General features: G+C 40.9%; 6 protein-coding genes across 14 annotated transcripts; 3 read left to right on the top strand and 3 right to left on the bottom strand.

The window, feature by feature from the left end:
• Positions 1 to 957: 957 nt before the first annotated feature.
• LOC128876346 (ATP-binding cassette sub-family G member 4) lies at positions 958 to 22,177 on the bottom strand. 8 transcript variants are annotated; one of them, XM_054122626.1, is made up of 13 exons: positions 22,042 to 22,177; positions 20,149 to 20,270; positions 13,754 to 13,884; positions 7,918 to 8,035; positions 6,864 to 7,053; positions 6,389 to 6,534; positions 5,035 to 5,273; positions 4,518 to 4,817; positions 4,270 to 4,430; positions 3,979 to 4,147; positions 3,806 to 3,906; positions 3,375 to 3,716; positions 958 to 3,229 (listed from the first exon to the last, which is right to left on the bottom strand). In XM_054122626.1, the coding sequence occupies exons 2-13, from the start codon at positions 20,205 to 20,207 to the stop codon at positions 3,071 to 3,073; spliced, it is 2,115 nt and encodes a 704-aa protein (XP_053978601.1). In that variant the 5' UTR covers positions 20,208 to 20,270; positions 22,042 to 22,177; the 3' UTR covers positions 958 to 3,070. The 8 variants fall into 8 exon arrangements, with proteins under 8 accessions (XP_053978601.1, XP_053978603.1, XP_053978602.1 ...); XM_054122628.1 differs by having other exon boundaries at positions 20,149 to 20,226; positions 22,042 to 22,083; XM_054122627.1 differs by having other exon boundaries at positions 20,149 to 20,226; positions 21,922 to 22,083.
• Positions 22,178 to 25,551: 3,374 nt separating this feature from the next.
• On the bottom strand, positions 25,552 to 26,283 carry LOC128876120 (40S ribosomal protein S28-like). The gene is made up of 2 exons (XM_054122224.1): positions 25,899 to 26,283; positions 25,552 to 25,739 (listed from the first exon to the last, which is right to left on the bottom strand). The coding sequence occupies exon 1, from the start codon at positions 26,134 to 26,136 to the stop codon at positions 25,939 to 25,941; it is 198 nt and encodes a 65-aa protein (XP_053978199.1). The 5' UTR covers positions 26,137 to 26,283; the 3' UTR covers positions 25,552 to 25,739; positions 25,899 to 25,938.
• Positions 26,284 to 26,518: 235 nt separating this feature from the next.
• LOC128876117 (ATP-binding cassette sub-family G member 4) lies at positions 26,519 to 42,178 on the bottom strand. Its single transcript, XM_054122220.1, has 12 exons — positions 41,441 to 42,178; positions 36,890 to 37,056; positions 33,647 to 33,870; positions 33,135 to 33,252; positions 32,866 to 33,055; positions 32,578 to 32,785; positions 32,329 to 32,505; positions 31,811 to 32,172; positions 31,518 to 31,686; positions 31,343 to 31,443; positions 31,089 to 31,244; positions 26,519 to 31,000 (listed from the first exon to the last, which is right to left on the bottom strand). Exons 1-12 carry the CDS (start codon positions 41,441 to 41,443, stop codon positions 30,656 to 30,658), a joined length of 2,220 nt encoding a protein of 739 aa, XP_053978195.1. The 5' UTR covers positions 41,444 to 42,178; the 3' UTR covers positions 26,519 to 30,655.
• Positions 42,179 to 45,287: 3,109 nt separating this feature from the next.
• On the top strand, positions 45,288 to 53,067 carry LOC128876118 (TBC1 domain family member 15-like). 2 transcript variants are annotated; one of them, XM_054122222.1, is made up of 11 exons: positions 45,288 to 45,479; positions 48,409 to 48,611; positions 49,276 to 49,513; positions 49,913 to 50,005; positions 50,082 to 50,583; positions 50,666 to 50,842; positions 50,911 to 51,005; positions 51,141 to 51,339; positions 51,419 to 51,636; positions 51,712 to 52,026; positions 52,091 to 53,067. In XM_054122222.1, exons 3-11 carry the CDS (start codon positions 49,487 to 49,489, stop codon positions 52,394 to 52,396), a joined length of 1,932 nt encoding a protein of 643 aa, XP_053978197.1. In that variant the 5' UTR covers positions 45,288 to 45,479; positions 48,409 to 48,611; positions 49,276 to 49,486; the 3' UTR covers positions 52,397 to 53,067. The 2 variants fall into 2 exon arrangements, with proteins under 2 accessions (XP_053978197.1, XP_053978196.1); XM_054122221.1 differs by lacking the exons at positions 45,288 to 45,479; positions 48,409 to 48,611 and having other exon boundaries at positions 49,046 to 49,513.
• A 146-nt stretch (positions 53,068 to 53,213) lies between these two features.
• On the top strand, positions 53,214 to 54,337 carry LOC128876119 (uncharacterized protein F10E9.5-like). The gene is made up of 2 exons (XM_054122223.1): positions 53,214 to 53,667; positions 53,750 to 54,337. Exons 1-2 carry the CDS (start codon positions 53,438 to 53,440, stop codon positions 54,246 to 54,248), a joined length of 729 nt encoding a protein of 242 aa, XP_053978198.1. The 5' UTR covers positions 53,214 to 53,437; the 3' UTR covers positions 54,249 to 54,337.
• Positions 54,338 to 62,247: 7,910 nt separating this feature from the next.
• Positions 62,248 to 64,553, top strand: LOC128877531 (protein dachsous-like). Its single transcript, XM_054124909.1, has one exon. The coding sequence runs from the start codon at positions 62,811 to 62,813 to the stop codon at positions 64,551 to 64,553; it is 1,743 nt and encodes a 580-aa protein (XP_053980884.1). The 5' UTR covers positions 62,248 to 62,810.
• Positions 64,554 to 71,380: the final 6,827 nt, after the last annotated feature.

A 71,380-nucleotide genomic window follows, 5' to 3' on the forward strand; every position in this document is an offset into this window, starting at 1 on the left:
CGGCGTACACGTTTCCCCTATCAAATTTCATAGCCTAGACAACATTGTGCTTTCCCGTTTCTTTAACTCGGAAGAGAAGAAAATACTCCAGCAGAAATTATACGACCGTCACTGTCATAGAATACGGGTACATTGAACTTTCCTAGTAGACGATGAAAAAGCATGCACAACAAGTCGCGTTTCTGCGTCGCCGTTAAGTTCCAAATGCATTGTCCATATATTTTAATAGAATGTAATATTTCAGTCGCAAAAAAATGTACAGTTGATGTACATGTTGAGATATAGCATGGATTTCTGAGCCCATATGGTTGATAAATGGTTGTGTTGTTCGCGGCATGAATACCTTACTCATGCATTGACTATTTATTAGAATCAAACCTGAACACTTTTCAAATAACATTATTTGAAATACACGTCAATCGCCCAACAAGAGTATTTATAGGTTCTAATGCAGACAAAGTGAGAAAGTAAATTCAAATTATTCAGGTCTAATTATATGCGGATAAAACGTAACAGAAAGTCTTTTCCTCTTACCTTAGAAAATCCATCAAATCTGTAACCCTAAAAGTATTCGCGAGCATGTACAATATATTTCCTGGTTGCGTAAGGAAGCACTTATAATACTACTTGAAAGATTGCAATAATGATTGATTGCTACGTTAGTGCTCGTATTTTCTAAGAAATTTTTGCAATGATACCGCGATAAAAAATTCAGCAAGAAAGAAACCTTTCGCTTTCAACATTTTTCAGAATAATTGGACAATTACGAAGATACCGAGTATTAAGAAGAAAACTCTACGTTTTGTGGCTACTAGCTAGAACAATTTCGACCGGTAACTAGAACAAAAGTTTATTAGGAAAATGACTCTGCACATTTTCCCATCGTAGTTATTTAATTACTGACGCGGAATACGAATATTGTGGCATGCGATAGTTACATAAAGTCATACGAACATGTTTATGAAAGGCATAGTTTTATTCGTAAGAAACGTATGCTGTAAAATACAACGAAGATTATGCCAATCCAGCACAGACACGTGCACCGGTGTACACGATGCTTTACAAAAGTATATGTATATTGATCGGAATCTATCACGCTAATCTTTTACATACATATAAACATGTATAATTTATCCCGTGTAAATAGATACAAACATATTTCTTGGTAAAGTACATCTGTCAAGTTAGTTTTATATAAAACGGAGACGAAACGATTGAACATTTTTTTCATACATATCATTGTTCAATGGTTCACGAGTTTAATTTCCAAAAATAAATTGTCGAAGTCTGTGTTGAACCCCGGTATTAAAAATTGTATCGAGCTTCGTGTAAACTTTCATATACGTTTGCTCAAGCATACTAAATTATATCTATATACATATATATCTAAATATCTATATATATATATGTATATATATAAACAATAACGATAATAGGAAATAACGTTAATAAGTTTGTTTCTCAAGATAACGAAACCTAAAAAAATTAAACAGACTGGCACGGATTAAGGGGGTGCTTAAGAATCTCTGCGAAGAATCTCATTTTCTTAAGTATTAAATTAATTTTTTAAATAATTTATATAAAATCTCCAAAGAAATAAAGAATATTCTCCGGCACTATAAATTTCTCCTTGATTTTCTTATCAAGATAATTTCCGATAGTTACCCAACTTCAGGCCTTAAAACCCCTTAATTCGACCGTGGAAACAGACATACAATCTTCTAAAGACGAAGTAATTGTAAAGAAAGGTATTACGTATACTCCACCAGTAGGGCGTATGACAGTACCTACGAATCGTAGGTCAGTAACAATTGGTATACACAAAATACCAATACAAGTCGATACCATTCCGATCGAATTAGTTTAGCAATTCGAAAACATTTACAAACGAAGCCATATTTTTAAACGTGTATATACGAAGTGAAGTCGTGTTCGTCGCTAAAGGTACATATGTATACCAAGAATGGTAGAAAGTGTAACACTCCGTTTCTTGGATGCGAGTGAGAGCAAGTACCGTCTATAAATTTGTTTCTTTAAAGCTGTTGGAGTACTCCGCTCCCAGCGCACTTTGCTATGTGACTCACATTTTTTTTTGTTACAAAAGTAGGCTCGCTTACAAAATACAAATTGATTAGTACAATATACACTCTACGTATAAGAGACACGTTAATTGGAAGAGTTACGACGAACATAAAGTTTCGATGGACTTACTGCGAATCGTAAGTTCCTGCCGTACGCGCGAACATTGAAATCGGCAAGATCTCGTAAAAAATTTGAAAATTCGAGATACACGGTAAACCTGGCAAGATCGCGCTGAAATTCTAAACACAAGTCGTGTCGCATTTATCATTCGTAACTCTTCTGCATCGTCAAAGTCACAGCCACTTGGTGGATAAAAAGAGAAATGTGTTCACTCGCGAAACGTTGTCAATTAAGGCCTCTTATTCCTTTCAGAGAATAAAGTTGCAGAGCTTTTGATGTTGTTCGACAATCTGCTCCATTTGGCTCGGGATTTCTCGAATCCCTCTTTTTCTTGCTTATCCCGCTGAAGAGCACTGATACACTCCCACAGACACACATACACATATATATATATACATACATATATATATATATATATATATATATATACATATATCGCACACGCACCACATATAAACAACATAAACAAATACATGCACACTCTTGCACTCGACTCGAGATCAACGTGCATACTTACGTGCATACTAGAAAATTGTGCTACCGTGTAACGAAACAAATAAAAAAAGACGTGATAGTACCCTGAACAAGTAATGTCGCGTTAGTTGCTACAGAGTAGTAGTTTTAACGTTGTAAAACTAATAAAAACGAATAAATTACGTTAGTTTAGACCTTACGAATTCGACGCGTAATAATTACAAGTATGAACGGCAATAATCTCCGCCCTTTCAGGGATAAGCAATTTGTTCGACAATCGATGAATTGTCGATCGCTGGTCTCCGCGACGGTAAAACGAGTACGTTGTCGCGGCATTGGTTTACGAATTGTACGTTTGAACTTTGTTCGATTTTTAATAATTTCGCGCGACGTTTTATCGCGCAGTCTTAAGTTTCCAACGGAGGAACAGATAGGCCGCAATTCGAAGAACAAGGAATATCAAAAGCAAGGCAAGAATATCAAGAGTAAAATCGGCGTCGAGCATATCCAGCTCCTCCAAGGTTGTTTCCGGATTTTTGAAATGGCAGTAGACCTACAGAATAAAAACTGTGTAATATGAAGCTCTAACGTAAGCCCCGTGACAAAATTATAAGACACCGTATGGGTGTTGCTAATTCTTTGGTAATTTTGTATCTTATGATTCTACCATGGGTTTAATATACAGATAAACATTGTACCTGGAAACACTTGAGTTTTTCCCGCCCGAAGGAGTAAGTAGCCAACGCAGTTCCCTCGAACCCGTATCTGATGTAACTCAGATAAGTGATCCATCTGAGATATACAGGAATGGCGTCGAAACTGACAAAGAAGCCTGAGAATAAGAGGAACGGTACAGACATCACAGGCGCCAAAAATACGCCGTTCTGCACGTTCATGGCAGCTCCAACGACGAGTCCCACCGATTGGGCGACGAATGAAATTAATAAACACGTCCCTATGAACATGCTGAACCGCATGGTATCCGCTGGTTGACTCGTCAAGAAATAGACAATCGTGACATAGAGTACGCAAAATATCGCCTGTAAAAAGAACATCGCGTAGATATTTCATCATGGAACAGAACAGTCTTGTTCCATTTCTAACGAGAACCAGTTAGTTTTATCTTTACCTGAAACGGTATGTCAGATACCGTGATTGCTAAATAGTAGGCCTTGAGTGAATACCACCTGTTAAAGTTTTCTTTTAAAAGTACCGGTAACTCTAGTGGAACTACAAAGAAAAGAGTATTAAACTATACGTAATTATGGACGAAGCGAGGAGAATACTTGAGATAAAACGTACAAGACAAAATCGTAATGGTCATGGACGTATACATGAGAAACAGCATGTTAAAGAAGAGGAACCCAAGATTGCTAAGTACTTTAGCGCCGTCGTTTCCAATGTCATAGTAAAGAGCGCCGATCAGCATTCCCACCAGAATATGAGCAAACAGTCGAAGATACATAAGAGTCTGAAAAATTAATTAATCAACGTGAATTCCTAATTGCAGAGTCTAGAAAGAGATGATCATCCACAGTAATTGAACGACCGATTCATGCGTATCGCTCGCATGGTGATAAAGTCTTGACTCACCCAATCTCTACGACTGAAGAGTAAAGTCCTCTTCAAAATGATCCAGAACTGTTGAAGCTCTGACGTAGGATATCTTTCTGGGGTGACAATGATCGAATCATCGAGCAGGGCTACGTCGGCGTTATCCTTTTTGTCCAGATCCATTGATATCACTACGTCAGCTGTGTAAAGATGAAGAGAACTTGTCAAAAATTTGTCGAATAAAATTTTCACAATCTTCGATTACGATTCGATTGTTTTCTATGTACCTTGTTTCGCGATATCGTTCGCCACGTAGGATGTAATTACTGCTTTACTGTCTGCATCTTCCTGTTTACTTTCTAGAAACTTCTCTTTCAAATTCTTCACGTCGTTTTTATCTCCTATTGCGGCGTTTTCCCCACCGTCGGCGATGCCTTTTTGAAGCGACTCGGTGATCCCGTTGTTGAGACCCTCCGAATTGTTTTCAGGGAACGGATGTCCTTCGCGAATATCATACTTTCCATTCTTTATAGCGTTTACGAGGTTTTTGATATTATCTCCGTATTCTCCGCAGGACACTTCGATGACTATGCAAAAAATTATAATAGTACACGTGAGAAGATTTCATGGAACTTTTATTACAAAAATTCTGAAATATTTCTTCCATAAGAACAGTTTAAAAAAAACATTCTTTTTTTTTTTTAAGTGTTGTCCCAGACGGTTAAAAGCTTTTTCAGTTATGGTAATAAGTATGATCTCATACATTCAATATGATCAAAGGAGTTAAAAATTCACAAGACTCACTGAAAGAGGCCGGATTGTGATAACTCGGACAGTTGAGTCCTATGTTTCTAAGGAAAGGCACCAATTGCGACGTAGATCCCTGATAAACGCATTGTCCCTCGGCCAGCGTGTACAAGGCGTCGAACATTTCAAAGAGCCTTGCGCTGGGTTGATGAATGGTGCAAATTATTGTCCTTCCTCCTCGGGCCAAGGTCTTTAGAAGCGAGATACATTGAAAGCAAGACGATGAGTCCAAACCACTGCAAACAGTGACACAATGTATCGGTATAATTATTAAACTATGAAGATAAACAAGCAAGATAATAAGAGGAAACACATTTAATAAAATGGAAAATTCACTATAAGAAAAATTAAATGAAAATTCGTAGTTTCTTCCTAGTATGTGCTATTTGAAAAAGATCAAAATGGAAACAAATTTTCGCGGTGTCAATACCATCGGGATCTGTGACCTCGAACAAGTTCAAATTACTACACAAGTACAGGCCTTGATGACGGCTGGTCATTGATCACGGTTGTTTTCTCCAACCATAGCATCGTAAAAAAAAAAAAAGACACGTACCCCCAGGACCCAGAAGAACCGGTCGAACGAGCGTTTTTAAAACCTTCGGCTGACCACTCGTCGATGAACTCGATGGTACGAGGCCATGAGTGGAAACTTATAATGAAAGGGCAAATTGACTCTGAGACTTATAATCATGGAAACGTCATGTTGTATAAATGCGATGCAGACGTGAAAGCAAGGAACAAAGGAACTTCGCAAAACTTAAACATTGGTCGCCGACTTTCTCCTGCCAGTTATGATGAGTTTCGTTTTGTCATCCAACGAAACTCGCGTCCTACGATTTTATATACGTGTCATTATTGCACAATGGAAAATCATAGTACGCGTCACATAGAAAATAGTTAGCACTAGCGAATGGAAATCAGAGGACTATTATACTTTTGGTAATCGTAGGATTATGAATTTATCAATATGTAAATAGTTATGTTACATATCAGGAAGCCAGAAAATATTTTAATGCATTATCTAACTAGCAACCAGTATTACCTGAATTCTGACGAATTAAGATTATTTATCCAAAACCGTAGCGTTTAATTAATTTCAGTATGGTTTCTTTACTCGGGAGAAACTGAACATTAGTGATCGTTCATTGACACTGACCATGCCTTCGTTGAAACGTTATATAAACCTCAGACTGATTTCTCTGACACTAATAGTGGTGAAAGTGAAAGTATTCGGAATAAAAAAAAAAAAAAAAAAACATCACCCAGTCGGATAACTTTGCATCCATTGTTGATGTCGATAGATGTTACGGGCAGAATCTTTAACAAAGTGACTAAATTTTTGCGTTACCTGGTAGGTTCGTCGAAGAACATTATAGGAGGATTATTGACTAATTCGAGAGCAATGGAAAGTCTCTTCTTCTGACCTCCGCTCAAATTCGAGGTCATGGTCCGAATATGCTCGGATAGGCCAAGCGTTTCAAGAATCTCCTGGATCTGGAAAATAAACGGATCCAATTCTCTAATTAGAGTGTTGACAAGGAATTATGTAAACAGAGATAGGACAAATAATATTGAAATACAAAATGGCAAAAACAAACATCGTGTAGCTTTTTTATTCGCCGTGCTTCTACGAGTGAACGATAGTATGGATAAGGTTTCATTTATACGATGCAAAGGACACTATTTTATCATTAATACTCGAATGTTTATTCAATAAGTAACGCTTAAGAAATACCGAATAAAAACAGTTTACAATAATTAATTCGATTGGACAGTTATGCGAATGTTTTTTATTCAATCAGAGATTTAACATGGATACACACCACTTCCTCTTTGTCTGCTTTAGAGGTATGGGAACCGAGTTTAAGGTTCGAGGCGACTTTCATTGCTTCGGCCACGGTTAAATTCGCATGAAGCTGATTGTCTTGCATGATGTAGCAAGAGAGCTTTCTGAAGGCACTGAGGTTCCTTTCGTGCCCGTTCATCGTGATACTTCCTTCCACACCCATCGACCTAAACACACATTAGATAAAAACTTTTTACATTCCTGGATTCTCGAATCACAATTTTTGAAATTAAACTTTCTTTTGCCTCGGACTACATGGTCCTTTGCTTTCGTTAATAATTAACCGTTCATTCTTGGAATCAAAGAGTGCATTCTACAACGCATGCCATGTTTCCTACTTTCTTCGCGCTTTCCCCAAGTATGTAATGTTTACTGCCGATAAGTACGTGATCAAGAATAGCGGACTATAGCGGATTCAGAGGTAAAGGTATTTTTCGCGCGTATAATTCACCGATACGTCGCGTCGACGTGACGTCAAAAAACCAAATGGAATAATAACGAGCAAAAAAATAAATGTCAATCAAGGCGCGAATTATGCATACCTTCGATCGTCGAAATTGTACGTATTCGACGTACGAATGTCATAATAGGTAGTATTTAAAACAGATTTGTCATAATCATACCACTTAAGATATCTCGTCTCATATTCTTGATGTAGTATTAATTTATTCAAATTGATTTTCTCAAGTTTTTTGTCTTCCTACTATTTTCTAAAGCTAGCCGATTTCGACTTCTGTTGAACTTATCGCCATTTGGAAAGTAACCAGTCGAAAAGTTCTTAGGAACGAATTGCGTAACGGGTGATTCACGAAGAAAGCGAAATGACATGGTGGAAAGAAAGTGAAATGGCCAAAATTATGCGCAACTAAGCAAAGAAAGCGAAACATCGGTGATCCGATGTTAGCTATGTTATCGGTGAAAGAAAGTAAACTTCAGCTCCTGATAAAGAAGAAAATAGTCGCTATTCCCTATTTTAACGCGATTAAACCAGCAACAACGTTAACAAAATTTGTATAAATATAATAACTAACTTGTATCCGGTAAGGATGTTCAAAAGAGTAGACTTTCCTGCACCGGAAGGTCCCATAATAGCTGTTAGTTCTCCAGATCGCAGCCTTCCGCTGACGGACCTTAGAATTGTCTTCACATCTGAAAATCGATCATATTAATTTGCATTAAGGGGTCTGTATAGTCTGGAAACAGAACAAACTAATTTCTAGTTTTATAAATGTTCTTGAAACTTCAAGTCTCAAAAACATTGTGCTGAAAGCATTATGGTGAAAGACAAATTGGCAATGTTGTAGGGCTTTGAAGTGAATTTTTTGTACCAATAGTATCCAACCTCTATCGAAGGCGACAGCCTCCCCTCCCCGTAAAGAAAGCTTTTGGTCAAATGAAATGCTTGTGAAACTTTCGCTCTAAAAAAATAAGTGATATTGACTACTATATTGCACAGGTTATACATACTTACATATAAATATTGTATATATACAAAACATATTTACATAATTTTCAGTTATTAAAGTTATTGAACGGAGTCATTTATTTAGTGAGGTACCTAAGTGGAACATTTCAAATGGTACAAGAAAAATATATTTCTACGGTTGTCAAACTATAACGGTAAACGTATGGTGAGAATAGGCGAATACTTTTGTGAGTAGCTGTATAACGTACAGCAAAAATAAAATATCTTCAATTTTCTTGCAGGTTCGCGTCCCCGTTTGCAAATCGCAATTAATCCTTGCAAACGTCAACGACTTGCAGCGTATCCTTTGGGTTGGCAAATAAGAGAAACAAAGAAAATCTCAACGAAGCATCGACAACCATGCATGCAGAGGCATCATTTTCCTCATTGTCAATCATACTTTGTCCCGATAGTAGATATCGCGGAATAATGACGCCCATCTTTATCTTCTGTGAGTTAAAAGCATCCGTAGAACGCACGTGCATGTATTGAACATCATAAAAAAAAAAAAAAAAATTTTGCTCCAGTGGCGCATTATATCTCCATAATATAGACTGACTCGAATACATCTTTTTTTTTTTAAATATGATGAAAATCTGACACGACGTTTATTTTTATTAATAATTCACCGCAAATCTCGTTATCACGTTTGCCTGTTATTTTAAGTATTGGCAATAAAACATAATTATCGTCGTCGACTTTTGTCATTAATAGATTTGTAATTTTTTTGGACAATCACCAAATGAACTTTTGTTCCAATAGTATAATCTGTAGAACAATGCGCCACTCCTTGGATTCACTAAGTGTCGAAAGTTTGCATTGCTGATATTTTGCTTTAATGAATGACTATCATTCGTAAGAATATTTACCGTGCTTTGAAATTGATGCGGCACGACCTTTGCTTGGTTACCGTATCATTTTTCATTGCACTTTTTTATGCGTTGCGTGCCATACAGTATAATTGATGAGTACTATATTATGATATTACTATTACATCATATTGTACCTATGCATATCGCGGATTGCGTGACTCTGAATGTGATATTTTCCCCTTTGCAAATGTAACAACGCTTAATCGTTCGGTCGGAAAATACTAGAACTTGATTCTGGCGCGTTAAGAAAACGTGTTCATAAAGGTGGACGTTACGTTACCGTTGAAACATGTAAGCGTTACTTAAACTGACGTCCGCGGGTTCAAGAAAAATTAACAGCGACGATTGCATCACAATTCTCGCCGACACATCATGCTTAGTATTACTTAACAGAATTGAAAAGAAATGATTGAGAAAACAGTGACTGTAAGAAAGGAGGCTTCGTGATAAATGTAAAGAATTCGACATACTTGAGATCGTATTTAACGTTCATGCGATTCGTCATTACATGAAACAGCTTATCTATCGTTCGATTAATAATCATTTCTCGATATGGCGGTCAATGTTTACGCGTGGAATACACGGGTGTTCTTCGAAATTCAATTCGCGTACGAGTGATTTCTCTGCGACATAATCGGTCCGAATTAAACAAAGAAACGCGGTCAAGATTCGATGATTCTCTTCTTCGATCGATTAAATTCATTATTCGTCTACAAAATAGCTGATGTCTGGACAGTTATTTTTAAATTCTGTCTCGTTAAAGACGACGTTAAAAACTGATTGTAAAGAACTATTGGAAATGCGAATGTGAAAGGAAATAAGGTGCGTGAACTCTGTCTCCGGTAACGGGAACATGAAATAAGTCAACGATGTTTCCGGCCGAGTAATCGCTTGCAATACATTTAACTTCATTTGATAACACGTTTTCGTAACCGCGAATGGCGAAATCTATGCGCCGACCGGTCGAATATCGAATGAAAATACTCGAGTCTTACGATTCGAAACGTCGAAGATTTAGAAAATACCAGAGAGATCCATCTCGCGAACACATTCGTGAAAAGTATGCGTCGAAGAGCAACTGGATTTTGCGCTACTGGTTGCGCAAAATTACGGATTGCAAAAATGTTGCCATGAAGTACACGTTCACTTTCTACACGCGGTCGTTATTGCTCCGATCGCTCCACTTGGATGTGTGTGCGTTCGCAGATGCGTGCTATATACGGAACTATGTAAAACAGATAGAAATTAGCAGAGACGATTGCTTCACGATACTTGTCGTCTAGCACATCGTGCTGACTTAGCGAGAATATGCACTTGTACGAAATGGAATACAAATATTACATAAGTTTGTAAGATATTCGTTTACATACATTTTATACGTTATCATCATCTGTTTTCCATTGAACACGCTCTATGTTTTGAACGGCGTTTGAGATTTAAACAGAGGCTCCCTAGAAGGGTTTCAACTAGTATAAAGTATCGGCGACGCCCTACGAGTGCAAGCCAAAGAACCGAAGGCGTATCCGTCCACAAAATGGTTCTTCGCAGTGGCATTCGAAGCAAACTAGAAATGACAATTCGATATGCCAGAGAAATGAAGCATTATCGCGCAGCTGCTGCAACTGGAACAGTGTCTTGCTTCGAGTATAAATTAGCGATAAGTGGAAACAAAGACTGGTCTTTTCGAATTGTTCCGCTGACTGGCACAATTGCTGTTATTATTACGCTACTTCTTGAGACCAGTCAAATTCTCTATAAACAAAGACGGATAACAAAAATCGATCGATTCGACTTATTGGAAGAAAACAGAGACAAGCGAAATTCCATTCGAGTAACCTGGCCAATTAAATCTTTCCTTGTTTACCTTTTGTTATTCGTAATTTCTATCTAGGTAGGAAGTTTACCCATTTCTGATAAAGAACCGACCAAACGAATGTGTTTTCTTTTCCTTTTTGGAGTGGTAAGTGCACTTTGGAAATCGTGTCTGAAAGTCTTTATGCCGCAACCGGTCTTCTTACAAAATCTCGGTCACTAATTCCATTCGCTATAGCGACTCGACAACTACGCTCTACAAGCTCGTGTAGAAAGTTATTCTTTCGTTTGAAATACGGATTAAACGGCAGCAGTTCTTTTCCTGTACGCTTCGACGCAAAAACATGATTCGTCATGAAATTTTCTGACGTGTTCAATTCCGTTAATTGTCTAGGAATACTAGGAACTCATTAAAACTGAGCGATCGGTTGCAACGTTGAATACAAAATGTTTGACGAGTGAGTACGATGCGCAACAATATATTATTTAATATTATTGTCATGTAGCGACGGGAACGCAGGTGACTCAGTTTTTCTGTACCTGAATCACGCAGTCTTTTGTTTCATGGCGTTATCTTGTTAAATAAATCATTTGTGTTCGATGAGAGTTTCGATGGGAGACGTGCAGCTGGTACAGCACGCAAAGACACATTAATCGAGACACATTAATCGAGACACATATACACAGTGTATACTAATTCTTCTTTTACACAGGACAGAGCGTTTGCTTTCACTTTGTGGTCAATGTCATCGAAAACCAGTTCCAAGCGTTTCAATTTACAAGATGCGTGACGATACAAGATATATAAATATTTTGTTCGAACGTCGAGTTGCTGAATCTTCAAAATATAAATAATATCATCCAATGTTTTTCTTTCTTGCTCGGTGAGAAAATATGTATATGTACATTGCTGATCGCTGACCTCCTCGGGAGAAACAGTTTTAACAGAATACTTCTGTATTGCTCGACCGCGAAACAAAATATGTGTGTGTTATATAAAACATAATTTAAGCAAAATATATCAAACACGATTTCGTAATCCATTATCAATAAACTCAAACCAAGTCCCGTTGCGTTCGGATGTCAGAGGAATAGTACAAGGGACGATGATCTGATTGTTTATCTTCCCAATTACTTTTTCTCAATGAAAATTTCGAGTTTCCTGTACAGCGAACACAGTTATCGACTCCCCTCTATTATCTGCAGAACGCGAATGCAATCGTGATCCGACGACCTCTTTCTTCAGCAAGTCTGTATTATCATTGACTGAGGTTCAAGTACCGTCATTAAAATAAACTGCGACTTCGATGCTTTCAGGCTCACAAAGAACACGTTTCGTGCAACGAAACCGTTGACAGAAGAAGATGAATTGTATTATCAGTGTCTGCAATCGTTAGCTATCGATCCTTGGGCGACCTTCGCGCTGTTTCAAGCAGAATCGAAAAAATTAGACAAATTTTATTCGAAATGAGAACGAAAACTACGATAGAACGAGTACGGCATAATGCAAAGTTTTAATTGGGAGGCGATAAACTGTATTTGGTATAAGTGCATTGTAGTTTACACGAGTATATTGACACGAATAATACGGTAGCAATCTGAATTCGACTCTGTAACACGAGTTTCTAGGTTTAAATCTATCTTTTTATCGAATTTTATCAAAAAGAGATAGATTAAATTCATCACAGAGATAGCGAGTAACGACTGGAACGAGGAAATTCTCGTTGATGATGTTTAACTGTACTTACAAAGGGGAAATTCATCAGTAGTAGACGGCAATATACGATAGGATAGGAAATTATGTCCATAAACTTTTGAGAAAATGGGGAAAAATAAAATCGATTTATGATGTATGTTTCCGCTGTCATATTATTATGTCATATTATATGTCATGGTATGGACTAAAATTATTTACTTGCAATTGAAAACATGCTTTTACGCTCACTTTTAGCATTCAAATATTTTACTACTAGTATATGTATAATTAACCTGTTCTCATGCTTGTTAAGAAATTTTTGTATTTGTGTATTAATGTATACAAGCACTTTAATGTTTTCGACCCTACCTATTGGGTCCTCTTCAAAAACATGGTTCATCTAAAAGTGTTTAACCAGATGTTAATAAATGTACATATAATTTGAGACAAAAAGCATGGTTGTATGTCTTTAAACTAATAATGCACTAGTATCGGTAACGAATGTTGTATGGGCAATTCTAGTTGAAACTATGTGACAGTGTGACGTGTGATTTTTAATTGTTTCAAATGTTCCTCGACGCGATTACGTCTGACGATCTTGCGAAAGGATTTAGGATTTTCCTTAAAAAAAGTTTCTAAATACCCTAGAATGTCACAGAAAGAGTCAATTGAAGCATATGCGTATTTGGAATGTACATTCCGACCCTTACGAGGTCCCTTCCCTTATCAGAGTCCCTTCAAAAGGATCCGCGATAAAGTGAAACGTCCACTCCAAAACGTACACGTGCGTAAGCACTCTTTGTGTATCATTTCAATTTTACAAGCATGGATCGAAATTTTAAGTCTGAGTATACATAAGTTTTCTGTGTTTATGTCAGAGATGATGGGTCATTTTAAGGATCCTGTTGATGTTACATGGCTGACACGTGTTATAACAAATCTACTTGTATTAAAATATTCTTTAAAAAACAGGGAAAAAATGTTCAACTCTGTCTGTATTAATAGGTAATTGGTGTACTTACTATTCTTCCGTCCTTCTCGGACCTTGTACGTCAGGTCGGTGAATGCCAGATCAACCGGTGGCCGTTTCGGCAGATGCGTGATCGTTTTTGGTTGCGCTGGCATGATTTGCAACCTAGTCCCCGAACTGTTCCTAGGTTGCAATAAAATTTCATTGGTGTTATCTTCTTGCGAACAATTTCCCTCAAGCTTCATCTTTTATCGCGATTTTTTCACAGTTTCGATCGCTGAATCTCGACTCGTACGGAGTTATTAAGGCACTCTATCCTCTCTTTTCAGTCTTGTCACGGTCAATTTTTCGTTCAAACGATCCGACTTGTTCGCAGCGCTGCGTTCACGTTAGCGTACACACGTGCAAATCCTCTCATCGCCTGAAAAAATGATTCTCGTTTCGAAATCGGAGTCGTTCGTCTACCAAAAGCTGTTACTCGTCGATTCGGATCGAAATTTACATTCGAGTTGAATTCCGTCAAGGCAATCTTGGAAACTTTGAACCGAAACCGAGTAAGTTATCGACGATGTTTACCTTCGTACCATACTATCGCGTTCCATTGTAGTGCGAAGTCACGTTTTACAATAACCGCTCAACGTTCGCTATTTCCGATACTAAAGGTTAATTATTTCAAAGGATAAAAATGTACAACATAGAAAAGGAAGTAACAAGTTCTTCTTTAGAAACCATAATGCACCGACAAGCTGAACAAAAGTTTACTTATCAATCTATAATAATCCGTACGTAATAATAAAGATAAATTATCATTTTTATTTGACACTATCATGAAATATATTTTGAACTTTCAAACGCAAGAACCAATTAAAAGTAAATCGGAGATATTGTTTCTTGTCTTTCTTTTTTTTTTTACTATTATTTTTGAATTTTGTTTACAGTTCTATTTACTTCTTTCGACAGTTATAGTTGGAGTGTCGAACGAATAATGTTTCCGGTTACGAAAAATATGCAAACGGAATATCACCGTTATTTTTGCCGATTCAGCGTAACGATATGCTCGAGTATCTCGAATGTCGTAGTTGACTACCGCATTGAACCCTGAGCATCGAACAGATTCCAACCAGTTTCAAATCGAATTAGCATCAATAAAAAGATTCGATGTCGAACAACGAACACGCTGAAGGCGAACGTTCGTGCGTCCTTGAAGAGACTCGAATTAACCGTTTGAGTGGCAAGGAGCGTGATCAGCGACTATATGGTTTCCATGCTAAAGTTTCAGTGAGATACGAATTTCTTACGTAAATATGCGTTAATGTTTAAACCTTTGAACTCTGTTCTTAACGCATAACGTAATAATACACCGCGACTCTTCAAGTGTTGTTGGTATAATTAGACATTACTTAACGAAGTAGACCAAATAATTATCCAGGGCGCACGAGTGAAATAAAATTTTTTTAACGCTGCCTAATTGTTCTTACGTTCAGAGAAACTTGACACATTTTTCACACCTCGGCACTCGAACGATGCAACTCGACTATCGACCTATACGATAACTCGTAGCTGACGATGTATCACACGGACGCCATGTACTTGCGCATAATTGATAATAAATTTAACGAAAAAAGTCAGGATGCGTTAACAGACCCTGCAACAGGTTGGATCAGCCGAGCCTTGAACAAGGATTTCAAATGTACACAGGAAAAATAATTGACAAACTTTGACGCTTTCGTGACTTGGCGATACCAGTAGATTTTATATACAAATCGATGTTACTGTGTTTCGTCTCGCGCCTGCCAGTTGAATTTCCCATCGTTAAGGCTTATCTAAAAAATCCAACGCTATTAGTTGCGGTCGACCGATCTATTCAAACTAATTACGTATTAATAAACCATCCACTAAGTGGAGACTGTTCAAACGCTTGCGACGGTCCCGTTTAAGGTCGGATTCGGGACACGATAGAATAATATCGCCCCACGTACAGGCCATACTATTACACGCATAATAATTTCTTTTAATCTAATGGAGGCCTTTAAAGGTAAGTGACCCGGGAGTCTCTCGATCCCTGAGAGGCCCTATGCATCGCGTCGGTGTTTCCACTTTCCCAACCGGACTGACGCAGCGTTTCGCTTTATCATTTTTTAATTCATTTGAGACTACATCGTTTTCTTCATTAAGTATCAGTCTATCCTACGACTGGCGTCCGTGCGAAATACATCGTTGGGAAACGATTTCGTCTAATAAACCCAGTGGCGGAGAACGTGTTGAAGCGCGTTCTTACATTATGAGAATAACAGCGCGTGGGAAGTCGGACGAAAAGAGACGATCGCGACTTTTGGAGTAACAACTGCGTAGACCATCGACTCCGTCCTCGGGTTAGCAGCGAGAGGGCATCTCGTTTTTCGGAGTAGGTGTTCACCAAACGCGATTCTTGTTCGATTTATCGGACCACACACTCGCGATCTCGCGTACGACTAACTGAGGCTACGCGATCGCGACGACGACGAAAGCAAGAAACTGGCTTCAGCGAGCCACACGCAGTCCGGCCGGCCTCCAAACGATGCTCGAACCACGGTGTCTCGAGACTGACTGACTGACTGACTGACTATTTAGCTGCACCGCGGCCATCACCATTGACCGTCGTTGCTTTCCACAGTGCTCTTTCTCCCTCTGCTTCCCTTTTCTTCCCTCTCCCTTTTCCGCTCTTTTCAACGACGTTACAAACACGAGCAAGCGAACGAACGTTACGAAAATTGGCCGTGCGTCGTCGTCGTTAACCCAGACTAAAGTCTACGATCGAGCTTTTTAGGTTGCAGCGACAATTGTCCTTTTCTTTCTTTTTTTTTTTTTTTCTAAATGACGCGTCGATTCGGCCGACCGTACGACCGCGGTTATTTCAGCCTGGCACGAATTTACCCGATAAACACATCGTGTTCCGAGTTTCTTCCTGTATGTATCGGTCGGTCTAATATCTTTCAACGAGGACGTTGTTACTGGCCGCGCTGGTTAACCAATGACCATTAAAGTTTCGCTAAGTGAGCAATTTCTCGACCACGTGTCCTTTTCTCGTCGACCGTGCACGGATTAAGGATGGAACTGCCGAATGATTCGGTATTCAAATATTTTATGGGCATTCGAATACTGTAAATAAACATGGAACTTAATATTCTCGTTAATTTTCATTTACTTTCTCTTGAAGAGGATCTTACTATCTGGTGACCGAAACGTCGTGTTATCGAACTGTTGTATACGATTGGTGATGCCAATAATTTCCAAAGAATTTCTTCACCATTTCTCGAATACCACCACAAATTAAACGAATGCGAGCTTCTAGTATCGCAAATGAAAATAAGTTGAAAATAAGTTGAAAATAAGTTGAATAAGTTAAAAATGTGTTGAAAAATTCGATTTCGACACATTTAAATTACGCTCGCGATAAATTACGAGGACTTTGAAAACCTAACGCTAAAAAAAACTTGTTCGTTCCCAAATTGTAGGCCGATTGCCTCCTCGCTATCCCAATCTCGGAATCTGCGATTCGTGAGCGCGAGGTAATGAATTAAATAAACGTTGATTCCAGGAAAGAGTTAAATGTCTCGACATTTCGCTACGGCTTTGGTGTCAGTGGACAGAAAGAATTACAGACCCCGAGGACCATTTTTTACCATGAGATTCTAGCTCGGATTATAGGCGCGATACGAAGGTTACGATCACCTATGCTAGACGACACGTATATTTGCGCGAACACGGATGAATCTGAGGTATAGAAAAAACAGCTGTGTCACTGTGTTGTTCAGGGATTGAACGCGACCACACAAAAACGTTCTAATTACCGGAAATATCACGATGACATCATCGCGAATAACTTTCAAATAAGAACGGATGATACCAACAAGAACTTTAAAATATTTGTACGCGATTGGTGTATTTATCCAATTGTCACGTGTCAGGAAAAACTTATGTCTGGCCCAGATTTTCCATTTTTAGAAAAAGAAAAGGTTTGACGGCCCCTTCATTCCAGATTATCGGTGAACGTTAGTATAAGAAATTTCAAATTGTCCGTTATTCACTTTACTTATTAACCGTCGTTCGCATTTCTCCCGCGATTTCGCGAAACAATAGGTCGTTATGGATATGTCATCGAAAACGCGTCGCTTTGACGTCCGTGGCTCGTCGCTGTACGTTTCATCAGCGTCATATCGTACGCGTTGGACTTAAGAAAGAGTGAAGTGGTTCGTTACGGGACTATAAAAGCAACACGGTCTAGTCGTTAACCATACACCTCTCTCGACAACGCAGAAAACGAACTCCATTATACACTCGTGGAACGAAACAACTCTCGAGCGATCGTCGTCAGAAAAAAATAGGGATACTAACCGTGTTCTCTCAAGAGTACGTGCACTCCTTTTAGGCATATTAAAACAATGTACTTTTGAAAAAAAAAAAAAAATAATTGTTCCATAAAACAAATCTTCGTGTGAATTTAATCGTTCATACATCGTCGAAGAGCAAATTATCGATGACGCATGACCGGTTCAATTTCAAGAGTATTCGTGTAAGCATTTAAAACCAATTCACACGATTGGTAGCACTATTAGTGTATTCCGAATCAAACGTGCACCGAATCTGCGAATATGCACAAAATCTTCTTGCGCGTACATACATGGGTCCAGCGGATTTTTCAGTAGGCATAAAAATGCATATTCGATAACATAACACTCGATACGTGTCGCATTATGTCGATATCGATGGTTTAGTTATCTTGTTTATGCGAAAAAAACGAACGTTCAAAAGCTTCGATCACGATATCGAATTGAGTAAGAATCCCGTCAACAATAAGGCCAGCTTCCAGACATTTCACCGCAATAATGGGTGTATTTGAATGACAATTGAATGTATGTTATGAAATTATATCATAAATACGCTCCCATTGATAAAATAAAACGTTCGCTTGTAATTACTGAATTTCTGAGTCGACTTGTTGCCTCCGAAGTAAGTAAGTATTCGATTGTTACATTTTCCTCGTACGAGCTGCATGGTTAAAGTCACGTAGACCTCGCGTAAAATCAAAATGTATCCCATGGACTGGTTTGGCACGTGCGTATATCCACGTGTGTCGCTCGTTGAGGCATGTCAAACGGTACAGATATGGACGGTATACATCATCATACGTGTTCGTCTACGTCAGTCGTGCGCAAAGTAGTCACGCGAAATAAAATGAAAATAAATTCAAAAAACCTTCGTTTCACGATAGAGTAATTTGACTCCAACATTTGTAGGTTTCTTAGATAACTTTAAAACAAAGTCGAAACCTAGAGGATCGTAATAAATTTTGCTTGTGCAAAACCGAGGGTTCATTAGTATCTATTTACTTGTCTACAGAAAAATAGTCAAGCTCTAGTCACCGATAGATCGAATGCAACGCATTGGAAAAGTGTAGGCGTTATTAGTAACGCCTATATCGTGAGAGGCTGCTGAATAAAGGTCACTTACACAATCGAGAGCGCAAAGTCCGCGCGGGCAGTTGTCGTTGTTTAGTGCCTTCGATAAGACCGCAATTGCTGTGTTCTAGCTTCTATTTCGACGAGCATTTTACATCGACCTCTACTCTCCACGTCTTCTCTTCCACGTCTAATACGATACAAGAAATTCTCGCTTACATCGAAAGACGCGATGCTAGAATAATTTTACGATCAACGTTTAAATCGAAATAACTCGTTTCAAAGTGACCTTCGTCTAAGCTGATCTCGGTAATTTAAAAGAGTCAACGGATGATAAAAAGAATATTTCGACTCCTCGCTCAGCTTCCCTCGCGGTTGGCAAATAATATGTAGAAGAAACGTCGTGGCCTATCAATTAATCCAGATGAGACGTAGAACGAACGTTGGGTCGGTATGTGCAAATCAGTTGTTACGGAAACGACATTTAATAGACATTAATTTTCTGTTGTAAGGCTCGAAGTACATCGAGGCATCTTGAAATATCAAAGATGCATGAGGATTCCGAGGCTTCGAGGAATCGAAGGAAACAATCGAGGCTTCTTAAAAGTTTCATCACGCGTACGCCTCACGGTGCACCGACACGACGCTGTCACGAGGCCATTGCGATTCATGTATCAACTGCATCATCGCGTGCCCTTTGTCCGCTCAAAAACATTCATCAATTTTTTTAAAGACGAGAGAAAACAAGGTTTCTTTGTCGGTAATCGCGATGACGTCGTCGCTCTTTCTGAATTTTCGTAACTAAAAAATTGCCTCCCCCTTTTTCTTGAAATTTTGAACGAAACGTTAGACTTAACAAAAAAAAAAAAGAAAAATAGTCTAGAAGCTTGAATCGATGAAGCTTGAGGGATAACTCGTTCGTATAAACCACTAATAGCAAAGTAACTATAACTAACGTTGGAAATAGGTTTTTATTTTTTTTTTTTATTTCCCAAATTACTTTGCTTACCATTCGATTCCATTGCCGATCAAACCATCCTGCCGATTTTTACTTCCGCGTTCCACCATCGTTGAATTCGCTTTACTCCTATGGACGGATTTATCTCGTTATCGTCGTAACGATTCAATCTTCTAAAGGTAAGAAAATCCATTATGCATATGTAGGCGCATTATTAATACCAGCACGAATTTATCATGTAAGATAATGACTCTGATATCGAGCGATATATAAAAAAAAAAAAAAATTACTGTAGCACGGAAAGCTAAATGGTATTAAATTGCATGTCCAAGTATGTAAAGCGTTTGTCGGAACACGCACGAGCATTCAAACACAGCCGTTTTTTCGCGCCGTGCGTTGCATATCCGAAAATGTGGCTTTACATGGAATCCGTACAGGAACGTCTCAAGAGTATGTGGCGCCCTTATTCTATCAGTGAGTTTTTGATTTGTATACGACAGGTGCTACGATTATGAAAAGGAAGTATGAAAAATTAATGTTTGTGCTCGTACATGATAACCGACGTAGAAAGCGTCTCCTAAAGCATGGCCAATGACTATAGCTGACCCCGGATCCATATCTATGCATCCAAGCATTCATAATTTACTGTTCGACGATTCTCCGTCACTCTTGCGTGTACTCGAGAAAATCGAAAGAGAATATTAATATGTTCATTGCAACGAACAAAGAAATGTCGTAGGGTAAGCTTATCAAATAATAATTTACATCCGTGTACGAGACTCTGTAATTATAATACCAAGTGAATCCACTTTCACTTTTATCACAATACGTTAAAATCATAATTTTCTACCTTGAGTAATTATACCGTCGACTTGCTAACCTTGACGAGCCACAGCAAGATTTACTTTATATTTACACAAGCCCACAAAAAGTAGTAGAAGTAATCGTTCGGCATTTTTCTCGGAAACAGATGTGTTTACAGAGTACTCGTCTGTTGTGAAATGTACAATCAGTGTAATAAGTATTCATACAGGAATCAATTCAAAATAAAACTTTGATTTTAACTTCCTATTTCTTTGGTTGCTGTACGAATACTTCTTACATTGAATGTATTTTCAAAATTTGAAAGGAAAACTTGAATTGTGGCGGGAAACCGTCGATCAATAAGTCTGTTCTATTCTTATCGGTAGAGCGCCTTCACCAACCATACTCGGTTCAATTGTTCCTGTTGAATTCAATAGGACAATGCTCCATGGCATGCAAATTACCAATCACGTAGAAACTCACTATGTTTCTTCGAATATCGACTCGAAAGCTGCGACGAAAAATTCGATGATGAAAACTGACACGCGACCGTAATGCCAACAAACCACAAGAAGTCGAGGTTATGATCGAAACACTATCCGCTAACTTTACGTTCTATCTACTTATACACGCGACTCGATATTCATTTGTTAGAATAGATTTCTATGAAAAATTCCGGATACAAAAGTCGTGTCAAGTGTTTATGACTTCTGCTATGGAGTATAAACAGGGAGAGGTTATTTTCAAAAGGTTTGTTTACAATGATGCTACGAGAATTGCAAAGAGAAACACGTCAATCGAGATTAAGAATCGTGCAACCAATTTAGGAAAACCGTTAATGAAATATGACACTCGCGTCGTTATGTACAATAGGCTCTACCATTGTTACTATGATACGTATGCGAATTAATTAAAATTTGTAGTAAAAGAAAATAAGAAAACCCATTCTTAGAAAACGTAAGAAAATGATTCCCAAGGTTAGGATGGTACTCTGAAAGCTTGTTAGGCTTATATACGTACGGTTTGTGCTACAGGCATACGAATGCTCCGTTTTCCCAACACAGATGGAACATAAACGTTCAAGAGCGTAACTTTGCACGAATGGTTTGGTTTGGTCGCACAAAAAAGGACTCGGCATACCACTTTTAGCGCTGCCAACACGCGGCCCGACGTTCCACCAGACGCGTCGATCGATGTCCGACGACTGTTGCACCTTTCTAATCGCAATCGCAGACTGATCGACGATCATTCAACGAGAACTCCCCCTTACTAAAATACAATCGATCGATTGGTCGCCGGTAACGCGTCGTGCAAATGAGCACCCTCCTTCCTCCTCTGAAAGCTCCGTCAACAACATCCGCTACTGAGATTTTCAATCATGTTTCTGTTTTGCTCGTCGTATTCTATATTCGACCCTGACATGTGCATTATTCGTAATCGGTAAAAAACATGGCCGACTCTGTTGCAGCCTGTATTTATTTCATGACTAACTTAATTGGTAAAGGAATCGTCGTTACACGTACAACCTCACACGACAACATCTGGCTCGTCGAGGATAGGTTAGATTTTATCTGGATAATAATTTCGAACAGATAAACTAGTGAATGAATATGAAAAAATTGTTATAGGTTAGTTCCTTTAGTTCGTCTAGGTATTACTAGAATAAAATTATGCCATTTCTGACATAGTTATAAATACACAATACTTGTTGGACCTCGACTATTAGAATCAACAAGTGGAAAGGACTGACGATAAGCAACAAGTAAGGTTGAGGGTTGTAATGGGTACGTACTGCGTATAGTTACCATTCATCGGACTGTACCAATAATTACATCATACTTACAATTAGGAAGAACCATCCTACTACAAATGTAATCAATAGGAAAACTTAACTGCAAATACACATGTATTTGTTTGGATCTGTTTTCAGAATAGGATAAGGAAATGAATAAGAATAAAAGCATTTATTTCCAGTAAAGAGGTAAAGCATAACGAAAAGACAATAGCTAATACTTTTATTAATGCTATACTGTATTCTAAACACGTACTTTGCAAAACGTTGTGCGTCCTACACTTTCTTTCCTTTATTTTCTATTTGATAGCAGGAATCGAAATTACATTGTTGAAATGAAATCATATTTATTGGGAATCATGTTTTGGTTATAAGAAATATATAAGAATCTATCAAAATTGCAGCCATCAGCAAGTAAGCATTACACACTTTACAACAAGAGTAATGCGAACTTCCCGAGTCACACCACGTGGAGGTTGCCGCAAAGAGTGACTCGCCCTACTCCGTCGTGTCCCATCCACCCTTCCTTTGCAAAGTTATGGTTGCGGAAGACATCATCGCAACACATCAATCGACCATCCCATTTGGGACAGGCGATCAATAATATCAAATCAGACCTACCCGAAAAAAGAGGTAGGAGTGCTAACCATCCCCTAAACTCTTTTTCAGCTAAACCCTAGCTATGCAGGCAAGATGTCCCCTAGCTGTCCTAACACTAATCTGCAGGCAGGATGTGTTGACCCTAACTTCCTCTGTTAAGAGGAATTTGCAGCCATCAGCAAGTAAGCATTACACTTTACTGCAAGAGTAACGCGAACTTCCCGAGTCACACCACGTGGAGGTTGCTGCAAGTGGTGACTCGCCCTATCTCCATCGTGTCCCATCCACCCTTCCTTTGCAAAGTTACGGTTGCGGAAGACATCATCGCAACATATCAATCGACCATCCCATTTGGAACAGGCGGTGTCAATGAAATCTAGAATGACCTACCCGGAAAGAGAGGTAGAAGTGCTCGTCACCCCCCTACTCACTCTTTTGCTAAGCTAAACCCTAGCTAATGCAGGCAGGAACCCCTAGCTATCTTAAAACTAAGCGAAATAACTGCAGGCGGGATGTGTTGACCTATCTAAAGAAGAAGAATAACGGGCTGCCCAGGTTTTCTCGTCGCGCTAGTTGACGACTTCTTTCCACAATCAGAAAGAGGTCCACGGAAAACGGAAACGTGCGAAGCTACAACCAAACCTCCATCACAGGAGGGTGCAATTCAGTTGCATTGTCCAAATCGCACGACTCATCGCCACGGGAATTAGAGAGAAAGGAAAAATGCAAATAGTATGGAAACATCGGTTTCTACGCTATTTACGTGCTTTTGAACGACGAAGATAAAGCAAGGGAAAAATGAACACCATCGCTTCCATTCGTCGGCAATCGCGAAAAATCCCTGATGTGTTACCGGTATTACGCGTACGATCTCCTCTAGCCTGATTCAAAAGAATCATATTACTAAAAATTGGCTATTGAGGAAACGTAAAAACTAATTTATCGAATCGTCGCGTACACCGGTCGTGTAATAGCGGTGCACGTCCAGAAGAAGACATCAATTCTAGACGCAGCACAAATTACACATTTCTTAGCAACGTTTCGTCTCAGAAATGACCACTCAGTCGTGTTTCATCGTCGATGAAACAAGGAAAATGGCAGCCGTCTCCGTTCGACGTCACGGCTACGACTTGTGTAATTATTCACCTTACCGAATTGTAGACAGAGGGAACGAAGCCTGGGAAAGGGAACGACTACCGTTTGAAATGTCCGATGAACCAAATGCACTCGCGAAACACGGAAGACACGGATGAATTCGAATAAAACCAACAAACGACGAAGAAAACGTTGCACGGAGTTAGCTTGAACAAAATAACTAATATGTATACATAAATAAACGAATTAAGAATAAGGTCATGGTTTCCCCAAAAATGAAGAAATTGCAAAGCTGTGACCCAACCAATCCCTACAACCGTCCAAGCTAAACTGAATTTACGACACCACACGGTCAGGGAGGAAGCTGTTGGAAGCGAATGTGCTGCCACCATTGCTCATTGTATTCCTCAGTTTTCCTAAGTTTGTTGCCTAATAACACTAACGATTGTTGAAACAGAATTTAAATTATATTTATAAAAATTTCTGTGTATTTCAAACTCATTAACTTTCCATCATCATTTTTGCTGAATTGAAAATCAAGAAAACCGCTAAACCGTTACGTCTTTCTTCAAAGGAAATGGCAACCGCTGATTGGCTACGCATCGACGTAGGCGACATCTATTGATAGTGAGTCATTTGAAGAAGAAAGCGGAAGTAACAGTAAACTTTCTGCGCACGCGTGTCGTGAATCACGTCAGTGCAGTACTACGTCGAAAATAAATGAGGGTTAATTAGGCCCCTACATAATTGATTTTGAAAATTATTCACAAATTGTTGAAAAATTAATCAATAAAGCTCAGAATATTGTTACATCAAATTGTTAATTTTATCAGTTGGTAAGACACGTTTATAATACAGTAACCTTACGCGATCTAACTCTGAGTTTTTAGGCTTGATAAACTGTGGCGCCTGTAACGTAAACTTTGTACACCCCTGTTCTCAACCGCGCACGCCTGGAAATTTGTTTTTGTAACTGTCGTGGGTAAACATTCCTTTGTTTCCAAGAATTTCATAGAGCCACCGAATACCAACTTTTTTTTTAGCTGAGCATTGGGAACAACAAAGTTAAACGATGTTTACTGTTAGTCGAACAGGCAAACACAATTTTAAATTAAATAATCTGAAGGAAGATTTGGAAATATTACATGAGCAATTTCAGCAAATTTTTAGACACTAAGATTTATTTCAAAATATTTTTCGATTACATTCATGTAACGACCTAACACGCCATTGCATTAGTGTGCGTCGGTGGCGTGTATGAATTTATACTTCGTTATAAAATATGTTCATATAAAAAGACAAATGCTGCTTTCGATTTCAGGGTAGGTATCGTCATTTTCGCTTGTGGTACCTAAAAAATGAATATTTAATTGTGAATGTAGTTTGTGCGTTCTCGTCGTTGAATGGAGTATATTTTTATTAGCTCATGCAGTTTTAAATATAGTTCTAGGAATGACACTCCACGCGTGTGTTAAATTTGTCCACTCTCTATGGGCAGATGTGAATATACCTGAAGGGACTTCAAAGGTCTCGTTCGTTTCTTTTACGATTTAACGAAGCCTCCTGGCCTCTCTTTCTGATTCTAAGAGTGTCAGAATGTCTCCCTCTCGTACAGGACCCTTCACGTTTCGAATCAACTGCCTGTTCTGTTCGTTCAAAAACTCCACCTTTACCTGCGTGCATTGTCCCTGGGAACCGGTTCTACCGAGGACCTTTACCACCCTTGCACGTACTATGGGTTTTTCCATTCCTTACGATTTCTCGATTTCCGTTGCACGATTACACAACTAATTACGATCCTTTCAACCAATTCGTTCAACTGCACTAGAGCGTTTACCAACTTTATTGGCACAATTTCTAATACGACTTCGAACCAAGTTTCAAATAATGTCCAAGATGGTACACGAGTTCGAACGTAAAATATACCATAAAATAATTTAACGTCGAAAATTTTGAAAAGCAGACAAACGAACGTGTTTTGTAAAATTCTAATTTTCGACTGGAAGAATCTAAAAAGCTGACGAAGCTTTTACTTTGGCAGCATTGGCAAAAGCGAGCTTAAAATAGCTTCTCCGACGTTAGATTGGCCGCTTAAATCCCACGTGCGTATGACGAATTCTTTGGCTGTAAATTTAAATCGCGTGTATCGAATGCAATAAGAATTTTCGAAGCAACGATGGCGTTTCAATCGAAAGCAATTCCATTGTTGATCGAATGAAACGATCGACGTACGCATTATATAGATGTTTATTCATTTGTGCTTTAGTATAAACGTGACATTCCTTTCTTAGAACACGGAACATTATGTACTTGAAAATTTGTTTCGCAAGGATCCGCAATACTCTTCATCCTGTGTATGTATTTTTTTCCTTTCCACTCGCTTCTCTTTTATACACTCTCCGATGTTCGCACACACATGCGTACAGCCTCGCATACGTATACTCGTTTGTTCATATAAAATTACAATACTTGAAAAAAGTGTCATGTACTGTACGCGATACATGGTCGGACAATATACATTGCACATCGACGCGTAGTGTGTATGTGTATATGTATGTGTGTCTGTATGTGCCCTAAAAGCGGAAATGGTTTAATCAATTCTTCTCTGCTGCGCATCTACATGCATTACATGATGTGACGCTATTTGAATTCTTCGGCAGCAATTTGTAGGTTCTGCTCGCAAGATAGTTGCGTGTAATTAAAGGTTTGCTTGTTCGTTAGTACAGTCCTACAGTCTCAGGCTCTGCAGAGCCTTGAACACAATGCGCGCGGATTCGTGTATGATCGAAGACACATTTAGTGCTGTCACCTTTGTCGGATAATTTCTGGCTACGAACACGATAGCGCAGCATTACGAAGACGAACTAAGGAACAATTACATAGCTGATACCGCAAAACTAATTGTGTACCAAAGAAAATTGCTAAACAGATTGTAAATGACCGTAACGCGCGTTTAGATCTCGGCTCTTGTATGCACGTTTTGTATCGGTATTTGATTTTTATACGCAATAGGCAAGGATAATATACCAGCTATGTTACAAGTGGAAGTAAATTATTATTTTCCATTCATATACAGAATACCAAATGTATTGAAGGGAGACAGAAATAATAATCTAAGTAGGAATGTCCTTTACAAGGACTACAATTAAAAGACAGTTGCTTCTATATACTAATCAACTAATAATAAAGAAGAAGTATTGTATTGTTACTTAACGAAGATAATATATTACTTCCACGCTCAATGTTGCACTTAAACCAATGGCTTGTGATGCTTACTCTTCTTTCTCAAAGAATTCAAATTAGATACCTTTTCGAACGAATGAAAGATAAACAACTTTTGATGTTGACATTATTTGTTCAATAAAAATTACAATCAAAATTATACATCAAGTAATGCATTGTAAACAATAAATAAAACCTTATCCGAAGACTATTCAATTGAAAATCTATTATTGTGATAAAATTCTGTCCACTTCTGGTATTTATACAACTCGACTTACACGATATGTCGAGAACGTACTGTGTATTGTAAATCTCACTTTCAGTACATACTAGACGCGGCCGAAATCTAAACAGGTATATGTATACATGTTTATATACTTCAACGTAACAATGAACACTTCCTCGTGTCAATAGAAAAGCATAACTGTTATACTTTCAACGTATCTATTCAATCTCAGTGTATCCTTCTATATCCCGTTTCCATAAATACCTATACTTACACATCTTTATGTACATTTTACAGAACTCTTTGAGTGTTTGTTTGCCGGTACAAAATCACAGACATTCCAAGTTACCATCATTGAAACGCATTCGGAATGAAATGAAAATAATCATAAGATTTCCAAGTTCATGGCTAAGTTTCAACAGTGATGACTTGATCACGATACAATGTTTACTATAAGTTGTTTAACAACAACAACAACAATAATAGTAATAATAAAAAAATTATATAGAAAAAAAACCGAAGTATTCGCACGTATAATACAGTGCCTCGTTGTTTCCTGCCTAGATATTTTGTCAATCTGCTCCCTTACATTAAGAACATTAAGTAAAAGTACAAACGATAATAATTATATAGCGAGTCTAAAAATATGAAAACTTTTTTGTCCCCCCGCTTCCCTACGATACGTTAGATATAATTTCATCATGAATTACGTTTTTTACAGCTTAATTTACCACTTATACGCGAAGTGTAAATTATTCACTGGTTAAAAAAAGTTTACTTCGGAAACACTACGTCGGCGTTCGTCTTTCGACGCTTCGAAAAGCGTACTACTTTGCGTAATAGTCGTAAAAATCTTTACAGTCTCCTATCATCCGATTTTTAAAATTGAGGGAGAAAATTAGAGGCGGGATAATTTTCTGTAAAATTGAGAACGACTCGATTAAATAAAGAAGCACGATTCTGAAGGATCCTGTGTTGAGAATTTCTAAGTATTTAGTATGTATGCGATAAGTACTATCGCTGCTTTGCGTACCTATCGCCTCGAATACAATAAGCGCGTATCGAAATTGATTTTGAATATATTTCCATCCCATCCCTACCGGTAAGATAAATGAAATATAACTAAAACCTCGAAAAGGACGATCGTATCGACAAAGATCGTTTACCCTAGACGAACAAATTAGACGTAGAATTTCTATATAATATTTGGAATATAAAAATATTTATATGGCTATCGTTTAACAAATATTATTTCTGCTCGAGGAGAATATTATTTTATAACGTTAAACTAAGGATAATAATATTGATCGACTCTAACGTTAAGATTATTCTGTACCTAGCCATGTTACGGCTTTCACAAATTGCTACGCAGCAATGAGATCTAAAGTGAAGGAAACGAATCTATGGAATTTTCATTGGTTTTTCATCTCATCAGTCGTTGAATAAATGAACCCATCGTCATACGAACAGTGTATAGGCCGTGAAAATAATTCCTGTATAAGTTTCCAAAACCAGAATAATCTTATTAAATTCGTTAACATACAGACTCACGTGCCTACTTTTTGTTTTCATTTTTTTTAATATGTATGCTCCCTTCACCCTGCGCCTCCTCGTAATTAAACGACTATGTCGTAATAAATGTAACAATGTTCAGCACTCTCACTTAAAAGCAAACGCACAGGCAGCTAGTGATTGGTCAGGTGTGAGCTTTTTACAATACATGCTTACCGTTTCCTCTTTGCCGCGCTTAAACGTTATAGTTATCGAATTACATATCTATTAATGGAATGACGATATGAGTAAGGATTGGTAAGAAATCATTTCGGAGTACAAATACATTCTAATGCCTCGTCGATATAAACAAAGTATCGTTGGACGCAGAAATTCATTACTTTAGGTTGATTCAATGATTCGATTAAAATTTCTTTCGTCCGACATGTGAAACGATTATTGGTCGTTTGTGTATTTTTTTGTATATCTTCGAGGCATCCGTCTTTCGTAGCCTAAATGAATGGCGATCGATTTAAACACGAGAATAAAGAATCCATTCTAATCATCGATCCATAAATTCTATTGTTTATCTATTGAAAAAGTCTATTTTGTTCGCGTGATATACACGCGCTCGTTGGAGGGACCATGAGTCTTGAATGGGCCTAAGGCTCCTGGCGAGTTTGTAGTAATTGGCTATAAATGTTTGCGTATCGATTCGATGCGTATTATCAACGGTGGTCTCGTCTCGATCTATCATCGATAATGTACAACTCGAATACTAACTTCTGCGTACTTCTAGTTCATTAGAAATGCCTAAAATGTTTCTATGCAGTACGAGTCTTTTCCTAGCCAGCCTCTTCGACATACTCGTCGTGTGAAGTAACACTCGTAACACTCTTCGTTCCATGTTCCGCATTCGAAACGCATCATCGAGAATGCAGGCTTCATTTTAATGCGATTTGCATCTTCGATGAACCGTTCTAAATACATGCCAGAAATAACCGATTTTATTCGCTTGTCCTACGATTAAAATGAGTTTTAATAATTGAACAGATTTCGTCGATTCACGGCTGGCAAATAGACGTGGAGAAAGCTTCGACGCGTTACAACACACCACTTTCGTATGCGCATGTCGTTCTATATTCGATGAGGAAAGAAATTCAGAATCGTAATCGTGAGTTTTCGAAGACCGTTTTCGCCGGAACACACATATGTACACTAAGTTCGCAACTATCGATCGCACGATCTTCGACGAGATCTAGGTACAACGAACAGCCGTAACACGATTACGCGTCGATTACTGGCTATCTTCTGATCACTGCACCGCTTTAACGAAGAGATCGTAACTTCAGTCTGAGTACAAAGTAGGCTATCACTCTCAAGATAAGCAAGAAACCTGTGAGCGCGACGGCGTCCATCCAGAAGACGGCGTCCTCCATCGACATCTGTTCGAGGAACTTTGTCGGGCTCTTGTAGTGGCAGTAGGCTTCGGAACACTTGAGCTTAGCACGATTGTAACCATACACAGAAATCATGGTGCCCTCGAAACTGTACCTGACGTAGCTCGCGTACGCAAGAAATTTCAAATACTTTGGAATGGCATTGAAATTGACGAAGAAACCGGAGAACAGAATGATTGGCACCGATGACACGGGACCAATGAACACTCCGCTCTAGAAGGAGAAACAAATTGTTTTTCGTCGAAAAACCAGCAACCAGAGATATAATTATATTATTACTTAACGAAAATAAAATATTTACCTCCACACTCAACGCTGCACCTATTACTAAACCGATGGATTGAGAAACTAATGCTGTCAATATACATATAGTTAAATACATCATGAACCTATTCGCTTCCAATGGCTGCGACGTCATGAAATATACAATGACGACATACGCTATAGAATACACTATCTGTAGGAAAAAAAGGATTATAAGGTTAATGAAAAATTGTTGAGCATGGTTTGACGTTAGTTTGACGCTTAAATTGAAATAGTAATTTATATAGTTACTTGAAAGGGCACATCAGCCAGAGTTCTCGCAATATAGTAAGCTTTTACAGAATACCAATAATTTAAATGTTCTCTCACGAATACGGCCATTTCCATTGGAACTACAGATTGAGAAAGATTATTTATAGACGTGATAACAGAAGCGTAGGAACTATCGTCATTCGTCGTGACTTACACGTAAGAATGGTAGGCATCATAGCAGTGAACATGAGAAACATCACCGTGAAGAAGACGCAGCCGGCATTGCTCATTACTTGCGAGGCCTCGTTACCGATGTCGTAATAAATCGCACCGATGAGAAACCCAACGATTATGTGCGATATCAGCCTTACTCTCGTTAATGTCTGCAACACAGAACATGCAAATTTCGAATAACGAATAAAAGATAAATAGCTTCCGATTTGTTATTTATTTGAGAAATAACATAATTTATTTGACAAATGTCTGTGCAACTGCAAACCCACTAACCATGTCTCTTATTTGCGATAAGAAAATTCTCTTAAGGAGGATCCAAAATTGGGTAAAATTATTCGTTGGAAAGCCGACTTTCATCTCTATGCTCTCGGCGCTGTCGAGCAAAGAAGTTGTGCATGAAATCGGCATATTGATCGCCGTTCCGCCATTTGGTTGTTTAACAACACCGTTTGGTATCAAGGCAGTCTCAGATTTCGTCTCTTGCGGCGGCGATTCCTTTGCTATGTCGTTCGAAACTGTTTGAACCGCATTAATCGTGGTATGATGGTATTGGTAATTGGCGCACTTGCCGTTGTTAACAGCCATCACCAACTTGTGCACGCATTCTCCATGCTCGCCGCATGCCACTTCCATCACTGTAACAAGAAATTCCTTTATTTTTTTTAATTTTTTTTTTATTTAAAATAAAATCATTTGTCGAGAACATTAAGTTGCTCACATAAATGTTACTTGAGAAGAGACGACCGAGACCTTTGGAAATCATTAAAATTACAGTCATAATCTCTACGTACCATAATCTGCTGGATTGTGATAGCCGGGGCACTCTAAACCCATCGACGACAAAAAGGGAACTAGACCTCCTACGTTTCCTTCGTACATGCACTGCCCTTCAGCCAGAAGATACAAATGGTCAAACATCTCGAACAACCTGGCACTTGGCTGATGTATAGTACATGTAATCGTTCTCCCTAAAACGAAAGTACGGATGTTTAAAGAATGCCAACCAGCATTGTTAAAAGGCGATAATTGAAGACGTTTACCTCCTCTGCTTAACGATTTGAGCAAACTTAAACATTGGTAACAAGTCGAACTGTCCAAACCAGAAGTTGGTTCGTCGAAGAACATCACCGGAGGATTGTTCACGAGCTCCAATGCGATTGATAACCTCTTTCTCTGTCCTCCACTGAGGCAATGAGACTGTGTGTTGCTCGCATCGCTCAGGCCAAGCGTTTCAATGATTTCTTCAATCTAAGTAAAACATGAATTTCGAATAACATGGATAATATATACGTATATATTATAGTTAAACTGAAATTTTATCCACGGACCACTATTTTCTTCTCCTTCGCGCTGATGTCCTTCCCCAGCTTCAAATTCGCTGAAACCGTCATGGCTTCGTAAACCGTCAAGTGGGGCAATAGACGATCGTCCTGCATTATGTAACAGGACATCTTCCGAAATCTTCTCAGATTCCTGTCCTTTCCGTTTATCAGTACGGAACCGCTCAGATTAGACGTCCTGGAAACAGGGAGAGAAATGTTCGATGTAATCAGTTTCTGTTTCATCGGTCCGCGTAAATTTCGAGGATGAAACTTACTTGTAACCTGCCAGAACATTCATGAGAGTACTCTTTCCAGCGCCGGAAGGTCCCATGATAGCAGTCAGTTCCCCCGATCGAAATTTCCCGTTCACACCTTTCAAAATTGTCTTATAGCCTGAAACGTACGATACATGAAGAAATCGTGCCTGGTACGGGTTACAAATATTTTATCCTAGAGTTGAGGTCGCACTCTGTTTTCCTTCGATTCGCTATCCCTCCATCGATTTACATTTTCGCGATTTACGTAATATTTCGCATTGCCAAAATAGAATCGGTGGTTCTTGGCAAGTTCACCGAGAGTTCGCGTGTATAAGGCAATAAAATTTCATTAAACTATTAGTTTCTCTCGCTCTGCGGCGAGTGCAACTGCACTCCTGAAGTGCATCTGAATCGCAACGTGAATTAGACCGTACCTATTGATTCTTTTAACTAGGTCATTCACACGCGTTATTATAAAAAAAAAATTGTTCGGGTTTTCATGCGAACGTGGTGGTTGCGAATAGACCAACCTCTCTTTCTGCCTTCGGATACGCTGTAAGAGAGATCCTTGAATTCAATGTCAACCGGTGGCCTCTTCGGAAGATGCGTCAATGTTACTGCTGGCCTTTTACCATCCTGTCCAGGACTATGGTTCGGTACTTTTCTCGCGAACATGCTGTTACTACACATTGCAACCACGGCACCATTCGACGCGCTACCGTTGCAGTTGCAGTGGAGATTGTTTTGCGAGCCACTGTAATAGAAGAAAGGAACGTTTTATGACACGCGATAAGAATCTTATCCCGCTACAAAATTACTATATTAAAAGGAGTTGAAAGATTTAACAAAGATGTATCTATGCCCGAGTAAATTCTTTTTATATATTAACATAGTTAAATTGTAAATCAAATTGAATTGTAAAATTGATAAGTTTTGAAGACGAGTCCGAAAACAGAGACGAAGGTAAAAAAAAATTCCAGCTAGTTTCAGGCAGCAAAATTCATCATCCACGTCGTTAAATAATTGTTGGTTTTCGTTTCCACGAAGTCGGCGTTTAAGTGAAACTAATAAAGAACAGCTCACTCAGCTCCACTTTACCGGGTCATAGATTCTTGGTTTCTTTTCCTTGTACGAAGTTCTAAATACCTAATTGCCACATGTGTTTAACAGTTCCTTTTCCCGACGGGGCGGCATAGAAAGACCTCTTTTCTCGCGTAAAAGTATGGCGAAACAATATTTCATATCGCAGCGTATGTGGATTATTTTTAGACGGATTCGTTTGCGTGTGGACGAAGCGGAAGGTCTAGTCAATGTTGGAGCAATAAACAGTAAAACAAGAAAAGAAAGAAATAAAAAGTAAAAAAAGTAAAATAAAAGTTTTTCAATTTACACTTTTATCAGTATTCCGGGGTAGAAAATAAATCTTTTAAAAGTGTAACGTAGTAAATAAGAATTTTGGACATTTCCCGAAGCCTTACGAGTTATACATATTTCGCTTGTCGCGTGTGTAATTTAATCTTTCATTTGATCCCAGTTTTAAGGTTTCAGTAAAATTGAGAAATAATCGATATCGCGGCAACGTCTATAGCAGTGTTTCTCAACTAATTATAAATATGAAGTTGGGAATACCACAATTAAAACTTTAATTTCCATTCACAGCAGCTGAAATAAATTGATTGATACATTTTTGATACGTCCACGGAATGTGACCATCGCTCCCAAAATCAGATAATCGCCGACTTCGAGGTATCAATCGGCCACCAAGGGGCGATATCGTTCACGTTGAGAGACATGGTCAATAGCCAGCACGTTGACAATCGGCTAAATTTATATCAAGTTTTTATCGCGTGAAATTAGGTAACCACTAATCCAACAAATCAGATAATTAAATCGCGTTAGAGTGTTTTGTTGAACCGAAACGATTAAACAGATTCGCGAATTGATGATTATAAATACGATCAAGGAAGACCGGATCTTGTTGGATTCATTTTTTCAAGTTGTTTTGCATCCTTTAGATACGTAAACATGTTTCTATGAAAACCCAAGCGAAGAGGATCAAACACAAGAAATATGTAAAAAGAAGAAGTTCATCTTGTAACATTTCTACGATTTTGTTTCTAAGAATAGCAAACCATATTCAAGGAAAGGAACTGTGAAGTATTCTTCCACTTGAGCCTATGTCTCGACGCGATCAATGGACGGACCTTGAGTTCCGTTTTAGACATATTTGGGATGTACGTAGCACTTCGCGTGTTCGATGTCGACTCGATGACCGCGCACTATCCTCATTCATCGTTTGCACCATGAAATATCCGATATAGAATTCTAGTTTAGTTCGAAACACGTGAGTAACGAAAGCGAGGGTCACGAATGTTGACGAGTCCAAAGTTTCTGGCAATTCAATGTTTTCACTCCGGCTTATTAACCGAATCTGTTCTTAGTCACGGAACGCGGTAATCGATGTAATCATAAATCAAAGTTCAGACGAAGAAAGGACTTCATAAATTTCTTTTTGAGTAGGTCGTTCCACGACAAATCAAACATTTCAAACAACATTTTGGATTTTGTTCGGTAATCGGATATAGTTGCCTCTGTACATTTACAGATATTCATTTTCATGGAAACGATATAATTACATATATATATATTATTAATTCTTTGGAAATAATCAAACGCTTGCTCTTATCAAACATACGTATATACGCCAACTGAGCAAACATAAAATTTTTCATAGCAGCTCCACCGGAATGGAACACCTGGTATTTTAATCCAATTGACAATAATTGCAATTTGTTATCGCGAAAAACTTATTGGCGCTGTCGTTTAAATTTGTCTTAGTAACCCACGTGATAAAAGACGCAACGAAACATTAACAGATGGTGCAAAAACACCAGGTGTTCCATTCAGGTTCCTCGATAATCGTGGATTTCATTTGTTATCGCGTAAAATAGCTATGTACGTATTGAACGTCAGTGTCGTTAAAAAACAATTGATTACTCGTTGTATGCGCAATGACAACGGAGTAAGAGTTTGATTGTTGCACCTAAGAAGATGATGATACACGGAATCTTGATGTTTCCATAGAAATAAATATTTATGATAAAAGTGTATGTTATAAATTTTTCGATTTGAAATGTGCGAATAGATTAAAAATGTTCTATTGGGGAATAATCAGCTGACAGTTATTATTGCAAGCTATGTGAAAAGACATCTTTGAAAAGCGAATTGAAGCGAACCAATGAAAAGAGCAAACTTCGAGACTACGGTACATTCAGACCATTTTGTACGAAGCTTTGTATATCATACATCACATTGTACGAACATACGAAACTATCCTATCGTGCCTCATTCAACTTAAAAAATGCCGCCTCGATTTGGACGACGTTTCAGGGTCAGGGTAGAGATGCAATTACTTAAAAGGCATACGCGCGTTCTTCTTCTAAGACGCCAGCTTCGAAACTTTTATTCTCCAAGAAAAAATGATATCTTTACCACCAAAATTAAGTAAAATGTTTGGAAATCGCTCGTATTAATAACGTCTTCTACTTTGAAAAATACTGTCTCGATCTTCCAGATAAATTCCGATCGATAAAGATAAACGTAGTCTAGGCTCATCCTCTTGTGTAGACTTCGTGCTCGGTTTCGTTTGTAAATTCAAATCGCTCGAAATTCAAATATCTTTGCAACTTGTGCATGGCAGTATTCTTTCGAGATTTGACTCGCTATGTAGAAGACACGTCTCAGTTTTGCGAATAAAACGACTAGAAACAGACCTGAGGACCGCATTGTTGAGGTTTTCCAAATGTAGCGTGGGTGGAGGTGATTTAATTGTCACCTGGTGACTACCGCCCGGTATGAACTGTACTTGTTCATCGCCGCTGTACCTGGAACTCCCTACGCTCAGAGTGAGATTCTTCAGATCTGCCATCATCTGCTGATGCTGAAAGAACAAAATACCCTATTAACACATGATAATGTTCGCCGTATAAAGGAGCATGTTTTAGACTTTCCAGAGCAGTAATCTTTAGTCCGACTAGTGAAAGTCTCGGTCTCGATGCTACAAATCGGTAGACAGTGTCCCGGCGGTGCTGTAGGACGAGTCCGGAGAAGGTCGAGTTCAATGATCTATGATTTAAGGTCATTCAAAGTCAATCAAGATCAAACAGTAATAGTTTGGTCGCTATAGATACTTGAGAATATATTCGTTCTTATACTCAACGTACATTACTTTATCGATTAGTTCCATAAAGGAATGGATAATTCCACATACAAGAAAGAAGTCGACCTTCGCGTCTCCTCTACGCCGCCAGCTACAAAGAAACTACACTCACTGTGTAACTATTTCTCTTTGTTGTTTGCTTTCTTAACTGGAATTCGGGTTAGAAGTCAACACGCCAAAGTAGCACCTCTTTATTTTGAAACCGTTCCGAATGGTTCAAATAGAAACATTTCACAGCCCATTGAACTTCTACTCGCTCGAGTCTTTCTTTGTTCCGGAACAAAGAAAATTCGTTTGCGTGCAGCTCACCGGTTAATTATGACACCACACGGAAACGTGAGTCAGGTTCTCCACATCGATAACCAGCAAGGCCTTTCGTCGCGAGGAAAAATGAAAATTCGATTTAGTTTACTCGAAATTTTGAACCGTCCACGAATACCAAGCTTGTAAACGAACGAACGATGCGTCAAGCAGTTTGTCAGCGAAGCGTAGCAAAAGCACGACAGAAATTTCATCGCGACGCTTTGAACGAGGACTCTTAGGGATAACATCGATGAATCATGCGCATTTAAAGCAACTTCTCTGGATCTGTCAAAACGAGTCCGTCGACAAAGAGCTTTCTCCTTTTTGCCTCCGCAGAAGCGTTTTCTATCCTTTTAGGTTTTATTTGCCATGCGTTAACGGGAGGATAAGTCCTAACGTTATCTGTCAAATTGCCGAGAGGCGAACAAATCTACGTTCGAGTCTCGAACAAAGTTTTCAACTTGCTTAATGCACTCGGTACAAACGCACATTCTGGAAAATTATTACTACTATCTCGTTATAGACAAACCTTCGATTCTTCTTTTTATATAAGAATAACATAATCATCTGAATTTACTTGTAAATCGATATTAAGATGGAATGTACTGGTACGCAATGTAAATGGTCAGATCGGTCTTTGTAAACGTTCATCGCGAAATATTCGAATCGCGACACGAACGTTAGACCTTTCGTGAGACGTACTATGCAAATTCTTCATGGATTTTCCGTCTAACGGCCCTTAATCTTCTTTGATGATAACGAAAATAGTTACAGTGGAAATTGGCCTAACGCCAGGAAAGAATGCTCTGTGTCGAACTGTGTTCTAGTTTGAAGAAATAAAGTTGTGAAATTCTTGCGCGGAATGTTTTAAGTCATAAACTGTAAGACAATACAAAAAAAAAAAAAAATAAAAAAAAAATGTTCCAAAATAACAAAGTGTAATACCCTTTTAAGACACGGTGCGGGCGTGGCCTTCGAAGTTTCCTTCACTTGTAATTTTCTATTGTCTACACGAAAAATACTTGTATCTTTTCTATAATGACAGATGATAACAGGGATTAATGTAACTTAACCGATGCCATACTTTTCGATCACAAATATTATCATCGCCACTTACTTACGAGTACAAAGTATAGAAAGATATGATAACACACATTGCTAGACAGATATTATAATCCTCTTACGATATTACCGTATAATTTTGTACAGATCATTAATTCGATAATTTCGTATGGCTGATTATGCAAAGTGTTCCGCGAATCAGAACGATTCTAGAAATGGGCAAGAATTTCTTATCTCGATAACATTTTACTTTTACCAAGCAACTTCGATAAACGCAAACGAAAACTTTAAATATTTAGGGTGACAGAATGGAAACCTAAGGACATCGGACAGTGCGATAAAACGATCATAGCGTTGGAACAAGTACACGTGCCAGAAATTGCACCGACCCTCGACACACGTGACACGATTTGTAGAAATGCGCGTCTTCCGAAAGCACGTTCTCGTAGAATAGATAACTGCGCGTTGTTCAGATTTTCCATTCACGCAGAGATGAGCTAACTTTTTCTTCTTTAATTTTTTCTAGCTTTTTATTCACCCAGATGATCAATAAGGATCTTACTTCATATTTCCAATGATGGCGTTATAGAAATCCGACTAAACACGTTAACTATTATATCGTAACCCCGATGAATCTAATTTTCATTGATTTCATAAAAGGATATGGAACAAAATTATAAATAAAGAAAATATCGCTACTCTGCGCTAATTAATAATTTTTCCCAACTTTGTCGTGACGAGAGGACCGACGCAAGATTGAATCGACGAATATTCGATATCTGCGTTAATCTCGGCAGTTTTATCGGAGTATTTCCCACTGAACGAACATGTTAACAATCTCATGCGGCTGTAATGAGTTTCATGCTACTATAGTCAACAACGATTTATCGGATCGCGATTGCTACCAACATTTATACGTACGGTCAAGGATCGCGTAAGATATTTTTGTCGCAGGGCCAATAAACTCGTGAACGCATTATGGCACGCAATATTCTCACGCATAAATCGGTCTGGATCGCATAGGGTCATTGACCAATGCCATTTTTCGGTATCCATGATTTCTCTAACTCTTTGGTTTTCAAATTTCCTCAAAGGCAAAGTAATGCAAGAAAAACATACACCAATGTTGGATCTTCGATTCCGAAAAAATTTGTCGTCTAACCAAATTGATATTATTAAACGTGTAAAATTTGTACGTATATTATTGGGTCTTATCGAACGTAATAAGATAGGAGAATTATATATTCCGAAACCTCCGAAATAGGAGACTGTTCCAACGATTAATCGCGTCTTAGGCTAGGTGAACTGGGTCAACGAAATTATTTCACAACCATTATACTCGATAAGACCAAATAATGTATATACAAATCTCACGCGTTATCTTATTGATTTTTTAAGAGGAAAAATATAAAAAAATTCCTTTATTCGATATCGTTGCAGTCATTACAATCGGAGAGCATAGTATAATTTTTTCATTAGATTGCATTTATCGAACTTCGTATACAGAGCTCGAGGCACACGAAGAATATTTCGATTACCCGAAGAAATTTCATGTTCAAGGAGGTTATAAGAGCACGTGTGGTGCGCAGAGTCGCCACAATAAAGCGTGCTTGTTAGGGCATCGATCCAGCTCTTCGTCTGTTTAGTTTCGCGGCATCAGCGATTCTTTATTTTACTATAATTCGCGTACAATTTGACGTCCACGTGCACCGAGGACACGTCCCAGTCTTTAAAATAGAACAAAGTTTGCACCGAGTCACGTCGCGCACAACTTTTTTGCGCTGCGAGCGAATCGTGTGTCGTGCCAAGACTCGAACCTAACCACTATTATTTTTCTTCTGTAACTTGACAATTTGCGACGACGCTATGGTGCATAGTGCAATCAATGATTCACGCGATATGTGCGGGAAATTGGCGTTCTTTTCCTTCGAGTCATCGTAAATAAAATTACGGCTAGCGTCGTTGTACGCTTCACCGAACGTGCATTTCAATTGTAGAGACAGACGTGTGGACGGAACACCGAGAAAGGACCGTGAAAAATAAGTGGGTCGTCGTGCAATATGCAAACAAAACGATCCGATGCAACGCATGCTTTTCAGTGCCACAAAGTTAGTATAAATCGTTCCAAGCGAAGGTGTCGATCGTACGGGTTCCTGCCTATTTTACAACCATTCTGCGTTCGAATACAAGGTTAAGACGCGCGAACAACGGAAAGCGGGACAAGTCCTACTCCCATTGGACAAAGAAAGGCGCTTAACCTCTTCGTACCCGTGCCTACAGCCGCTGAATATTACTTCTTTCTTTTAATTTGAAATTTACTTAAATATTTCATTCATAATTTAATCGTGACTTAATCGTGATTTAATCGTGTTTTATCATTGGCTGGAAAAATCGCACTGAACATGGTTGCCCAATACTCTCCCCTGATGTACATGTATTTTTTTTTTTTTTCTTCACTTGTTCACTATTCTTTACGTAAAGACGTTTAGATTTGACAAAGGCCGAGCCAGTACAGTCGAGTTAAATATACAAAGTAAATACTGGCATATCGTTTTTACTTGCTTTCAACATTAAGAAACATTAAAGCGACATTAAGATCCCTCGTAAAAGTGGAGTACATGACGAGCGATACCGCGAGCACCAAGAAGGTTAAGTCTCGTGTCAAGACAGAAGCGCAGGGCTGTCAAGTACGAATCTAGCAGAAACATCGCGCGTAATAAGGAAAAGGGGATCGACTCACCATCGGTCGAACGTTGATTTCGATATTCTAGCAACGTCCGAATTCATGCCCTGATAGTGATGACGTGCATCCTCTGTTTTTCCGCCCTTTATTCGGTCGCACCACCGTGCACTGCACTTCTCGTTTCCAAGAGAATCGTGATCACACGGTAATCACAATATCTAATAAGGTAGAAGTTCGACAGGCCTCGCTTTGTGTATATATATATATATTATACACACATCTGTACATATATACACGAACGCCTATATCGTTACGATGCGCTCTTAATCCTCGCCTTCGTTTTCCCGACGATCGATGAGGTGTTTTCCGAATCGCGAGGCTGCATTCGTCCCCGAGGGAAGTGTCGTCCGCCCGATAACGCGATTTCTCTCTTGTCTCTGGCTCGAATCGCGCATTACACGCACACACACGCGGGACGGTCGAAAAACCCCGAGCCGCAACCAACCAATCCACACTACGAACTGCGAGCTGCGTTTAATAGTCAGAGAAAAACGATCAGCTCAACGCAACACACCGTACCGGAATCAGCTGTCGCGCTTTGCTATGCACCACCGTTCGCCTTCGCTAACGAAATGAACCGAGCTGTCCGGAGACTCGAAACCCAGGGATGTCTACGTTTATCGTGGAACCCACTCCTTGCTCGCGGCTTCTAGGCTACGTGTCGTACGGGGAGGAAGCGCCTACCCTTTCATTACGAATGACTCAGGCTGTTTCTTTTCAGCCTGATCCCGAGAAGTGCTCGGAGAGGTGACCCGTACGGAAGTCTGTTAAATTCGTTCAGGCTCTAATCTCGACTACGCGCAACGCCTGCGCGCTCCAGTTCGACAGCGGTACGTTTAAAGATACGCCACAAAATCTACTACCGCGTTATCCTTTCGGGCAACAAAGGCTGAATTATCGTGTCAATTATTCTGGAGTTTGGAACGAATAAGAAATTTAAAAAATGCATCAGAATAGCGCATCGATTGATTGAAATTGTATTGAAATTCTGATACTTTTTCTATGGGAGAGCGTGAGAGGTACCGTATTAAAGAAGATTGACTTTGTTCAAGTTTGTTCCTTCTTCCGAAGGAACACCCCCGTGATTAAAGTTTTTCCAAGAACAAAAACAGATTATTACTAAACGTCAGTATAAAAAATGTTCTTTGCTCGAAAGACTTAATGAAAATAAGCATTAATATGAATGAATTGTCAATATGATAAATGTTTACCGACACGACATCGACACCGATGTCACGAAAAAAGAATCAACACGTTAGCCGTCGCTAATTTACCAAGATGCATTCACAAAATTGTTTATCCGGTTCTTTTTCTCGAATTATGTCCACGGTCTTACGTAAACGACCGTCGAGATACCAGGGAAAGGGAAACCGATGACTAGGAGGTTTTTTGGATATTATTTCTCGCAGTCGAAGCAATTCGGTGTAATTATACCACGGATAGATCAAACTACGGATCGTTTCTGTGCAATTTCCGTGCGGAACGCGCAGCACAATTCAAAGGTCGCGAATCAGAGATGGTCAAAACATTAATCGAGCGTTAAACAATGAATAATCAACTAATTTACTGCTAATGGTACAAGCAATAGTTCTTTATTGTTAACATTTGCGACCTCGCGTGATTATTGGTTGCATAATGACGAATTTACCTCGAAAGGAGTAACTTAAGACAGAAGGATGTAAAATAGAACGAAGAAATAATAGACGACAAATCAGCATTTAAATTCAATCTATATTTCACATACAACGAATAAAAGTTGTTTCATTAGTAACTCGAAACTTTTATCTAAATAAGAATTCTCCTCATTCTTGTCGATGATTATCTTTGCGGCGATAATAGCTGCGAACTGACAATATCTAGCTCTGACGATATAATCTGATTTTAGGTTTAAGTTTGTAAATTATTATATCGATTTACGAATTATCATCTGTATCGTTAATTAAACGTTATAATTTGAATTACAGAGAGAAATATTTAACGTTCGTCAAATCCAAATGTAAACTATCGAATCGAATAGGTTTCGATTTCACCTTCTTATTCGTTAATCCGATACAAATTTTGATCTGATTGGGGGTGTTTAGTCGCGCCAGTTCGTTCCTGTGTATTCTCGCGCATGCTCGACAATGTGCCTTATGGTTGTAGAGTCGAGAATCCCGCGATCGTTCGCGGAAATTTCGACCTCGACGTACTCCGTATTACGCGGGTCGCGAAGGAGAAGGGATAACTTGTCGAAGAGAGAAAGGAAGCGAAATGTTATTGGAAAGACTGCGACGGGGAACAGCAGAACGCGAAACGAAGTGACAAGAGGAAGAAGGAAGAAAACAGCGTAGGAGAAAGGAGAATGAGTTACCACATGCTGCGGGTCGATACTCTAGCACGCAGCTCGATGCTCGGTGCAGCCGTACTAGCCGCAAGTTCGTCTGCACTAAGGATGCGTTGCTTACCTCGCATCGAGTGCAAAGAGAGAGATGGATACATGAACCGAACGACCGTAGACGAGGGCTACCGCACTTGTGAATGAAGATCGAAGTTTAGCTTCTGTTCTGACGCAAGCGGTGAATCTCCCTGGGTTTTCAGGTGTTTAGTGACTCGCGCTTAAAATTGTCTTATCGCATTTGTTTCTTGCTTATCCACAAATTAAATTTGATGGCACACCTTTTTAGCAGGGATTTCTTATTACATTTCAACCCTCTGCAAGTCTTCTTCTATTTAAATAATTTCACTCGGAGGATGAGTAGCAATAATGTCAAAGAGCTCGCATGATCCTCGTGAACCATGGGTTGTCGAACACGACGTGTTCCACGAGGAAAGACATAAAGGAATTTTGTAAAATTGAAAAAAATTAATTTACAATTAAAACAAAGCGAGAAAGCAACATGGAACTCTTATACGTTCTCGACAGAAAGCGGCGCATAAACAAAAACAAAGCGGTGCGCAGTAAAATCATGTTCAAGTCGATTTCAACATTTTATAGCTCGTGAAAATATAGAGTTTCTTTACAATATACCTTTGGTTCTGTTCTCGGAAAATCTATGCCATGCTTTCTTCGCTGAGTAATCGAGAAACCTCGCACAGTAAAATGTACCTATCATTTACTGTTCTTGGTGGTTTCAAAGTGTAAGTATCCAACTCTTGATTCGCAATTGGTAGACGAAACTGTATAGAATGCAGCGTAGAATGATTATGGAATTTTACTAACGATACAGAAAATGTATCTTTTCCCACAAACTTCATAATTATATTTATTATATAAAGCGAAATCTCGTCTGCTCAACTCTGTTATTGCCACTCTTATCATCTGAAACAGGCGCGATCGAAGTTCACGTTTGCAGCATCCTTTTCCACGTCATTCAGTGACGCTTGTTCTTTGTTGCCTCCCATCGTATTAGAAAATTTTGCCGTAACGGACAATGCACGCGCACCAAACATAACATTTATATCGATCCGATAAATATGTAGCAAATTGAATCACTAAACATTCCGCCTTCCGCGTGGAACGAGCACGTGCCGAGTATCGATCAATTCTACGTCGTCTTCGTTTGCATACGGAAACATCTCGGTAAAATCGTGGATGGATTCGCATGCCAATTTTTGCGTAATCGACCTGTCTACCGCAGTAATCTATTTTGGGAGAAGAGTCTGCTCAAAATTGTCCACGAAATACCGTACATGTGTGCACCAGATTGCACGAGACAAAAATAGCATAAAACGCTCGTCGATGCGAGCTAAAAGTAATCTTTTATAAACCTCGGAGCGTGAATTTCGCATAGCACTGTAAAATTATACAAACGCGTGAATATGCGATAGTAACAGTATCCATTGGAACTGTGTCGGACTCTCTTTGATTTTTATTCGCGTTGACTCGACGCTCGAAGGATGGTTTAGTTTTTCTTCAAATTATACCGACTTCAGGTATTTTTTACGAGCATTTGGCGTGATTAGAACATTCTACAAAGTGCAAGCAAACAGGAATAAAGCCACGTTAATCGATTACTTTATATTCTTGCTCGTTGCATTACAAAGTGATAGATATTAGGTACAGTAATTTCACTGTTATCGTTGAAAAAGTAACTCAATTAATCAGAATTCTCTAATCCATGACCACTTTCCACAATGGATAAGTTATCAGCAAATATCTTGCCACATAATCAAGTACATTTCACCGAAAACTTTTCTAACACTCATTACGTCAGCCGTTATTGAAGTTCAATGATATGAGCAACACAATGAAAATCTGTCCAAGTATAAAAGATAGGACAAGGTCAAAGAAAATTGTTCTATTTTATCTGTAACCTATCGATAACTCGACCAATAAGTTGGTTTAGTTTTGAGAATAACGGAATAATAAATAGCTACACAAATATTATTAATACTCGTGAACCAAGTATGTATATACTACGAACAAATGTAAATATCCGTCTCTCTTACGCAGTGACATTCAAAAACGTACATTTGCTAATCTCTCGAGTGTTGACAAGAATAACCTAGGATTAGAGATAGATATAATTCTTATCTGGATAGAAATTTCGAATAATGAATAGAAGAAACAACTTTCAACCAGTGGATTTAACTCGAATTCGAATAAATATTGCGAATAAATCGCTATACAGAGTCTTCATTCGTAATATTATTCGAATAAGATGCAACCCATCTCTGCTCAGGATTCGTACTTCTTCGTTGCTTAACTGGTCGGTTTACTAACGAAATACAACTATCGCGAAGCCGTCGGAATGCACATGATCCATAATTTTCAAAGAACTTGTTTCATCTTTCTCTGATAGTGACTCACATACACGTGTCCCTCATATCTGCTCGCGTGCGGATCCAGTGATTTGTACGAAACTGCGGAAACATTATCTCCTCTTATTTATATTATATTTTATGACCTAAAATAAGGCTTTCTAAGTTTCTAATTAAATACTTTTTACTTCAAATGGATCCCATCGACCTCGCTATAGCTCGGGTACCTCGGGATCCCTAATCCCGTACTGTAGCTACAAACAAACATAGCTACAGGCCCTGTGGTTTATGGTTATTGTGTTTACTCGATCTTTTTGACGATGTTATTCTTTTCCGTGGACAGTTTCTATTCTCTATAATTCCACTCGCAGCTCGCAGCGCGTAGCTACGTTCGCGAGACCATCTTCGGTTCTAAGAAGACAAAATTTATGAATGCTTAGGAAAGAAAGGCTTCCATCCTTGCATTCCACATCTTTGACTGCGGCTCTGTAATCGTGTACTTACTGCCTTGTTGCAACTGCGGCTTATTACTTCTTCGTCTTTTTCTCGGTGTTCAGAGTCACGCAATTTGTCGATTTCTTTACTTTTATCTGGCATTCGGTAGTGAATTTCTACGAAGAAATTTTCTAAAATAACATTCCAGAATATTTTATATGTGTTTAATGCACACAAAATATCTAAAGCGGTATAATTTTTATAACTTTCTCCTATATACTCAGTGACACAGCAAGAAATTATTATTTAGAGTTTGCGTCAATTGCCCTGCGAGACATTGTTATTCGGAAGGACATCATATTTTGACAGTATTTAATTGAAATTCCTGTACGATAATGTATCACGATCTAAGGATTTGTTGTGTCGCTCTGATTACGCAGAGCGTTGTACGCATCAAACGATGCTCGGTGCAACTGCACTCGATTCCCATCTGCATCGCGAAACGCGAATAAGCACTTTAATTGAATGCATTGGAACAAAGGATCAAGCATCCGATCTGACTCAAGTGTGACTTCATATAAACTCGTTTAAGGATACATAGCGTTTCTCACTGCATGCTCTAGCTCAAACAGTTTTTGACAGAACAGATTAAAGTCTAAATAGAAATATTTATCGTATTAGCTAAAGACACGTTAAGGTGATTTGACGATTTTCGTTGTGAAATCACAGATCGCATATCCCTAATTCAAAGAAATTGACCTTAATTGCTCTTTCATGCTTTTTTGCTTGAAATTTTTTTTTTGTTAAGATATACATGGCATAATATCTATAAGGAAAACATCTGTGTGCAAATGCATCATCATGACACGATTTGTGTTTTCGCAATAGACAACAATAATATTTTCAATCATAGTATAAAATCGATATAGTAATACGATTTCGACATCGATAGTTTGAAGCCACTAATGAACGACTGTTATACCTTTGTGGCCTACATGTGTCGTTATTAATATTTTTGTATCAGGCAAGATGTTCTCTAATAAGTGGTATAAAAAAAAAAAAATTAATTGTGAGGATTCGTTAATAAATCATGGTGGTAAATTAAAATTTCACGTGATAATTCGTTTTCAAAATACATGTTTCTCGCAAGGACTGAGCGGGTAAGTGTACAAATGTTTCGCTCCCTACCATACCGACCGCTGCATAGTGGTACTACTAGTAGCGCCGTCAGTGGGAAAACGGCCAAGTTTGTAGTGACGATAGTCCCCACTATTGCTATTAGATGACTTCGCTAACTAAAAGGTCGGTAACGATTTCTGCATTTACATATGTAAGCAGGTATCTGCATTACCTTTTAGTTAGTGAAGCCCTTTAGTAGCAATAGTGACAACTATCGTCACTACAAACTTGGGCGTTTTCCCACTGACGGCGCTACTAGTAGTACCACTATGCAGCGGTCGGTATGGTAGGGAGCGAAAGTGTCGGCAATGTCGACAAATAACCGCCTGTGTTTTACAACGCAATCTGCTTACATCTATCTTTCTGAGCGACATTATACGTACAGGAATAGTAGAGTAAGCAGTATTACATTTCTTTTCAAAGAAAATTCGAGATTTTTAGCAATAAAGTCAGTTTTACAACGAAAACGTCCAACGAAAAATGACAATTAAATATTTCTCGATATATTAAAAAGTACCTGACGCGAAATGTTTTGTTTTTAGCTGTAACAGTTTTAGAAGTAACTAATTCGTTAAATTTAGTTCCTGCATGAAAGAAAAATAATTTTATAGGTAGGTCGAAAAAGTTTGAGAAACATTGGCATGCACAGCCTGTTTTAATGAATCAGGCCGTTTGAGGAAAACATAACAAGGGGGAATACCTCTGTTTACCACAACACTATTGTGATTTGTGCCCGAATAGTTGGTTCCAGTTAGAGATCATGAATGAGCAATGTGACTACGGCACCTTATTTAATCAAGAAACAACCGAACAGGTGAGGTCTTTCATTGACATTTACTTTACGAACGGAACGATTCGTGTGAACAGGCTACACAAACATACATTAAAGATACCGATTTCGCAGGTGTTTTCAAGGTGATCTAGAGTTATTATCAGACATGAAATTCTTTCGTCAAAACAATCCCACGGTACTTTCACATTTTATAATGCCTCCGTACATTCATATCGCGATGAAGAATAATTTGAAATTTTGTAAGAAAGAAAAACAACATGGAAACCAAGATTTATATGATAATTAGCATCCAATAATTATCCTGAAGAAGGGCATACATTATGTTAAAATTCTAGAATTTTCATGTTGCTGGACTGTTCTGTACTGCCATAAAGAGTCATTATTTTCCTCAAGAGACTAGTATTTAGGTTGTCACGGACTTCGTGTTGTCCGCACGGGTCACACAACATTGAAATGAATGAGTGAACGTAAGCGAGAAAGAGTTAAAGTTTCGTACAGAGGTCGCGATTAGATGTTTACTCATACGTAGTAGATGTTACGTTACGAACAAGTTTGCTAGCGTTTGTCAAGCCTTGATCGAGGATTGATATTCACCGAATAGTTGCGTAGTTTTGTAAGAAGTTATCGAAAGTGCCGTGAAATGCTGCACGATTGTCAAGTATCAAAGATACATCGAAATCAACAGGAAAATATTTCTATCTTCTTGACGTAATTGGCCCCATACCAAACCCACTCTACTCGTAAACGGTATCACGCAGATGCATGATCGCGAGCGAGCGAAGACAATAGAACAGAGGGAGAGAACGCGAAGGTAAACTTGCGAGATAGTAGAAGGGATGCGTCGAAATCGGCCGTAACTGGACCAACCTGCTAACTTACGCAGAAATACAATCAAAATGTTTGAGCCCACGGAGCAGGGAAAGGTGAGAACCATTTGTAAACTATCGTACACGTACGATTTCACGACAAGGGAAATTTGACACGAATGTCACGCTTCGTCAGTTTTTGAAATTGACATACTCTAAACATCCATCCACATGCAGTGCCCGTGATATCTCAACACGACCTTTGACAATTTATACAGAGACATACGAAACATTAAATGTCATTCGTTTTTCTCTTTATATATCACCCAATTATACGTCATTGTCACGTTTGGATAAAGTGATTTTGCTCCATTCGTTTAATGACATTGTTAATGAGGTTAGGTGATTGTTATTGTTACTATTACGCTTACGCAATAATCGTCCATTTCGAGTTACATTTTATGAAATGCAGTTTCTGTTTAACATTTATGTAATTTTGATCTTGATTTTAATTAGGATTTGTGCATTCATACGGGAGTTGTACTTAGAGGTGGAAGTACAAGAGAAGATGAAGTTCACAGTCTAGGAACATTAAATGTTGTTGAATATGTAAGCAAACTTTACATATATATTATTTCTTGCGATAAGCTGTTCATGATATACGTAACTTGACTTAAAATTGCAGAGTTTTGGGAAATGTATAGAGTGGAAACCTATGGAAGATTCTGTGGTATCAGAGAACCAAGATCAAGATCCAGAATGGTCTTTAGTAGATACGCATACCAGGCGTACTCGAACTTCCTCAGAAGGACCAGATTCTCTTGGACGTACAAGAAATGTCAGAATTTTATTTTCAGATTTAAACTCCTTTCGTTTAAATCATGGAGGACAACAGCTTATATTTATGCTAAAGGATGGTACCACCTATGTTGCCTTCTTTCAGTTGTCTAATGCTGAAAGTTTTGTGAATTCTTTAAAAGGTTTCATTAGATTTGTAAAGTCTCGAGCAAATAGAAATTTATACATTGTAGTAGACGAAGTGCAGACTGTATTAACCAAATCATTTGCTGAGCTAGACTTATTTCAAGAAAATACTTCTGATTATGTTTGGAAATTTGTGAAGAATTTACAGAACCGTCCATATGAAACAACATTGGAAGCATTTAGTAAACTGTCAGATATTTGGTGTAAGTGTGTTCATAAAACCTGGAGTTATGAAAATATACTATGTGGTTTTTAAGAATTTTTTTGTATAATCCTAAATTATAGTGTACAAAGAGCCAGCTAGACGTCCAGTTGAAGAAGCAGTTGCAGATATACTAAATAATTCACTGTCAATTGATGTTCCTCATCCACCTGTGTCTATAGGTTCTGGAGAGGAATATGAAGTGATTGGAGAACATGGGTTGGGTGTGATATTACCTCCACGATCACCTTGTCCAAGAGGTATAACAGAAATAGTTTTGCATTAAATGATTTTATATAAAGTACATAAATGTACGTGATTACGATAGGTTCACCACTGTCGCAAGAACAGTGGGACAAATATAAGGACTCAGAGGGGAGAATTTTAAATCCTCAAGAAGTAAAAGAAGTTATTTTTCGTGGGGTATGTATACATAATTTAAATTCAACTTTTTTTTTATATCAATAGCTATTTTATGTAGAAACTACCCGAAATATCCTACTAACCCTCGTAAAAAATGAAATACAATGAATTAACTAAAGACGAGTAAAAATTCAGGGCGTGGCACCATCATTGCGATTCGAAGTATGGAAATTTTTATTAAATTATTACCCATGGAATTCTACACACATTGAAAGATTGGAACTCAGGAAAAAAAAGACTGATGAATATTTCATGATGAAATTGCAATGGAGGTCTATGACATCCACGCAAGAAAATAATTTTTCTGATTATCGAGATCGAAAAAGTTTGATAGGTAATACACGAATGTAAAATAATTACATAAATACATTTATGCCAACATGATAACTTTAATGTACGATATACATTTTTAGAGAAGGACGTCAATAGGACAGACAGAACACATCCCTATTACATGGGTGATAATAACCCACATTTAGCACAATTGTATGATATTCTTATGACGTATGTAATGTACAATTTTGATTTGGGGTATGTTCAAGGTATGAGTGACCTTCTTAGTCCTATTTTATGTTTAATGGAAAGTGAGGTCGATGCGTTTTGGAGCTTTGTTGGGTTTATGGATAAAGTGGTAGGTATATTATATATTTTGGAAGATAATTGCTTGTATAATAATTTTAAAACGAAATCGTTATACCCAAACTAGTGTACCAATTTTGATATTGACCAAGCTGGAATGAAAGATCAATTGTGCCAATTGTATACTCTCTTGAGTACTACAGATCCGCAATTAGCACACTACTTAAATATGCAGGATTCAGGAAATATGTTTTTCTGCTTCCGTTGGCTTCTAGTATTATTTAAAAGAGAATTCAACGCACTCGATATAATGAAATTGTGGGAAATATTATGGACTGGCTTACCATGCAAAAATTTTCATCTGCTTTTATGTCTAGCCATTTTAGACACAGAAAGAAGCATGCTTATGGAAAATCGTTATGGGTTCACGGAGATATTAAAGGTAAGCATATTAAACTATAAATTTAAGTAATTTTTTGTTAATTAAGATATGATATTCTTTACAGCATATAAACGATCTTTCGCTTCATATTGAGTTACCTTGGATGTTATCTAAAGCAGAAGGTATTTATTATCAATTAATGTCAGTAGCGGATCAATTACCCGATAATGTTCGTACAATAATTGGACTTGAACCTTCGAATAAAACGCCGTCAAATACTATTGCGGAAAACGGCGAAGCTTCTGGCCACGATGTCGAAGCTATTGGAGATAATACTAATTCCAGGAGAAATAGTAGAGAAAGTGGTAATGTTAAGCTTGGGGATAACGAAGTATCGTTTGAACGTGGATTAAATTTATCGTACATGTGAGATCAGGACAGATCGTTTATCATAATTTGAGAAATGTGTGGTGCACCGCAGTCAATTTTACAAGACTCGTACTTTTAAAAAGCAGCATATGAAGTTTACTTTTCGAAGAGAACTTGCGCGTTGTTTATTGGAACAATGCTACGATGCCTTTTCTGGCACTCAACGAACTTGGACGTGCGCAAACGACATTTCATACAAACTGCAATTGTAATTTTACAAAGACATCTATACTGTATACCCACTGAATTGTTCTGAGCAGAATAGTAACATCTAAACGATACGTCTTGATCGTTGAACTTGAAATTTTGTTGTATAAACGTCAAATAATACCTCGAATTTACGAAGTTACAGCGAGAACTATTGTTAGTAGCGTTGAATTTTGAGATATTTATGAAATTCATTGTAATTACGAAGAGATTATAGACCGCGCATACTTAGCAAATAAGAGCGTAGTTTCTTATAAACATATATTCTTCTTCATAATCATACTTTCGATGCATAGTCAATTTGGAACGATGCGCAGAAGCAATTTACATCATATTTTAACTTCAACCAATGTTATGTGCTCGTGTCATTTTCACTTAAGTTCAAATGTCTTTTCCAGATTTGTACAAAGCCTCACTTTCAGACAGTACTGTATATTTCTAATAAAAACCACCTGTTTAATCTCTGATATATATATATACATATGTGATAGTTTCTTTATATAATATATCATTCTTGATATGAAAAAGATAATTGTTTTAGTCTTAAAAAACTATTTAAGTCTTGATCTCAAGGCATAAGTAGAATAATCAAAATATTAATGAGAAAGTAAATTTATGATCAAAATACCAGGCATGATAGAAATGTAAACAATTTAATAAAATATATGTATAAATAATATATATTTTGATTACGAATGCGTGGTAGATCAAATTCGTGATTATGTAGTGTTATCACTTTTGATGTCGCGTCACTCGTTCGTGCGAATATCCGTACAAATGTAAACAATGGTTTTTCTATAAACGTAAACCTTATCAACAGAATTAATTACGAGGTATGGAATTTACTGCTCCAAAGAATAATAGAGGACGAAAAAAGAGGCGACATCAGAAGAAACGACGTTGCGAACAAATCAAATTTGAGGTTAAGTCTGCGAATCGTCAAAGATACGTTTTGGAACGTACCGATATAGTTAAATTAAATGCTAAAGAAGAAATAATTTCCAATAGGATGCAAGCTAATTCTTTTTGGCAAAATTATACAGTAGCTCAAGAGTGGCAGAAAAGGTTAAATATCTATTTTGTTTAAATGTAGTTATGTTAATGTTTATTTTTTGAAATTGTTATACAATTAATTTAAATGTTACAGACATAATGTAACGTGGTGGAGGACTCGTTGTTTTGCCTTAGAACACGAGAATAAAATATTGAGAAATAAATTGAGGTCATTAGCTTCTCAGAATGCTCAACAACGTTCTTCATATGCAGAAAGAAATTATGATTACAAGAACCAAAATGTAGAAGAAGTGGAAGATGGGACAGGTAGCACAGAAGAGAATGAAAATTTAGAATTCCACGTGAACGAAGATATGATGAGCTTTTTGGAACAAAGCATAAGGCATAAAATTGAATTGAAGAAGAAACGTGAAGCTGAATCATCTGTCAAAAAAGAAGAGGAGGAAGATGAAAATGCTTGTATTCAAGGTGGAGCTGCATGGATGAATGCAAAGAACAACAATGCAAAATTATTATATGGCAATGCTAGCTCTACAATATTAGCAATGGAAACTGCCCTCCAGACAACCATTGATAGACACAAAGATATAGCAAAACCTCAGTATTGGCCTGTTATACCTTTAAAACTATAAACTCTAAGATTATGAACGATTTAAATGTAAATCTGTTTAAATATGTATTTAATACACAAATATAAGTAAATCTTTTCCATACATGTCATTCATTCAAAGTTGTGTTTCTTTTGTTCTCGCAACTGACGAAAGATGACGCCACGTACACCTTTCTTTCTCAAAGTGCATCTGTACATGAGAACAAACGAGGTATAGAATAGAGCCCCGAAATCTGATAATAGAATGTAGCATTGCTTATGTTTATTATACATACATTTCGTTTACGCTCTGATCACCATATTTTTTGAGACTATACATCGCATGTAATGGTATTTGCAATTACTTCATTCAAAAGTAGTTATTCCAAATTTTAATGGATACAAAAGTAATCATTACTTTACAGCCAAGCCCCTCTGTATACAGGGTGATCCACTCGCTGGTAGACACAATGGACAACCACAACAATAGTTGACCGTCATTGTAGATTTTATGACGGTGACCCCCGCAGCGAAAGCGGCTGTATGGGTGAAAATCTGTGTGCCGATCAGAAAAGTCCTCGGTACACAGATTTTCACCCATACAGTCGCTTTCGCTGCGGGGGTCACCGTCATAAAGTCTACAATGACGGTCGGCCATTGTTGTGGTTGTTTATTGTGTCTTAATATATTCACAAAAAATGTCCTACTACAGTAATACATAGCTGTACCTAATACAGTAATACATAGCTACATGTTTTTCAAACCAATCTACTGAAAGTCTTGCTTGAATTATCAACTTTAAAGTTCTATTTAAATGAAAATGCTAAAGTATTCAAGATAGGTTCGTTTCTGAGGGGGAGTGGGAATAAGAAAAGGAAAATGTCTTCCTCGGTAATCCCTGCAGTTCTCAACTGTAAAGGCTGAATTTTATTGGATCACGACAGACAGATCGTACACGTATCGAGGATTCGTTTCGATAAGATGCGTCATTCTCAATGTTATTTCGTGGAAACGTATCGCGAGACTGATCGTGGATCACGAGAAAATAAATATTCTTGGTGTGTATCGAAGATAGATTAGGAAAGGACAGACGAGAGAGTTCTTCGGCCAGTCTGTCAATACGTTATCTCCCGGTCGATCCGCTGACACGGTCTATGGAATTCTGGAACCAGTTCGAGAGGCTCCGACATCGATACTTTGGTCCAGAGAAAGCCCCTAATTATCGAGATAACGCGTGTCGCGGTGTCGATACTGGTTACGTATCGGATCTCCACCTTTACCTACACTCCCACGGGTTTTTTGAACGATTTGTTAGCTTTTCGAACTCTACATTGTACTCTTTCAATTTGAGTATTATAAGCACTAGTACAAATATAGCTGTGTCTTTCTGTCATTATATTTACAAACTACAAAAGCTACGTAGTTCAATTTTGTTATACATGTATCATCAAAATTAGTGGTTTAATATTAATATTATACTCAATGTTCTGCGATTTAAACACGTTTTGGATCAAATTATCAATTTATATGCAAATATTCTTTCTTAGGAAAGGGGTCAAGGAAACGTGTTACAGCGATGTTCTCCGTACACATCAAAATTTTTCTCCGATCAACGTTCACGAAGATTCAAGTTATCGATCGACACGTGGCTCTTTTTCTCGATTTGTAGCAAACCGGTCGTACCTACGCAAAGTGGGCTCAGTATGTACGAGAGGCGTTTTATATCCACCAACAACTTTCATTTAGATCTTTATCGATCAACTTTCACGGTATACTCGCGTGTTGCTCTTTATTGCTTCGGTTTTGACGTTCTCGACGCTTTTCCGTGAACGGAGCACTCAGATTTTAGGTACCAAATCTTCATTCCTCCCTCCTTCTTACCTCAACGAGTTTGCACGTCGACTAGAATAATCGTTTTAGTTGCAACGGTATAAATTCTCTTCAGTAAGTTTCCGTGTGTCTTTTGATGCAAATTGAAACTAATGATATATACCCTTTCTGTATTTTGCTTGGAAGTAGTGTTATAAGTCACTTATGAGTACGTACCAATTGATGATGATTTGATTCATCGTAATTCTTAAAGAGGGTGAGGTTGTATACGACTGAATACTAGTATATACGGCCAAGTTTCTCTCGAACATCTCGGTTTCGTGCATCCATTCTCAGGTAGCCACTAAGTGCACGCGCGTACATTTCTTTTCCACGGGCAATTTCGAGTCTTTGGCTCTCTGATCGTACTCAGAAGTCGTTCTCTAGAGCATTTGCGACCTCGTTGGAACATTTTAAGTCCTACCTTTCGTGCAACGCGTCAAGATAGTGGCGGCAGGGGGAAGGATGAACGGGAAGGTAGAAGGAGTTTACTTTTTATCGGGTCCGTGTCATTAGTGGCCGCAACGAGTACTCTAAGTTGGTATCAAGGACTCAGAAGTCCACAGAGATCTTCGAGACGGGCGACGACGATGACGAGGACGCGGACGAGGACGAAGATACCGAAGTACCTACCACCGTTCGCCTTATTAGGCCTCGTCCTCTCTCTCTCCCCCCTCGTCCTTTTCACCCCTCTTGGTCCCCGTCTTTCTGCTCTTAAAATCATGGCCGCACGTAACCGTCTACTGATTATATGGATTCGGCGATGATTTCTGATGATGCCCCCGACCCCCGAAATGGTAAAATAATACAGTGTCGTCTCCTAGCCCGGACCCTTTTGGTCCCGTGGGCCGGTTCGTTAGCGGGGCCTTGGCGCGAGGCACCCTGTCATTATGCGGCTGGTCTCCATCACCCCCACCAGTTCCCAATTTTCAGTGCCCCTCTACTACGCCTCGACGAAATCTCTTACCTCGGTTTCTTCGCTTTGTCCCTCGCCTTTACAGTCATCTCTTCCTCATCCCTCCACTCTATTATTCAACATTAGCACAGTTCGCTACAGTCAGCGGGGAAAGAAAATCCTTTACACGGATTAATTGACCTCTCGAACATCGTGATCAACATTGTGCAATTGCGCGATCAGAAATGTAACAACGAGGGTGTAACTAAAAATAAACTGGGAAACAATCGGGACGAATTAAATTATCTATTCGCTTCTCAATCCGCGTCTCGAAATCATGTTTTTTACGAAATTCGAGCGCGAAACTCTAGAGCCGCTCACGACTACTGCGGACATTCGAAACTCGTAACTCGATCGCGCTCGGTCCGGCTGGCACCATCGTTGCGCCTCCGCTCGCAACAAATGTAGTTGCTTCTTCGTCTACTCGATCCCTCTTCGTTCTCGTGCTCCTTATTTTTCTTCTCGCGGATAGAACTTTGATCCAGTCATTCTCTTTCCGATGTGTCGGCGTCATTGCGCCTTGGGGTTGAACGCCTCGTCACGACCAGATCTCACCACCATTCCTAGCTACGCGTGTGAATTTGTTACAGAGACACGGCGCGCAGAGTGGCAAATATCACGACAGGAAATAGACGACCGCTACTTCGACTGCAATGTGTGGAACTGATTTCAAGAAACCGGGAATCCAACTCAATGAATACCTTAGCCAGCTACGGTAGATCCTGTTTTAAAAGCACGTAGTAAGATCAACAGGTCTAGAATTTCTTGTTTATAATGAGCTTCTGAGCCGCACCTTAGAGATTCGGGACGACAATTAATTGAATAGCAATTCAAATATCACCTACTTTATCGTCTAATATAACGTGTTGATTTTTAGGTATTTTCGAACATGAATTCAAGAATCCTTCGAGGATTCCAGCCAAAGAGAAAGAAGAAGGAAAGAAGAGGGAAAGCGAGTGTACCGTGAACGCGGAGGACCGGATGAAAGGCCACGCCGGAAGCCAACCGTCGTCGAAAGTCCCCCAGGTTCTTTCAGAAAAGTTCGCGGTCCTTCGTCTTCAAACGAACGACTCGTCCTTGGTAGCCGAGCACGGGTGTAGGTGGCCCTCGCGACCGGCAATCATTTCGCTTAATGACGAGAGCTTTGTCGGTTCTCGTCTCTCTCTTCGGTTTCGGATTATCGCGGTGCGTTCTTTCCTCGTATCCACGGGGACCACTTCGCCTCTTTCCGTTTCTTCTCTATCTTCTTCTTCTTCTTTCGCTCTTTATTTCCGAACTCTGTAATTTTCTCCTAGCGACCGTGCCACCACGTCGCGCCGAAATTGGCGTACAGCGGGAAGAGTTCGTAGAAAGCCCCTGACGTTCTTTAATGGGCTTTGGCCACGTCCGAACGGTGACAATGGCATTTCTGTTGCGCCGCGTCTTCTTTCGAAGGAACGGAGAAAAAAAAAAGGAAGTATCGACGCAACGAGGGAAGCGCAAGAGGCGGAGGAAGGAAGAAGGGAGGAATCGCGAGAGTCGAGGAGAATTAGGAGGAGGACAATAATGGGGGGAATAAGAAGATCGAGAGGAAACGTTGACTATAAAGAAGAGGAAGGAGTCTCCCGTCTCGATATCTTGCTTTCGGGGGCCTCGGCTCCCGATCGACATCACGCATGTATCCGCGGGACGCAAAGTTAAGGCGGACTTGGGACAACGTATGCGTTCCGCGGAACAAAGGCCAAACAATTGGGCGCGCGCTTGCGGTTGGGACTATTCGAATGGTTCAATATTCGAATACTTGACAAGCATTCGGAATCTACGTATGTACTTCGTACATTTTAATACAATGATGGCACTATTCGTGAACTAATTTACGGTTTTCCTACATTTGTTATAAACTTGCAATATGTATTTTATTCAAAGCTTTATGTTACTATTTCGTTGTAACGTCATGGTATGCATAAATTTCGAATAAAGCAGCAATTTCAGCTTCCATATTATCAACCGGGCCTTATAATGTTTCAACTTGAACGAGATCACTGACATCGACAATAAATGTGACGGATGTGGCGCGGAATGACCCAGTATGCGAATTTAGGTTTCCAGACGGTGGCAAGTCGTCGCGACGTCTTTGGTCGCGGGCATGCGCGTGTTACGCGCTCGAGGTCGAGCTGCTTTCCTGCTTCCAGCACCTGCGAAAGATCGGGCCGTGTGGCCGATGCCTGAGCAAACAATACGAACAGTGATGCACCGTCTCGGGCGTATTGTCCGTGGCGAGTAGTAGTAGGCGGCGAATTTATCTGCCTACTCGTAGAGTCAGGTAGAGGAATCGGAGGGTCCTCGACCCTCGAGTAGCGTCGCGCGAACCGACGCGACGCAACCTGACGGATCTCTCCTTCGTTCTGTCTCGATTTCGTGCAACGAAGCTGACACCTCCGTCGATTCGTTTCGGGTCGTCGACTGTTTTATCTTCAATCGATAATTCTCAATGCCGACGCGTTATCGACTTCGAACCACTAAGTCAGGTCAGGGGTTCCCATTCGTGAACCGTGGCCTTCTAATTATCTCGGTTTTCAGGTGGCCCGTGTAGCCGGCTAAGTTCTTATCGCTTCTATTTTGACGATTCAAAATATTGGGGTTTTAGAAATGGAAGGAAACGGATAGGAAACGTTACGTGGTAATGTCTTTATGGTAATCGTAGTTTTATGGTAATTGTAGCGGACACCTAGAAATTTGTTCTACTTTATCCTGGTGAGGTAAACGCGATACTCGAAGTATCGAAAGCGCAAGTGGTTCTGCGCACTAATTTGAATTCTTCGAGTATATGAAATTCCAGCGCGTGCCGGCGGGAGGAATTCGTTAATTTGTTCTTTTTTTGTGTCGCGTCTCTTAGATTCTCGGTCGCGCCCGCCGCGTCATGAGTCACGCGCTGATGAACGGAATTATTAACGCGAGAATTTATCACTTACGGTTCTACCTGCGCGCCGCGAGTAAATCACCGTTGATCTATGCGTGCATCGTTGCAAAATATATCATCGAAACACGCGATTATTCCGGAAAGCCGAGTTCGTACTTAGCCGTGTCATCGCACGGCGTCGAATGCATCATGTAACCCAACGTCGGTCTCGTGCCCTCCCGGGCAACGTGTTAACAGATCGTCAAAATTAATGCGCTGCTTCCCGTTAAGATGTAAATTTCGTGACCTTCGAAACGGCATACGTACCTAGAAGCGTCGAAAACAGGTCAACATTCTCTTCCAACCGATCGATTGAATTTATTAAATCAGAGTCACGGTCGTTTACAAGTACATACTTTAAGAGTTGCTTGATGTTTGTCGAACAGTGTTAAGGTATTAAAAGCGTTAAAGCTTGCTCCAGTTTCCGGAATCACCACGCACAGTGGCGCGAGTAATTATCAAAATCTTTTTCTACTTACGTTATTTTATATTTCTTATTTTACTGTCTCATGAATTCGAGATTTATTATTACGTTCATCCGTAATTTATTATTATTATTATCCGAGTCACCTTGGAAGAGATTGAAAGATCACATCGAAACAGATGATTATCTGCTATTTCTTCGTTTCTCGTTTGCGTGTACAAGTCGCTACGACTTTATTCGAAGCAACCACGGCACTTTTAGTCTCGTTACAAACCCGAATTATTCCAGGTTTTTTTGCGAAATTCGCGCAAAACATTGGAGTCGTGATGTATAGCATTCGTTAGTGAAACATTTTTTTTTCAACATCCAAAAATGTCATCAATATAATCAAGTTGAGAAATCTGATAAACGTTATTTTTTTTTTTTGTATACCTCCATGAAGTGCTAGCGACAGTTGAAAATAAATTAGATTAATTAATTTCAAATTTAATTAATTTTGTTATTGGCAGGAATCAAGCACGGTTCACGGGAGAAGATGAAAATTCGGTAAGCGGCGCGCAAACTGTCCAGGAATCTTTTCCTCGTCACGTCACGAGATTCCAGGACCTTTGGCACGGGCGTAGACGAGGCTCGCAGGGCCCAGCGCGGAATGAACGCCGACGGTAAGTCAGTTCCTCGCATACCGGGCGCTCAGGTAGGTAGGAAGGCGGCGAACGGTGCTGAAGAAGGAAAGAAACGAGAAATCTACGGAGAAAGGAAGAACCTTCGCGGTTGACCAAGAAGAAGCGAGATAGAGGCACGGCCGGACGAGCAAGCAAGCCAGGCGAGCGAGGAAAAGAGCGAGCGAGCGAGCAGAGAGTTTGGTATAGTCTAGCTGCTCGGTGCCGCGAAGCGCGCTGAATGCTGAGGCCCCGGTATATCGGGGCCCTGTACTACCGCTCCCCTCTCCAAGATGGCCGCCAGGTTAGGTCCCCCTGACCGAGCCAGCCAAGTCCCACCAGGTTAGGGGAAGGGTAGGCCTTGCAGGTGCCGCCATGTCAGTGCATGCCTAACTTCGACGCCGCGCGGAACGGACGCTGGGCCCAAGAACGCGACACCTCGTGCTGTTCTTGCTTCTTGCCATATTGCTCCTACGGGCCAGGAGCGAACTACGGACGACCGTGTCCGTCGTCGTGAATCTTTGCGTTCAAGGTCGATCGGTCTTTCGCAGCGAAACGCGGACGCGGAGCGATCTTATGCCCAGGAACACGGACGTGTACGTCTTCGGAAGCGAAACTCGCGCGCAGAGGGTGTCCTCGAGCAAGAAGAAACCGCGATACGCGACGAAGATCACGCAACGGGTGTACCGTCGCGGTTCGTCGACGAGGTGGGGCAAGCTTTATTCGCGAACGTCTTTTTATCTTATTTTTATTCGCGTCGCGTAACACGGTGTTGTGTGTCGTGCAGGACAGTTTCGAACGGAAGGTGATCTCGAAAGCGAACACGGTTGCGAGCCGAGTCGAGGAGATAGTCTCGCCTCGCGCTCTCGCTACGCTGCACCAAACGGTCCTACTGTCTGGTCGTTCGCCTCCGAGAGGATCGATCGGTGATCAAAAAGACGAGTGCTCCGTTACGAGGATGACAAAAGGTGCCGCGAAGCGGAAGATGTAGTGCTCGAAGAGCGAAGAGGTTTTGGAGCAATTTTTGGAGTCGGAGCGACGGAACGGGATCGGAGATGAAGGCAGCTCTGGACACGAGACGATCGGCCCGGTCTCGCGACCGATCGTTGTCCTGATCGTCTATATTTATCAGGCGTGGATCTATCGCGAGGAATGCACGATATCTCGCGGGCGAGGGTATTCTAGCAGCGGCTAGGACAGCGGATAGCACGGCGTGCCAGCAGGCGAAGAGGGAAAGAGAGATATAGCCCGGCACGTACGCGTCGGTAGAACGAAAGGAGGAAGAACGGGAGGAAACGAAGGAAGAGGCTGCGAGGAGGAACGAAGGCGGAGCGAGAGAGACGTGGAACGGTGTCGAGATAGGCTCTCGCGTTCGCGGAAGGAATTTCCACAAGGTATCGGCGACACGGCGAACACCGCGCTGGGAAAACTAGAAGACGATAGAGAACGTCGCGCGGGGACAATCGGCGGTTCGGTGATTACGAGAGGAAAAGCCAGGATAAAACGTGATTGTGCTTGGTGGTGGTGCTGCTGGTGGGTGATCAGTGTGCCGGTGGATCGCATACTTGTGCTTTCTACCGTCGGTTTTATCGAAATCGTATTCTCATTTCGGAGCGTGTCCGTGGGCCCGCGACGGAACGTTGGTAGGATCGGTGGTACTCGATTTCGCGTCCTCTCAAGATCGATCGTACGGGGATGGAAAGATCGAGATAATAGCGCGAGACGGAGGTGGAGGCGGCGGCGGTGGTGGAGGCCCCAGGATGCGGCACCTGCTACTGTTCCTCGTCCTGGGAGCGACCCTCGCCCCGGGCACGTGGTCCGAGCACGTCAGATACTTGGAGGTCTCGGAAAACGCGAGACCCGGCACCAGGGTAGGCTTCATCAACGCCGACAGCCCGCCCTATTTGATAGTGTCGGTCTCCGGGTCCGCGGTCGAGTCGGATTTGAACGTGGACCATGCGACGGGAGAGATCAGGACGAAAGTGTCGTTGGACCGCGAGACCAGGCCGTCTTACAGCCTGGTCGCGTTGCCGCAGAACATTCAGGTGGTCGCGCTGCCGCAGAACATTCAGGTGGTCGTGAAGGTGCTGGACGAGAACGACAACGCGCCAACGTTTCCCGTGGACCACGTGGACATCGAGTTCCCGGAAAACTCGCCGCGCGACGCGAAACGCGCCTTGCCGCCCGCCAAGGATCCCGATCTCGGCCAGAACTCGACACAGAAGTACGAGATCGTCTCTGGAAATCACGGTGACGCGTTCAAACTGTCGCAGCACCGCGGCCGCGACGGGGTTCTCTATTTGGATCTGCAGAACTCTGGCTCCTTGGACAGAGAAGCCCGTTCCCAGTACCATTTGGTGATCGAGGCGGTGGACGGGGGCGTTCCTCCTCTCCGATCGCGGCTTCGCGTGAACGTGACGGTGCAGGATGTCAATGACAATTCTCCGATCTTCAATCAGACGACGTACGTTGCCAGCATCCCGGAGAACGCGACCGTCGGCACCCCGGTACTCGCGGTGAACGCAACGGACAGCGACGCTGGGGACAACGGACGCATAGAGTATTCCATCAATCGGCGGCAATCGGACCGCGAGGAGATGTTTCGCATCGATCCCGAGACGGGCATGGTGTACGTGAACAAGGCGCTAGACTTTGAGTCCAAGGAACGCCACGAGCTGGTGATCGTGGCCAGGGACTGTGGCGCCCAGCCCCTCGAGGCGAGCGCGTTTCTCTCTGTGTGTGTCACCGACGTCAACGACAATCAACCGGCGATCACGATCATCTTCCAATCGGACGACGCGACGCCCAAGATCAGCGAGAGCGTTCAGCCGGGGGAGTTCGTGGCTAGGATATCTGTCAGCGATCCTGACTCCAGGACCGAGTACTCGAACGCCACGGTCTCGCTGTCCGGTGACGAGGGATACTTCGGATTGGCCACCAGGGACAATATCATCTACTTGGTCGTGGTCAAGAAGCCTCTGGATCGCGAGAAGAAGCCAGTCTACGATCTGTCGGTCGAAGCCACCGACGCGGGCACGCCTCCGCTGAGAGCCGTTCGAACCTTTCGGCTCCTCATCACCGACGTCAACGACAACGCGCCCAAGTTCGCTCAGGAAAGGTACGAGGCGCACCTGCTGGAAGCCTCGGAGCCAGGCACGTCGGTGTTAAAGGTGACGGCCGTGGATCTCGACGAAGGCGCCAACTCGGCCATCAAGTATTCTCTGTTGAACTCCACGTGGTTCACGATCGACGAGACGTCCGGGCTGATAACCACGAGGACCCACGTGGACTGCGAGGCAGATCCGGCGCCGATTCTAGTGGTCATCGCGACGGACCGCGGTCAACCGCCGTTGAACAGTAGTGCGATAGTGCGTGTGACGGTTCACGATCTCAACGACAACGAGCCCATCTTCGAGAAGCCGCTCTACAACGCTACGGTTTCGGAGGCCATGCCCGTTGGATCCTGCTTCCTCAAGGTGAGCTTTTGCGAACTTTTCACTTGACCTTGTCATCGTTCGACGAGTTTAACGAGATCCCTGAGCTAACGACGCGAGTTTGAAGAAGCGTTCGAAAGATATAAGGCTATACAAGTATAACAAAACCGTTGAATCGATTCCAGGAATCTTGCTTAACTCGTTGAGGAACGCGTGGTAGGTCGAGCGTGAGTGAAACACCGTCTCTCGTAACAATATACCTAAAGATAATATAAGACCCCGCGACGGTAACTGCCTCGATAGCTATTTAACAACGTAACTCAGCGACAGTTACGCGACGTGGACACGTGATTGACAAGGGAAGGACCCAACCTGTCACCCTTCCGTTTACCGTGCTCTCGCATGATGATAGTAGACAGGTGCCTGTTGCAGTGTGTAAAACATTAGATGCGGACACGTGATAATTGCGGTGATATGAGTAATTGCAGTTGTGTGCGGCGCGAGTTGCGCCATATACCGTGAATATTGGGCCTGTTTCATCCAAGTTGCCCTGGCGCAAATGGTATAAGTTCGCGGTTGTCATAATTTTTCTCGTGCAACAAGAGGAATGCCTTTGGCTGTGGCTGGCATGATACACCTCGCTGAGTAATTACTCGGTTTTAAATTTGCACCACGGCGATCTCGATGGCATGGGTTAATATATTAGGGTGCCCCGGAAAGTATAGCGCGTTTGAAAACCTTAATTTATTAAGCGATAACTACAACAAAGTACAATTCCGAGGATGATAATTCACGTTCCTCCGGTATCATTCCGAAAGCAATTACTGCAGTTTTCTGCAACGGTACGTCGGTTCTTTAGATGCGAGAAGATCCTGGTTCCACGCTCGATATCTTCGTCTTCGTTGGTTTTTGATCCGCATTCGTTGCACTTGCCTTCATTTCGACCACCTCGAGTAAGACGAGTTCCGCGTATCAAATCTTAACAAACGTCCCGAGCAACCTGACGACGATCACGTAACGTCGTTTTCCCGTAAACGAACGGTTTCCGAGATCGACGTTCCTCCATCTTCGACAGACCTGCTAATTGATCTGTCATCGAGACCGATTGCCGACATCCTCGACGAGGGATACATCGCGAATTAATAGCGCGAGTGCCGCGTCGGCGCGAAAGTGACAGCACTCCGTGGACCGCGGATCCGCGTTTAACCCTTGCATAAGTCTCTGTGGAATGTTTTGCGTAAAGTCGCTTCTCGACGGTGCCTATCGTGTCAAAGGTTTCAGCAAACGCAGCCAGCCGAAAGGGCATCTCGGCTCACGAGCGCTCACGCCGCGGGCCAAGCGTCTGCGTTACGCTGGGAAACTCGTAATTGGTACCGCCTGATCGAAAGGTTTTCTCCGGCGTGTTGCAATTAGCGTGTATATCGCGAATATTCGTGGATCGTTATCGATCGACGTTCATTCTCCGCGAAAACCGAGAGTTTGCGTCGCTTCGGGCCTGAAGCTGGAATAATCCTTTCGCTGTTTACTCGGCTCGGGCAAGGCGAAAAGTATCATTGACAGCTGAGAAGAACGTATTTGTGGTGATGCATAATACATACTATACGGATACATCGTAATAATCGTTCTAACCGAGTAGATCCCTCAGAGGCATTCTTCTCATTTGCCAATTATACAACTACCACAACGCTCGAAGAACGTTATATCGCACGAATACACTAGTACCATTGGTAGCCGAGAAGAAAGCCTCCAAGGGGAGCGCACTCCTCATTGTTTTCGGTTACCAGTGATACTGCTATCGGTACTCGAAGAACGTTGACAGGTTTAGTTTCACGTAGCGAAGGGTACGATCGTCCGTATTCGTGTATTTGCATGCATCGCACGTACTCGTTGCACGCCGTCGTGATGAAGGGAACACGAGGGTAGGGAGCGTAGAAACTTGAATGGGAAAAGCATCGTACGCATACCGACGACTACGCGACCGTCATGCCCGCTATCTCGTTGTTCACGACCCGAAAAGCTCCGTGCTCGCAATCTTTGTGGTCTCTCTGTGCTTTGCACGAAACACGTGGCTAGTCGTGGCGCGCTCCGTTCGCGCGGGGAAACCTGTTGCCCACGTTTTCTTTGTAGCCACGGCGAGACGCTCTTCCCCGAAGCGCTGTTTCAGCGAGAACAAGCTGCTCTCGACGTAGACGTTGCTTTACGAGCATCGCGATCGGTATTATTAGGTAGTTCGGAAATAAATGGCAGACCTCGCGCACTAGCTTCAAATAGAGTCACCCAATCAGAAGTCGATCGGTTCGCTTGTTGTTAAATAACCTTGTCCTCTTTCATACATTTTGGAGCAAAGAATCGGAGCAAGCCCCATTATTCACATCGAGTGGACTAATTCCAGAAACGAAGCGTTCTAGCGTCGCGCGTTTGTGAAATTCGAGACGTCGCGTCGTAACGATTCCCGAGCGGGATTACGCGGGCGTTACCTGGCGTCGCCTTTTAAGGACGATCGTCTCGCGCGCTCGGCGTAATCGTGGAAAGTAATACTATACTTACGCGCTCGTTTGCGTACGATAACGAAGTCGTTACAGGTTCTTGTGGGCTGTCGAAGCAACGAGCGGTAACCCACTTCTTTGCCAGCAAAATTTCTCGATCGCTGCTCGACCGTACGGACGCGAAAGGGAAACGCTCTGACGTAACGCTTCGGTACGACATCTGTTCCCCGAAATCGTTCCATAATCATCCTCGCATTCGCTCTCTCTGCTAAGGTCTGACAAGTAAAAAAATCGACTGGGCTAGAGGAAAAGATTTCATGAATGGGAGTCCCCACCTGTCGCTACCCGTTGTCCCCCAAGTCGATTTTTGCACTCGTCTCTTCCGTGGTCGTTCGTAGGCGACACTCTCGCGCCATCCTTGGTCTCCTAGCTCGATTCGATTTGGAGCGAGCAGGGTAAAAGGATACGGAAGCGCAAAGGGTAAGATAAAAAGACGGAAGATGAAACGGACACCGCGCGTTGGATCGCAAGAGGACCGCGAGGTAGTCGCTGCTGCTGTGACGAAGCGTCTGTCATTCATAACGTCCGTGATCCGTGGACCGTGGATTCGTGAGGCACGAACAGAAGAGAAGGGATTGGCGAATGGAGGCGGAGAAAAGGGCGCGCGGTAGAAAAAGAGAAAAATCTTCCCTGGGCCACCCTCTCTCTCCTACGAGCGTCCACGTCCGTCCATCTGGCCGGGCGAAACGCGTGCCTCCTTTTTTCTCCCGTTGGATTGTCATCCGTATTCAAGGGAGAAGCGGTGAATGCTCGCGCTGGTGCACGCCGAATGCCGATGGAAATTGCGTGGAATAAGCGAGTACATTTTTCAGTTGGCCCTTGGATGCATTTGCCGGGATACGCTTGGACGATTAGTTCTCAACGATCGCGTCGAATTTTTCTACGATATACCGCGAGTGTTCGTAACAATGTGGGAACTTGAAAAATTCGAATCCAAGTGTTTTAGATCTGGTCGTTCGAGGTACAAGATCCCGCAGGATCTATCCTTCTTGTTAGAAAATCCTTAGTTCGTAGATCCAGGCCCCTCGACTGAAATGTGGCGGTGCAAACGTCACGCGTAATCACATGCGACGTGCAACATCTAATTGAAACTTCTTCCAATAATTCATGGAAGTGATCACTCAAGAAATTTACATAAGATTGACCCGTTAATCCCTCATCGAGGAAAACAGGTCTGATTACATTATCGTCAATTATCCCTGCCCATACGTTTATAGTGAATTGTCGCTTGTGACTTAATTGAAACATAGTGCGTGCATTTTCTTTCGCCACTAGAGCGAGTATCATGAAAATTGATTACTCCCGCTTCGGAAAATCCAGCTTCGTCGATGAATAAAACTAGGAGGCAGATAATCTTCGTTGAGTATTGTATTCGTTGGACGTAATACGGTTAAAACACCTCGAGAATGTAGTTTAGGCGAGCTTTAATCGTTGGTCCTCTGTCTCCAGCCTTCCATCGAAGCAGGTACCACATGTTAGGAAGCAGCCTGTATATTTTATTACCGTTTCGTTGCCTAGTTCAATGATGATTTATAATTGTTGCCTGGTCGACTGTAATTATTATAATTACAGATTTTTCGTCTGCGGGCTCTCCAGACCGTCTCTGGGGCCTGAACCGGCCGCGTCTTTTCGCTCCATCCCCTTTTGGTACCGACTCCACCCCTTCGAGTCTTCGCCTTCTTTTCCTTCCTCGCGTCTGTTCGTTCCCTTTTCTTCGTCCCCTCTCTACTCTCTTCGACTGTCTCTCTAGGTATACCTTGAAAACGGGTTTCGAAAGTCTTACAGCGGCCCGAATCCTCGCGTGTTCCCGAGGTTTCCTTCTCGTCGAACGAGTGGCTTTCCCGCGATGCAAGTACAGTTCCAACACTTGGAAAAGATCTCCGCGAATACTAGTGGTAATAATTTAGCTAAAGATCCGCAGGGTGCCAATCACTGTCTCATACTATTCCTTCGAGTAGCGACGTATGACACCTAATAGTTAGGCGACTGCTCGTCTCATCCCCTTCGCGATCAGGGCACGCCCACGGAGAACCTTGTCGAAGTCGTTACACCGCTGTACACCTTGTTCTTACGGACACAAGCAAGCTCAGCAGCCACGTTAATTTCGTTCAACGATACCACCGATCGTCTCGCGATTCGTTCTTAGCGAAAGAGAAAAACTTTGGCCGGCATCGCGACTCCTACCACCAACCCATTCTTCTCTATCAGAATCCACGGAGGTCGACAACGTTCACGTTCGCGTTCGTTCGCGTCTGAATAGGTGGCGGCGCGCGAGTATGCGTGCGTTCACGCGTGAAACTATTCGTATCCATCAGGCGAGTATCCGTCTCTCTATTCTACGTGGCAGGACACGGGTTCCAATTCATCCTCGCGCAAGCCTTCCATTATCCGTCCTAACTGGCAACCGAGGATCATTAAGCCACGGAGCCTTTTGTCCGACTGTGCGCGTCCGTCTCGTAACGACGGACGAAGAGGGAATATACGCGAGAGCGCGGAAAGATGAGGACTCGTGACGTTGCTCGACTTCGGCTTTCAGAATCGCTTCTCTTCTTCTCGGGGCTTTATCGCTTCCACGAATTCTTTTACGTGCCTCCCATGATTCGGCCCGCCAAATTGATTTCAGAATTCCCGCTTGTCGTTTCGGGTAATGGGCTGTAAAGCTGCTCAGCACTCGCAATTAGTAGCCTATCCGCGGTACTTCTCACGGATTTTCTAGCACTCTACACGGAGTCGTCATTGAAAAAGTATCAAATATGGATACACTTTAAATCCCTCGAGGCCTTTCTGTCCACTCTGTATATTGCGTACATTCAACGAACATTGATTCGAAGTTCGTCGAGTCTCGTTTGGACAGGCTGTTCGGCATCGCGGTGAACTTAGGCACGAGGAGGTTGCCGTGATTGTAGAATTCTTGGAACTTGTCGGGCTTTCGCGTCGAAGATCGCGCGGAACGCTGTCGATCGGTCGTTGGTTCGTCTGGAAAGGATCGATTATACCGGTCGGACGGATCGCGAGGCTGTATCGAGCGGGTCGCGTCCGCAGACGTGGAGGATGCGGCGGTGCATCAGTCGGCCGGGGTACACATCGTGTATCGCGGTACAAAGTGATGACCGTAATGACTCTAACCACCGTCTGACATCTGGCATTAGGCACTCGAGCTTTCGAGTGGCAACGCCCGCAGCAATTGTTGCCGTTTACGACTGCCGTGCACGCTCTCCTTCTTTCCCTGTTGCTCCGTCCCGGCGTGCACGGTTCTTCTCTCCTCTGGACCAACTCTTACTCGCTCCATCGCACGCCGTTCGCCTCTCGTCCCATCTCGCTCCTCTCGTCGCGTCTCCGTCTGGTCACCGTCCCTCTTCTCGTTTCTCTGCCTCTTGGTCGCTCGTCCGCTCTCGATCCTACGCGCTATAGACCGCATTCCCGAGTGCAACGACGAGGCAGAGATATATGTATATGCATTCGCGTGCACCGGTCGCTGCAGCCACCGCGCGCCTGCACTCGCGCTACGTTGCGCCGATCGCGGCTATGGAGAGCCTCCTTCGCGCACCACTGCTACGCTATAAACACCGACCGGCTCCGCGCCTCGACTTTCTTATGCTCCAGAAATCTAGCCAGTCATAAGCGTCCACCCTTTTTCCCCAGCCTCGTTTTAATTGCCGTTTTACACGCCGACGATGCGACTCCCGAGCGGACCCTGCGGCTGTGCTGCACGTCTAGCGGACGTACTGGTTGTACGATGACATTGTGTTGGAACAGTTCATTGCGGTAGGCGTATCTTGTGGATAATTAAGATTGGAAATGCAAACGTCTTCAGAAGTAGTAGTTGGTTTATCGGTATAAGGTACCGAGCACATGTGCCAACGTTCGTTAATGTTCGAGCACATGTGCTCCATTATTTCCACTATATAATCTTGAATTATTCGTTGAGTTTTATTAAAATCATTGCATCAATTAAATTACAAACTTCTTCAGAGACTTCGGTTTCCATTCTTACAGATTCCAGCATGGACTCTCATAGAATGCAAATCTGGTCTCGTGTTAAACGGCGTTCTTTCCAGTCGATTTCCCGCGGTCGACGTCTTCCCTCTGCCGCGTACGGTTCTCCTCGCTATATAAAAACACTGCGTGGCTTCTCAGCGTCCCGCAAAATTGTGTAATCCGGTCTGTGTGTGTTAGCCGCCGCGAGCTCGACGGGCCGTTCTTTATATCCCTTTCTGGAATAATAGAAACCGGTGCCGACGAGAAAATGGTTCACCTCTCACCGAACGGGGACCCTGCTAACGTCGCGGAGCTCTGCGTATCCTGGCGCAATTACCGACATTAGAAAGTCGTCACTGCCGAGTCCCAGAA

The sequence above is a fragment of the Hylaeus volcanicus genome, chromosome 5 (assembly GCF_026283585.1).
Source record: "Hylaeus volcanicus isolate JK05 chromosome 5, UHH_iyHylVolc1.0_haploid, whole genome shotgun sequence".
In the NCBI taxonomy this organism is placed as follows: Eukaryota; Metazoa; Arthropoda; class Insecta; order Hymenoptera; family Colletidae; genus Hylaeus; species Hylaeus volcanicus.

Bases quoted from the DNA above. Each gene is read 5' to 3' on its own strand.
- LOC128876346 (XM_054122623.1), bottom strand. From the start codon at position 13,946: ATGAAGCTTGAGGGAAATTGTTCGCAAGAAGATAACACCAATGAAATT. The intron at 8,036-13,753 runs GTAAGTACACCA...ATCGATTTTCAG, and splicing joins CCGAGAAGGACGGAAGAATA to ATGTGAAGACAATTCTAAGG. The intron at 4,431-4,517 runs GTACATAGAAAA...ATCTTTACACAG, and splicing joins GAACGATATCGCGAAACAAG to CTGACGTAGTGATATCAATG.
- LOC128876120 (XM_054122224.1), bottom strand. From the start codon at position 26,136: ATGGAAAAACCCATAGTACGTGCAAGGGTGGTAAAGGTCCTCGGTAGA.
- LOC128876117 (XM_054122220.1), bottom strand. The intron at 33,253-33,646 runs GTTGGTCTATTC...CGTACGTTTCAG, and splicing joins ATCCGAAGGCAGAAAGAGAG to GCTATAAGACAATTTTGAAA. The intron at 31,687-31,810 runs GTTAGTGGGTTT...TCTGTGTTGCAG, and splicing joins TATCGCAAATAAGAGACATG to ACATTAACGAGAGTAAGGCT.
- LOC128876118 (XM_054122222.1), top strand. From the start codon at position 49,487: ATGTTTGAGCCCACGGAGCAGGGAAAG. The intron at 49,514-49,912 runs GTGAGAACCATT...GATTTTAATTAG, and splicing joins AGCCCACGGAGCAGGGAAAG to GATTTGTGCATTCATACGGG. The intron at 51,637-51,711 runs GTAGGTATATTA...TACCCAAACTAG, and splicing joins TTGGGTTTATGGATAAAGTG to TGTACCAATTTTGATATTGA.
- LOC128876119 (XM_054122223.1), top strand. From the start codon at position 53,438: ATGGAATTTACTGCTCCAAAGAATAATAGAGGACGAAAAAAGAGGCGA. The intron at 53,668-53,749 runs GTTAAATATCTA...TAAATGTTACAG, and splicing joins GCTCAAGAGTGGCAGAAAAG to ACATAATGTAACGTGGTGGA.
- LOC128877531 (XM_054124909.1), top strand. From the start codon at position 62,811: ATGCGGCACCTGCTACTGTTCCTCGTCCTGGGAGCGACCCTCGCCCCG.